The sequence below is a fragment of the Passer domesticus genome, chromosome 29 (genome assembly GCF_036417665.1).
Source record: "Passer domesticus isolate bPasDom1 chromosome 29, bPasDom1.hap1, whole genome shotgun sequence".
In the NCBI taxonomy this organism is placed as follows: domain Eukaryota; kingdom Metazoa; phylum Chordata; class Aves; order Passeriformes; family Passeridae; genus Passer; species Passer domesticus.
Genome location: NC_087502.1, coordinates 1,012,422 through 1,082,346, shown reverse-complemented (window position 1 = coordinate 1,082,346; position 69,925 = coordinate 1,012,422). Strand labels below are relative to the sequence as shown.

Genomic DNA, 69,925 nt, shown 5'->3' with positions numbered 1-69,925 from the left:
TCAAGGTGTGGTTTCTGTAATGGACAAGGGAGGTGGACAGGGTTTCCTGAGTGGCAGGGAAGGGTCTGGAATAAGGGGTAGGTCTTGAGGTAGATGGACCAGGGGATGGGAAGGTACATCTCCGGTGCAAACCAGTATGCATGGGGAACAACCAGAACAAACTACTTTCACTTATAACACAACAGTTTCATAACAAAGGAACTTACTACTACACCCCGGGATTCTGTGGGGCCTCCTGGAACCAAGGAGACTCAGAGACACCGCAGGGCCTCCTGGTTCTCAGTCTCTTCTGACACTTGAGTCCATCTACAGAGACACAAAACTGGGCAGCCTGAGCCTGTTGATCCAGAATATTCCCTTCTCCATGGGAGGACGTTCCTGCCATCTGTGCTGCTGTGTGTTCCCTCCGCTCCCCGGGGGGAATTGAATCCTACAAGAGACACCGACCACTCCTGTAGCTGACACCACAGGGCCTCCTGGGGGGTGGGAGCAGAGACATCTTTTCCTCCATCATGTTGCTCAGAGCTCATCCAACCAGGAATATTTCCAAGGATGGGGCATGCACCAGGTGTCTGGGAAACCTGTGCCAGTGTTTCACCAACCACAGCATCAAAGATTTCTTCCTTATCGCTAGTCTGAATTTATCCTCTTCTGCTTTAAAACCATTTCCTCTTCTCCAGCTGAGACAGACCCTACTAAAACATTTCTCCCCACGTTTCCTGTGAGGTTCCTTCAAGTCCTGCAAGGTCACTGTGGGGTCTTCCCATGGCCTTTTCTGATCTAGGCTGAACTGCCCCAACTCCCACAGCCTGCCTCTGTCACAGAGGTGCTCCAAGCATTTGGAGCATCTCAGCCTCCTCTGGAACTGCTCCACGAAGTCTGAGCCTTTCCTGTGCTGAGGACCCCACTGTAAAAGGTTGATGCAAAAGCAGCAGACATGTCTCTTCACAGAGAAAAGCAAGGCACAACTTCCCAAGAATATTTCTGAGATCCACATTCTTTGAACCTCAGAAAAAGGAAAAACAATTCTTATCTCATTTGCTGTGCCTGTGTTTGTGCAGAAGTTGAATGCAATATGCAGACTGTCTACCCAAAGTGATGGTGTTTTGTTTCCCTGGCCTATCAGGGCCAAGCGTGTGTGTGTGTCGGGATTGTCGGCAGTTGAGAGCAGAGTTGAGTGCTTGGCAGATTCAGTTTAGATGTAGTGTAATATAGTGTAATATAGTATGTAATATCGTAGTATAATATAGTAATTAATTACCCTTCTGATAGCCAAGGAGTCCTCTTCATCATTTCTCCTGCCATGGGGATCACAGTGGATACAATGGAGGGGAAATAACCTCATTGCTGAAATGCTGCTGAGAGCTGGAGGGACAGTTTCTGCACAGCTCATCCACAGCCCCGAGGGGGGCAGGGACATTCCCATGGGGTTCCTGAAGCTGCAGGGCCAATCTGCCCACACTGGGAGCCTCTGGCCATGTCCACTTCCTTCTGCCCGGGCTGTTAGCACGTGGTCAGTGGCTGTCCACTGCCACCCCCGTGACTGGCGCTGATCTCCAAGGAGGTCTGCATCTCTCCTTGGCCATTATTCTGCAATTGGAACCCTGTGGACACTTCATCAATTCCATCCCAAGAGCATGTCAGCACAGCAGTGATGTCACAGCACTTGTGCCTCTGGTCAAGGATCCCCCATGGGGACACTCTGGTCTCTGAGTCCTGGGGCACTCCACAGGAAAATCTTCCTGGACCCTGCAGCTCCTTGGGCAAGTTCCAGAGCAAACAGTTAAGGCAGTGGCCTGAAATGTTTTCAAAGCTGGGCTACAACACGTCTGGGATGGATCCACATTGTCCCTGGGGAAAGAGAGGTGCACAACCCTTCACTAATGTCCTGGAATGTCAAACAGGAGTCACTGCCAAGGACAGCTCTCGGGAATCACTTCACCATGGCTTTTCTTTCCTGGAAGCCCAAGATATCTGAATGTCTTCCTGGTGCCTCAGGGCCTGGGTAAACAGGGCTTGTCAGAGATGCTGATAAGGGACCAACACCCCTGCTCCTCACAGGGCACCTCTGTTACCCCAATTAGCTGCGAGTGGCTGCCTGGGGACAGGTGCCCCCTTCCCCATGTCCCCTGGGATGGGCACATCCTGCTCAGGGCCAGCACTGGCCTCAGTTCAGGGCCAGGGCATTGCAGAGACCCTGTGTGGGGCCAAGGGCCCTGGGGAGCTGCAGCCCATGGCAGCCAGGGCCAGGGCTGGAGTTTGAGCCTCGCTGGGGATGGGGTCCCTGGCACCCTGCATGTGGCAGCTGTGCAGAGCGGGACACGGGTGCTCTGGGTGGGCACGGTGGCCGTGGGTGGGACAGGCTGAGGGGCAGGGCAGGGGACATTGGCCTCTGCACTCTGCTCTGGGGCTGGAGATGGGACTGGTTTGGGGCCAGCAGGGAAAGGGAAATGGAGTGGTCTGGCTGAGAGAACAAGCACACCTGAAGCATTGCCCAAGGCTCAGCCTTGTCTGCAAGGTGATCAACAGGTGATCAACACTGCCCAGTGCTCCCATTGTCTCCAGGGGCTGCAGATCCCAATCACCTGCCTGCCCTTGACTCAAAGTCCTGCCACATTCCTGCTTTCCCTGAGTCTGGGGTCCTGATGCCCCTGGAAGAACGGTCAGTGCTCACCACTGTTTCCTCCAAGTGCCAGAGCAGGAAGAGGGACAATTCTGCTGGGGCCCAACAGATTTTGGGATGGGCTCAGCGCTGGGGTGTCCCACAGGGAAAGCTCTGGTAGTGAGGGGGCAGCAGGAGATGGGGGTATGTGGCTCTGGGGGCTGTTGGAGGATGGATTGTGTTGGAGTGGGGGTTGTCCCCACCAGGGATCCATCTGGTCTCAGCTCCCCCATGCACAGACCACCATGCACCAGGCAGTCCCAGAAAGTCCAAGATATCTGAATGACTTCCTGCTGCCTCAGGGCCTGGGTAAACAGGGCTTGTCCGAGATGCTGATAAGGGACCAACACCCCTGCTCCTCACAGGGCACCTCTGTTACCCCAATGAGGTCCGAGTGGCTGCCTGGGGACAGGTGCCCCCTTCCCCATGTCCCTGGGATGGGCACATCCTGCTCAGGGCCAGTGCTGGCCTGAGCCCAGAGCCAGGGCCATGCCGCCGGTGCTCTGGGAGGGCTCAGTGGCTGCAGGTGTGACAGGATGAGGGTCAGGGCAGGGCATATTCCCCTCTGGACAGTGCTCTGGGCATGGAGACTGAATGGGATTGGCATCTGCAGGGAATGGGATATCAGGTTGTGTGCATGTGGGAATTGCCACGCCTGAGCCGTTCCCCAACCCTCAGCCTTGTCTGCAGGTGATCAGCATTGCCCAGTGCTCCCAGTGTCTGCAGTGACTGGAGATGCCAATCACCCACCTGATCACACGTCCCTTGTTCCCCTTGTTCTCCCACATGTTGGGTTTGGGGCCAGGCTCAGCTCTGGGCTGTCCCACAGGGAAAGCTCTGGGAGGAGATGGGCAGCAGGAGATGGGGGATCTGGCACTGGGGGTGTTGGAGGATGGATTGTGTTGGACTGGGGGTTGTCCCCACAGGGTCCCCAGATGCCTTTGGCTCCCTGCCTGCCCCCCTTGGCCCCCCAGGTGCCTGGACCCTTCCAGGGGCAGCTGCCCCATGCAGGAAGCTGGAGGGATGCCGGGCAAGGGGGCTGGATCCGTGCCACAGGTGGGGTGGACTCTGTGCCAGGGCTGGGCTTGTGGCCAGGGCTGGGGGCTGTGCCAAGCCGGGCTTTGGCCTGGGGGCTAGCAGGGAGGGTGCAGGGAGGAGTCCCAGCAGGGATAAAGGTGCTCCTCACCTGCTGCAGCCTCAGGCATTGCTGCCCAGAGCCAGAGGAAGATGAAGGTGGCTGTGCTCAGCGTGGCCCTGCTCTTCTGCATCCTGCTGTGCCCCCCGGCACAGGCCAAGGTGAGGCACCAGCCAAACGCTGTCCCCACATCCTGCCCTTTCTACCCTCCCAACCCACCCTTTTGGTCCCTCCTCTGTATCCCATTCAGGGTCCCCAAACTCCCTCCCACTGACCATTCCCAAGGCCTTTCCTTCCACGTCTCCCCTCCATTCTTTGCCTTTCTTCCTGGCCATGGCAGAAGGGTCTCCCTGTACAATTCCCTGACTCACTCCCCACTCCCACACCATCTCTCATTCCTGTTGGTTTTGTCCCCAACCATCCTCATTATTCTGTCCCCACTTAGCCCGTCCCTTGCACTCCCATGTCCCTACACCTCAATCCCTTTCTCCTCCCCTGTACCTCACACCCTGCTCCTTCCATGCCCCCAGCCCTGTCTCATGGGCCCTCAGTTGACCCCAGATCAGTATCTTTGGGTCTCCCCCACCTCCAGCAGATCTCCTTGGCGGCCCTGAATTCTCATCCCTCTGCCTGGGCCCTGCTCCCTGCACCTGTGTCCCCCCACAGCCCCACAAGGGCCAGTCCAGACCAAGCCTTTGTTCTCCTTTCCAGGCACTCCTGGAAGGAACCCAAGATGATCTCCGGGAGGTGAGTGGGCTGCTGGCATTGGAGGGCATCCCCTCAGGGAACTGGGTGGCAGTTCAGTCCCCCCATCCCTCGCTGGCACTGGGGACATCCCAGTGACCAGCCAGGTCTCCTGCTTTCTCTGCAGTTGGATTTAGACAACGTCGTGGTCCTGGAGACGCCTCTGGTGGGTACCACGAGTTCTGCCGGTGTCAGACCCTCCCCTTGCATGGCCACTACAGCCCAGCCCATCCCAGTCTGTCCCAGCACAGCCCAGTGCACCCCTACTGACAGCCCAGACAACGCCCTGCCCCACGGCTCCTCGCCAGGGAAGCCTTTGCCCCTGGCCCCTGCTGCATTCCCGTCCCTGTCACCCCAGGACCCCCTGGATCAGCCAGGACGCAGCCCCTGCCCCAGCTGTGCCTCTTGGCCAGGAGCCCAGTGCTTCTGGGCAGGAGCACAGCAGCTCCTGCACGCCATTGCTCCTGCAGCCCCTTCCCCAAGGGCCCCCTGCTCTCCCCTGCCTCCCAGTCCAGCCCAGTGCCCCCAGTGTGTCTCTAACGCTGCCTTTGTCCCCAGCCCCCTCTGTATGAAAATGTGCGGGATCTTCTGCGTTTGAAGCGCCTGGCTGCCTCTCTGGATGCCTAGGTGAGCCGTGCCTGCAGGGACAGGGGTGGAGACAAAGCCCATCCATGGCCCAGTGTGCTCCAGAGTCACGTTCTGGCGTTTGTCTTTTAGGATTGGAAGCTGTGGGGACACCGGTGTCCGGATCCCCTCTGGTGGCATGAGGAGATGATCATCCCTGGAGGAACCCTCTGATCCCCTGGGAGCCCTGGGCCATTTCCCTTCAATAATCAATAATCAATAAACCCTTTCAGCAAAGTCACACTGTGTGTGTGTGTATCCATATCTATAGGTATTTTACCAACAAAAATGCCCCAGATTTTGAAGAGGTTTTCTCCAGAGATGTTCTCTTGTCTCTGTGTCCATGTGCTCATCCCATCATAGTGTCACTGTCACCTCCACACATCTCTGACCCCGCTGGCACCTCCCAGGTTGGCGCTGAGCTCCTCCCTCCTGCTCCCCAGCCCCAGCAATGACCATGGCAGGGAGCACAGAGCAGGAGCAGTCAGGCCAGGGATGGAGAAGGAGCATCTGGCTGAGGCAGGAAGAATCCCCCATTCCAGGGGCTGTGTGGGGTGCACAGGGGGCAGCTGTGTCCCCTGCCAGCCCCAGGGCTGCAAAGCAGGGAGGAGTTGTCTCCGCTGCCTCAGCTGAATCGCTTCCCACAGCCCTTGGCCTGGGAAGTCTCTGGCTGCAGCACAACCTGCACAGGAGACTTTGCACCTGGAAGAGAAAAGAAAGGAATTGTTTCTGCCCTCTCCCTCATCCCTCCCCTTGTGCTGATTTTCTCGTGATCTGTTAGCAAAACCAACCAAAAAGCATCTGCACTGAGGTGTTTCTGAGGGTCAGATCCTAAATAGGGCCAAAGGAAGGTTTTCTGCCAGGGCAAAAGGGAGAAATGTGGAAGTTGATCTGAGAGTTGAACACATGACAGTTTCTAAACACTGGAAATGCAGAGGCTACAACAACAGAGTTTGCAGTTTGAATGGTCCATTTTCCTTCCTCTTCCCACTGCTCATTTGTCCCATCCCAACTCCAGAGAAGCAGATTCTGGAAAGCAGACCTGCAGGGAGTCTTGGAGTCCTCATCCCAGAGAGAGAGAGAGAGGAAGGAAGAGTGAAATCGGGAAAAAATTCCAGTTGTTTTCTCAGTCATAACAACTACAAATAGCTCTGTACTCCTTGTGCAGTATCCAGGTGATGAGGCCCAGTGCTCCTTTTTAACGCCAAATCGCAGCACTTTGGGAATAGTTCCAGGACTAGAACAAACCACAGGCCAATAATTGACCCACTTTGGTTCCTAAATCAGAATCATGAAACTTCTCCCAAGCTGTGTTTCCCTGCAGTAAAGAAGGCAGTGTGATTGCCTTTGTCCTGAGTATCTCCTGAGTTCATGACTTCAGATCGACTGGAACGGTCCTGGCACCCCAAAAGCGGCCACAATGAGCAGGATCAAACCTCCAGGTCACCATTCAATGCTCTCCATCCCTGCCTTCCAGAGTCCAGCAGCAATTCCTGCTGCTTCCCCCGCTCTGGGTCAGCCTGCTGGGATCGCTCTGGTATGCAGAGCCAGTCCCTGCAGGACAAAGCGCTCAGAGCCGCTCTGTGTCCCGCAGCGTCGGCATCTCCTGTGCCGCTCCACGGCCGTGGGGCCTGTGCCACCAATGTGCCACCAATGTGACACCAATGAGCATGCAATGTGCCACCAATGTTCCACCATTGTGCCACCAGTGTGCCACCTATCTGCCACCACTGTCCATGGCTGAGCTACCAATGTTCATTACTGTAAATCAAAGGTGTCTCTGATGTTGCTGAGGGAATGAAGAGGTGGACTCCATTAATATCAGAAAGCTAATTTATTACTTTATTATACTATACTGTATGCATTACATCTAAACTGAATCTGCCAAGCACTCATCTCTTCACACAACTGCACAGAACTGCACTCATCTCGTGACTCTCCCCTGACTGGCAGCCGACAGTCCGACACACACACTCTCTTGGCCCTAATAGGCCCAGGAAACAAAACATCCTCACTTTGCGTAAACAATCTCCATATTGCATTCTACTTTGGCACAACACACACACAGCAAATGAGATAAGAATTGTGTCTTCCCTTTCTCTGAGCTTCAGAGAATGTTAATCTCAGAAATCCTTGGAAAGAATTGTGCCTTGCTTTTCTCTATGAAAGGAAACGTAGCAACAGTTCATGGCTATGGTTCCTGTTCCACCACTGTTCCACCTTTTCCATGGTTACTCCACTGCTGCTCAGAAGCTGCTCCAGTGCTGCTCTGGGGATCTTCCTCTGAACTCTGAGCACAGTTCCTCTGCTTGTCCACCACAGTTCCACCACAGTTCCACCACTGCTCCAGCACTGCTCATCTCCTGCTCTTCCAGAGCTCTGTCTCTGCTCCTCCCCTGCTCCCCTGTTGTTCCACGGCTGCTGCTTCTGTTCCAGTGCTGCTGTCACAGCTGCAGTGTCACGGAGAGGGGAACGTTCAGGCATCACCCACTGTGGTGTCACAGAGACCAGGACAAGGGAACTGCCACAGCTGTGGTGTCACAGAGAGAGGAAGGTTGGGGCAGCTGCTGTGGTGTCATAGAAGGGAACGCTGGGGCTGCCACTGCTGTGCTGTCACAAACAGGGGAACATTTGGGGCTGCCTCCCTTGCGGTGTCATAGAGAGGGGAGTGTTGGGGCTGCCACTGCAATGCTGTCATAGAGAGGAGAATGCTGGGAGTGCCACCTCTGTGGTGTCTCAGAGAGGGGAACGCTGGGGGTGCAACTGCTTTGGTGTCATAGACAGGGTATTGCTACTGCTATCATGTCACTGACAGGGGAACACTGGGGCTGCAGATGTTGAGGTGTCACAGAGAGGGGAATGTTGGAACTGCCACTGTGGTGCTGTCATAGGGAGTAGAACTTTGGATGGCCACCCCTGCAGTGTCACAGAGAGGGGAACTTTGGGGCTGCCACCACTGGGGTTTCACAGAGAAGGGAACACTGGGCTTACAACTGCTTCAGTGTCACAGACAAGGTGACACTGGTATTGCCACTGCTGTCGTGTCACAAAGGGGGAACACCGAGCTTGACAACACTATAGTGTCACTGACAGGGGAACACTGGGACTGCCAGTGCTGTGGTGTCACAGAGAGGTGATCGCTGGAGCTGCTACATCTGTGTTTTCATAGACTAGGGAACGTTGGGTCTGCCACCCATGTGGTGTCAGAGAAATTGGAACCTTGGGTCTGTCACCACTGATTTCTCATAGAGAGGGGAATCTTTGGTTTGCCACTGTGCTGGTGTCAGACAGAGGGGAACGCTGGGGGTGCCACCTATGGTGTCAGAGAGAGGGGGACTAGGGGGAGGGCCACAGCTGTGTTGTCACAGAGAGGGGAACGTGGGGGCTGTAACTGCTGTGGTGTCATAGAGAGAGGAATGTTGGGATTGCCACCACTGTGGCGTCACAGAGAGGGGAATGCTGGTGCTGCTACTGCTCTGGTGTAACAGAGAAGGAAATGTTGGGGCAGCCGTTGATGTGGGGTCATAAAGAGTGGAATTTTGGAACTGCCACCCTTGTGGTCTCACAGAGAGGGAAATGTTGGAATTGCCACTGCTGTGGTCTCACAGAGCAGAGAACACTGCCAAACCTCCCCTGGTGCTGTGCCCACTCCAGTGCTGCTCCTCTGTGACACTGCAGGGCCTCCTGGGGACATTGTGACACTGCAGGGCCTCCTGGGGACACTGTGAAACTGCAGAGATTCATGGAGACATGGTGACACCACAGGGCCTCCTGGGGACATGGTGACACTGCTGAGACTGATGAGATCACAGGGGCCCTGTGACACTCCAGGCCCTATTAGAATCCAGAGGCCACTTTAAGGCCATGGGCCCTCATGGAGTCAAGAGGAGTCTGCCAACCTGTGGGGCTTCATGAAACCATCCACTGTGATCACTCAGGGCCTCATGGTTCCCAGGAACCATTGTGACTCTGTAGGACTGAATGGAACCAAGGGGACATTGTGACACTGTGGAGTTCATGGAACTGAGGGGATGCTGTGACACTCTGGTGCCTAAAGATGCCCAGGCGCTGTTGTGACCCTGTGGCTTGTGGAAACAAGGGGACACTGCGACACTATGGCGTCTCAGGGAATCCAGGGGCCCTCATGACACAGCCAGGCCAGTTGGAAGCAGTGATCCATTGGGATACCTCAGGGCCTTGTGGAGTCCAGGGGTCCTTGCGACACTGTGGGACGTCATGAGAACAAAGGGGTCTTGGGATTCTGTGGGGCCTCATAGAGCCAAAGGGGCCCTGGGATTCTGTGGGGCCTCATGGAACCAAAGGGGCCCTGGTGACACGGTGGCTGCTCGGAGATGTCTGTGGCTAGCCCTGTCTCCTGGCCCGTGCCAAGAGTGGCCACTCCCTATCTGCCCTTTGGGCCCGTTTGGCTGCTGGTACAAGCAGGGCTGCTTGTCTCCCAGAAGCAGCAGGCTGCTCTGTGCAGCTACTGATGTCCCGAGCCGAGAAATCCAGAGCGAAGGAAAGAGAGGGGTCGCTTGTGTAGGTTCCCAAGAGGCTTTAATATCTGACAGGGTCCAGGGACAACTGACAGCAAATCCAGGGTTACAACAGCTGCAGTACGGGGGAGTGAACATGGGGAGGATACAAACCAGGACCAATGGCAGGAAACCTGGGCAGGAGCACAGGGCAGCGTCCACATTATGACAACCAATGGGGAACAACAGGGCAGGAGAGCAGACTGAGCATACCAATAGGTATTCGAGGGATACAAGATGGACACAGAAGATTCTAGAGCTCAAGGTGTGGTTTCTGTAATGGACAAGGGAGGTGGACAGGGTTTCCTGAGTGGCAGGGAAGGGTCTGGAATAAGGGGTAGGTCTTGAGGTAGATGGACCAGGGGATGGGAAGGTACATCTCCGGTGCAAACCAGTATGCATGGGGAACAACCAGAACAAACTACTTTCACTTATAACACAACAGTTTCATAACAAAGGAACTTACTACTACACCCCGGGATTCTGTGGGGCCTCCTGGAACCAAGGAGACTCAGAGACACCGCAGGGCCTCCTGGTTCTCAGTCTCTTCTGACACTTGAGTCCATCTACAGAGACACAAAACTGGGCAGCCTGAGCCTGTTGATCCAGAATATTCCCTTCTCCATGGGAGGACGTTCCTGCCATCTGTGCTGCTGTGTGTTCCCTCCGCTCCCCGGGGGGAATTGAATCCTACAAGAGACACCGACCACTCCTGTAGCTGACACCACAGGGCCTCCTGGGGGGTGGGAGCAGAGACATCTTTTCCTCCATCATGTTGCTCAGAGCTCATCCAACCAGGAATATTTCCAAGGATGGGGCATGCACCAGGTGTCTGGGAAACCTGTGCCAGTGTTTCACCAACCACAGCATCAAAGATTTCTTCCTTATCGCTAGTCTGAATTTATCCTCTTCTGCTTTAAAACCATTTCCTCTTCTCCAGCTGAGACAGACCCTACTAAAACATTTCTCCCCACGTTTCCTGTGAGGTTCCTTCAAGTCCTGCAAGGTCACTGTGGGGTCTTCCCATGGCCTTTTCTGATCTAGGCTGAACTGCCCCAACTCCCACAGCCTGCCTCTGTCACAGAGGTGCTGCAAGCATTTGGAGCATCTCAGCCTCCTCTGGAACTGCTCCACGAAGTCTGAGCCTTTCCTGTGCTGAGGACCCCACTGTAAAAGGTTGATGCAAAAGCAGCAGACATGTCTCTTCACAGAGAAAAGCAAGGCACAACTTCCCAAGAATATTTCTGAGATCCACATTCTTTGAACCTCAGAAAAAGGAAAAACAATTCTTATCTCATTTGCTGTGCCTGTGTTTGTGCAGAAGTTGAATGCAATATGCAGACTGTCTACCCAAAGTGATGGTGTTTTGTTTCCCTGGCCTATCAGGGCCAAGCGTGTCGGGATTGTCGGCAGTTGAGAGCAGAGTTGAGTGCTTGGCAGATTCAGTTTAGATGTAGTGTAATATAGTGTAATATAGTATGTAATATCGTAGTATAATATAGTAATTAATTACCCTTCTGATAGCCAAGGAGTCCTCTTCATCATTTCTCCTGCCATGGGGATCACAGTGAATACAATGGAGGGGAAATAACCTCATTGCTGAAATGCTGCTGAGAGCTGGAGGGACAGTTTCTGCACAGCTCATCCACAGCCCCGAGGGGGGCAGGGACATTCCCATGGGGTTCCTGAAGCTGCAGGGCCAATCTGCCCACACTGGGAGCCTCTGGCCATGTCCACTTCCTTCTGCCCGGGCTGTTAGCACGTGGTCAGTGGCTGTCCACTGCCACCCCCGTGACTGGCGCTGATCTCCAAGGAGGTCTGCATCTCTCCTTGGCCATTATTCTGCAATTGGAACCCTGTGGACACTTCATCAATTCCATCCCAAGAGCATGTCAGCACAGCAGTGATGTCACAGCACTTGTGCCTCTGGTCAAGGATCCCCCATGGGGACACTCTGGTCTCTGAGTCCTGGGGCACTCCACAGGAAAATCTTCCTGGACCCTGCAGCTCCTTGGGCAAGTTCCAGAGCAAACAGTTAAGGCAGTGGCCTGAAATGTTTTCAAAGCTGGGCTACAACACGTCTGGGATGGATCCACATTGTCCCTGGGGAAAGAGAGGTGCACAACCCTTCACTAATGGCCTGGAATGTCAAACAGGAGTCACTGCCAAGGACAGCTCTTGGGAATCACTTCACCATGGATTTTCCTTCCTGGAAACCCAAGATATATGAATGTCTTCCTGAAGCTTAAGGGCCTGGGTAAACAGTGCTTGTCAGAGATGCTGAAAAGGGACCAACACCCCTGCTCCTCACAGGGCACCTCTGTTACCCCAATTAGCTGCGAGTGGCTGCCTGGGGACAGGTGCCCCCTTCCCCATGTCCCCTGGGATGGGCACATCCTGCTCAGGGCCAGCACTGGCCTCAGTTCAGGGCCAGGGCATTGCAGAGACCCTGTGTGGGGCCAAGGGCCCTGGGGAGCTGCAGCCCATGGCAGCCAGGGCCAGGGCTGGAGTTTGAGCCTCGCTGGGGATGGGGTCCCTGGCACCCTGCATGTGGCAGCTGTGCAGAGCGGGACACGGGTGCTCTGGGTGGGCACGGTGGCCGTGGGTGGGACAGGCTGAGGGGCAGGGCAGGGGACATTGGCCTCTGCACTCTGCTCTGGGGCTGGAGATGGGACTGCTTTGGGGCCAGCAGGGAAAGGGAAATGGAGTGGTCTGGCTGAGAGAACAAGCACACCTGAGGCATTGCCCAAGGCTCAGCCTTGTCTGCAAGGTGATCAACAGGTGATCAACACTGCCCAGTGCTCCCAGTGTCTCCAGGGGCTGCAGATCCCAATCACCTGCCTGCCCTTGACTCAAAGTCCTGCCACATTCCTGCTTTCCCTGAGTCTGGGGTCCTGATGCCCCTGGAAGAACGGTCAGTGCTCACCACTGTTTCCTCCAAGTGCCAGAGCAGGAAGAGGGACAATTCTGCTGGGGCCCAACAGATTTTGGGATGGGCTCAGCTCTGGGGTGTCCCACAGGGAAAGCTCTGGTAGTGAAGGGGCAGCAGGAGATGGGGGTATGTGGCTCTGGGGGCTGTTGGAGGATGGATTGTGTTGGAGTGGGGGTTGTCCCCACCAGGGATCCATCTGCTCTCAGCTCCCCCATGCACAGACCACCGTGCACCAGGCAGTCCCAGAAAGCCCAATATACCTGAATGTCCTCCTGTTGCCTCAGGGCCTGGGTAAACAGGGCTTGTCAGAGATGCGGATAAGGGACCAACACCCCTGCTCCTCACAGGGCACCTCTGTTACCCGAATTAGCTGCAAGTGGCTGCCTGGGGACAGGTGCCCCCTTCCCCATGTCCCTGGGATGGGCACATCCTGCTCAGGGCCAGTGCTGGCCTGGGCCCAGAGCCAGGGCCATGCCCCCGGTGCTCTGGGAGGGCTCAGTGGCTGCAGGTGTGACAGGATGAGGGGCAGGGCAGGGCATATTCCCCTCTGGGCATGGAGACTGGATGGGATTGGCATCTGCAGGGAATGGGATATCAGGTTGTGTGCATGTGGGAATTGCCACGCCTGAGCCATTCCCCAACCCTCAGCCTTGTCTGCAGGTGTTCCGCATTGCCCAGTGCCCCCAGTATCTGCAGTGACTGGAGATGCCAATCACCCACCTGATCACACGTCCCTTGTTCCCCTTGTTCTCCCACATGTTGGGTTTGGGGCCAGGCTCAGCTCTGGGCTGTCCCACAGGGAAAGCTCTGGGAGGAGATGGGCAGCAGGAGATGGGGGATCTGGCAGTGGGGGTGTTGGAGGATGGATTGTGTTGGACTGGGGGTTGTCCCCACAGGGTCCCCAGATGCCTTTGGCTCCCTGCCTGCCCCCCTTGGCCCCCCAGGTGCCTGGACCCTTCCAGGGGCAGCTGCCCCATGCAGGAAGCTGGAGGGATGCCGGGCAAGGGGGCTGGATCCGTGCCACAGGTGGGGTGGACTCTGTGCCAGGGCTGGGCTTGTGGCCAGGGCTGGGGGCTGTGCCAAGCCGGGCTTTGGCCTGGGGGCTAGCAGGGAGGGTGCAGGGAGGAGTCCCAGCAGGGATAAAGGTGCTCCTCACCTGCTGCAGCCTCAGGCATTGCTGCCCAGAGCCAGAGGAAGATGAAGGTGGCTGTGCTCAGTGTGGCCCTGCTCTTCTGCATCCTGCTGTGCCCCCGGCACAGGCCAAGGTGAGGCACCAGCCAAACGCTGTCCCCACATCCTGCCCTTTCTACCCTCCCAACCCACCCTTTTGGTCCCTCCTCTGTATCCCATTCAGGGTCCCCAAACTCCCTCCCACTGACCATTCCCAAGGCCTTTCCTTCCACGTCTCCCCTCCATTCTTTGCCTTTCTTCCTGGCCATGGCAGAAGGGTCTCCCTGTACAATTCCCTGACTCAACCCCCACTCCCACACCATCTCTCATTCCTGTTGGTTTTGTCCCCAACCATCTTCATTATTCTGTCCCCACTTAGCCCGTCCCTTGCACTCCCATGTCCCTACACTGCAATTCCTTTCTCCTCCCCTGTACCTCACACTCTGCTCCTTCCACGCCCCCAGCCCTGTCTCATGGGCCCTCAGCTGACCCCACATCACAGTCTTTGGGTCTCCCCCACCTCCAGCAGATCTCCTTGGAGGCCCTGAATTCTCATCCCTCTGCCTGGGCCCTGCTCCCTGCACCCGTGTCCCCCCACAGCCCCACAAGGGCCAGTCCAGACCAAGCCTTTGTTCTCCTTTCCAGGCACTCCTGGAAGGAACCCAAGATGATCTCCGGGAGGTGAGTGGGCTGCTGGCATTGGAGGGCATCCCCTCAGGGAATTGGGTGGCAGTTCATTCCCCCCATCTCTCGCTGGCACTGGGGACATCCCAGTGACCAGCCAGGTCTCCTGCTCTCTCTGCAGTTGGATTTAGACAACGTTGTGAACCTGGAAACGCCTCTGGTGGGTACCACGAGTTCTGCCGGTGTCAGACCCTCCCCTTGCATGGCCACTACAGCCCAGCCCATCCCAGTCTGTCCCAGCACAGCCCAGTGCACCCCTACTGACAGCACAGACAATGCCCTGCCCCACGGCTCCTCGCCAGGGAAGCCTTTGCCCCTGGCCCCTGCTGCATTCCCGTCCCTGTCACCCCAGGACCTCCTGCATGAGCCAGGACGCAGCCCCTGCCCCAGCTGTGCCTCTTGGCCAGGAGCCCAGTGCTTCTGGGCAGGAGCACAGCAGCTCCTGCAGCCCATTGCTCCTGCAGCCCCTTCCCCAAGGCCCCCCCTGCTCTCCCCTGCCTCCCAGTCCAGCCCAGTGCCCCCAGTGTGTCTCTAACGCTGCCTTTGTCCCCAGCCCCCTCTGTATGAAAACGTGCGGGATCTTCTGCGTTTGAAGCGCCTGGCTGCCTCTCTGGATGCCTAGGTGAGCCGTGCCTGCAGGGACAGGGGTGGAGACAAAGCCCATCCATGGCCCAGTGTGCTCCAGAGTCACGTTCTGGCGTTTGTCTTTTAGGATTGGAAGCTGTGGGGACACCGGTGTCCCGATCCCCTCTGGTGGCATGAGGAGATGATCATCCCTGGAGGAACCCTCTGATCCCCTGGGAGCCCTGGGCCATTTCCCTTCCATAATCAATAATCAATAAACCCTTTCAGCAAAGTCACACTGTGTGTGTGTGTATCCATATCTATAGGTATTTTACAAACAAAAATGCCCCAGATTTTGAAGAGGTTTTCTCCAGAGATGTTCTCTTGTCTCTGTGTCCATGTGCACATCCCATCATAGTGTCACTGTCACCTCCACACATCTCTGACCCCGCTGGCACCTCCCAGGTTGGCGCTGAGCTCCTCCCTCCTGCTCCCCAGCCCCAGCAATGACCATGGCAGGGAGCTCAGAGCAGGAGCAGTCAGGCCAGGGATGGAGAAGGAGCATCTGGCAGAGGCAGGAAGAATCCCCCATTCCAGGGGCTGTGTGGGGTGCACAGGGGGCAGCTGTGTCCCCTGCCAGCCCCAGGGCTGCAAAGCAGGGAGGAGTTGTCTCAGCTGCCTCAGCTGAAGCGCTTCCCTCAGCCCTTGGCCTGGGAAGTCTCTGGCTGCAGCACAACCTGCACAGGAGACTTTGCACCTGGAAGAGAAAAGAAAGGAATGGCTTCTGCCCTCTCCCTCATCTCTCCCCTTCCACTGATTTTCTTGTCATCTGTTAGCAAAACCAACCAAAAAGCATCTGCACTGAGGTGTTTCCGAGGGTCAGTTCCTAAATAGGTCCAAAGGAACGTTTTCTGCCAGGGCAAAAGTGAGAAATGTGGTTGGTCAGAGAGTTGAAACCATGACAGTTTCTAAAGACTGGAAATGCAGAGGCTACAACAACAGAGTTTGCAGTTTGAATGGTCCATTTTCCTCCCTCTTCCCACTGCTCATTTCTCCCATCCCAACTCCAGAGGAGCAGCTTCAGGAAAGCAGACCTGCAGGGAGTCTTGGAGGCCTCATCCCAGAGAGAGAGGAAGGAAGAGTGAAATCGGGAAAAAATTCCAGTTGTTTTCTCAGTCATAACAACCACAAATAGCTCTGTACTCCAAGTGCAATATCCAGGTGATGAGGCACAGTGCTCCTTTTTAACGCCAAATCCCAGCACTTTGGGAATAGTTCCAGGACTAGAACAAACCACAGGCCAATAATTGACCCAGTTGGGTTCCTAAATCAGAAATCATGAAACTTCTCCCAAGCTGTGTTTCGCTGCAGTAAAGAAGGCAGTTTAATTGCTTTTGTCCTGAGTGTCTCCTGAGTTTATGACTTCAGATGGACTGGAACGGTCCTGGCACCCCAAAAGCAGCCACAATGAGCAGGATCAAACCCCCAGCTCACCATTCAATGTTCTCCATCCCTGCCTTCCAGAGCCCAGCAGCAAATCCTGCTGCTTCCCCCGCTCTGGGTCAGCCTGCTGGGATCGCTCTGGTGTGCAGAGCCAGTCCCTGCAGGACAAAGCGCTCGGAGCCGCTCTGTGTCCCGCAGCGTCGGCATCTCCTGTGCCGCTCCACGGCCGTGGGGCCTGTGCCACCAATGTGCCACCAATGTGCCAGCAATGTGCCACCAATGTGCCTGCAATGTGACACCTATGTGCCACCACTGTCCATGGCTGAGCTACCAATGTTCATTACTGTAAATCAAAGGTGTCTTCGATGTTGGTGAGGGAATGAAGAGGTGGACTCCATTAATATCAGAAAGCTAATTAATTACTTTATTATACTATACTGTATGCATTACATCTAAACTGAATCTGCCAAGCACTCATCTCTGCACACAACTGCACAGAACTGCACTCATCTCGTGACTCTCCCCTGACTGGCAGCCGACAGTCCGACACACACACTCTCTTGGTCCTAATAGGCCCAGGAAACAAAACATCCTCACTTTGCGTAAACAATCTCCATATTGCATTCTACTTTAGCACAACACACGCACAGCAAATGAGATAAGAATTGTGTCTTCCCTTTCTCTGAGCTTCAGAGAATATTAATCTCAGAAATCCTTGGGAAGAATTGTGCCTTGCTTTTCTCTATGAAGGGAAATGTGGCAACAGTTCATGGCTGTGGCTCCTGTTCCACCACTGTTCCACCTTTTCCATGGTTACTCCACTGCTGCTCCAAAGCTGCTCCAGTGCTGCTCTGGGGATCTTCCTCTGAACTCTGAGCACAGTTCCTCTGCTTGTCCACCACAGTTCCACCACTGCTCCAGCACAGCTCCAGCACTGCTCATCTCCCGCTGTTCCAGAGCTCTGTCTCTGCTCCTCCCCTGCTCCCCTGTTGTTCCACGGCTGCTGCTTCTGTTCCAGTGCTGCTGCCACAGCTTCAGTGTCACAGAGAGGGGAACGTTCAGGCATCACCCACTGTGGTGTCACAGAGACCAGGACAAGGGAACTGCCACAGCTGTGGTGTCACAGGGAGGGGAAGGTTCGGGCAGCTGCTGCTGTGGTGTCATAGAAGGGAACACTGGGGCTGCCACTGCTGTGCTGTCACAAACAGGGGAACATTTGGGGCTGCCTCCCTTGCGGTGTCATAGAGAGGGGAGTGTTGGGGCTGCCACTGCAATGATGTCATAGAGACGAGAATGTTGGGTTGCGACCTCTGTGGTGTCTCAGAGAGGGGAACTTTGGGGCTGCCACCACTGTGGTGTCAGAGAGGGAGAGACACTGGGGCTGCCACTGCTGCAGTTCCACAGAGAGGGGGACTTGGGGCTTCCACAGCTGCAGTGTCACAAGGAGGGGAAAGTTGAGGTTGTGACCGCTGTGGTGTCACAGAGTGGAACACTGGGTCTGCCAAGGATGTGGTGTCAGAGGGAGGGGAACGTTGAGGCTGCTACATCTGTGTTTTCATAGACCAGGGGAACGTTGGGTCTGCCACTGATGTGGTGTCAGAGAGATTGGAACCTTGGGGCTGCCACCACTGTTTTCTCATAGAGAGGGGAATCTTTGGTTTGCCACTGTGTTGGTGTCAGACAGAGGGGAGCACTGGGGGTGCCACCTCTGGTGTCAGAGAGACGGGGACTAGGGGTGCCACAGCTGTGTTGTCACAGAGAGGGGAATGCTGGGGCTGTAACTGCTGTGGTGTCACAGAGAGGGGAAGGTCAGGATTGCCACCACTGTGGTGTCACAGAGAGGGGAATGCTGGCGCTGCTACTGCTCTGGTGTGACAGAGAAGGGAACATTGGGGCAGCCGTTGCTGTGGTGTCATAAAGAGTGGAATTTTGGGGTTGCCACCCTTGTGCTGTCAAAGAAGGGAATGTTGGAATTGCCACTGCTGTGGTCTCACAAAGAGGGGGAGATGGTACTGCCACACCTGTAGTGTCAGAGAGAGGGGAACATTGTGGCTTCCACTGCTGTGGTGTCACAGAGAGTGGAACACTGCCAAACCTCCCCTGGTGCTGTGCCCACTCCAGTGCTGCTCCTCTGTGACACTGCAGGGCCTCCTGGGAACATTGTGACACTGCAGGGATTCATGAGGACTTTTTGACACTGCAGTGTTTCCTGGGAACATGGTGACACTGCAGGGACTGATGGCATCACAGGGGCCCTGTGACATTCTGGGGTCTTGGAGAATGCAGAGGCCCCTTTGGGGCCGTGGGCCCTTGTAAGAGATGGTCTGAACTTTCCCTCACTTTCCTCACGACTGTTGCAAGGACAGAGACTGGGACCCCGAGGACCCTGACTGGAGTTCTGGCCTGGCTGAGGTGGATGCTGGCCAAGTGATTGTGCACAGCTGTGTTTACAGTGACTGCTTCTAGCAGGGGGCTGGCAAAGGAGCGACTCGTCCCATATGCTTGCACCTGCTTCTTGGCAATAGCCCATGAATTTCCCCACCTCTTGGCCAAATGAACTTTCAGGGGTAACGTTGGTGGTCCCCCACGGAAAACCCTTCATCTGCTTCTCTACCACCATGACAGAAAGAGATTGAAGCCCCCCATCCCATGGACTGAGACTGAGACCCCTGTGATTCTAACACGGGGAGCTGACCAAACTGAAGGGAGATGTGCCAGGTGTGGTCGTTGGGTCAAGAAAACAATGACTCTCACTCACTGCTGAGAACATGACCCGTTCCCCCTTGACGGTTTCAACAGACTTACTCTTCATTGTACCTGTTCCCCCTCAGCGATTTCAAGAGAATTACCTGTTCCCCCCCTGGCAAAGGACTATAATAGACCCCTGAGTGTCACATTCACATTTTCTGAAAAAACTCTTTGCCCGGGATTTTTCTCCAGGGAAGCTGAGAAACCTCAGAGAAAAATGAAAGCAATGATTATCTGATTTGCTTCTCCTCTGTTTTGCTCATGTGGAATGTGGTTGAAGATTGTTTACCAACAGGTGATTGTTTCATGGGTTTTTGCTCTGATTGTGTTGACTTATTGGCAAATCAGGGCCAAGCTCTGTCAGACTCTGGAGAGAGTCATGAGTTCCATTATTGTCTTTTTAGACGTCTGTAATTATCCTTTCTGTATTCTTTAGTATAGTTTAGTATAGCATTCTTTTAACATAATATAGTATAATAAAATAATCAATTGCCTTCTGAGAACATGGAGTCAGATTCATCATTCCTTCCCTGTCTGGGGGAAACACAAATACAATACCTGAGTTAACCAGGACTTTGAGATTCTCCCCGATGTTACAAGGTGAATTTCCATCGACCTGGACCACGAGGATTTCATCTCTAAGTTTGGTAGCTATACCCTCTCTTTGTCTCTCTCTCTGTGTGTCTTTGTCTTTATCTTTTATCTCTTTTCTAACCCTTCTATGGCATTTGCTGTGGGCAGTCAATAAAAGGTTCATTTCTTTTGATCAATACTGAAGTCCCCTCTGTGTTGCTTTTGCACTCTGAGATCAGTTAATGAACCACCACGACCTCCACTTGTATTAGATGATTGTGCCAGAGGTGCCCACCAAACCAAGGAGAAAAGACAAAACCAGAGGTCAAAGTGCCGTGGGGTGCTGTGCGGTGTCATGGGGTGTCCCTCTCTATGCTGGCACAGGCGCAGAAGCTCAGTGCAAGGAACAGCCACGGGAACATCCTATGGGACACGGGGACATGCTGTGGGACACGTGAATATCTCACAGGACACGGCCCCGGGACCACGGGGACTTTGGTCCCACCAGGGGCAAGGGGCAAGGGACATACAGAGAGGGACAGGGACACATGGAAGGGAGTAGGATCACACGCGGGAGATGGGGACAGGGACACTTGGAGGGGACAGGGACATGTGCAGAGGGATAGGGTCACACGGGTGGGGAACAGTGATTCACAGAGGGGGGCATGGAAGGGGGGACAGGGACACATGGAGGGGACAGGGACACACAGAGGGAGATGGGGACACACCAAGGCAGGGGGAACACGATGCCACCAGGATACACATGTGGGGACGCAGGACCAGGACATGTCAGCACAAGAAGCCATCAGGACGTGTCAGAGGACGCTGCCACCAGAGCGCGCGTTACGACAAAAGGCGGATCCGGTGACACCCAGCGCGGCGCCACGTGACCCCGCGGTGACACCGCCCATGCCCGCCCCTTGCCCTGTCCCCAGCCTGTCCCCAGGAGCGGTTCCATGGTGGTGGCCATGGCACTAGGTTCCCTGGGCATGGTGGCCCTGGGCACCTTTTTGGTGGACCTGCTGCTGCGGTGGCTCTGGGATGCGCTGGTGGCTGTCACCCAATTCCGGGCCACTTGTCGCCAGCTGAACAAGTTCCCCATCCTGCCCTGGCACAATTGGTTGCTGGGACACACCGGCATGGTGAGAGGACAGTGGGTGGCACCTGCAGGGACAGCGGGGACAGGAGTGGAGGCACCAGCAAAGGAACAATTGGGTGGTGGCACCTGTGAGGGGACTGAAGGAATGGGGTGGTGGCACCTGCAAGGGGACAGTGGGGACAGACACACATGTCCCCAAGGCTGGCAGTATCCTGAGGACACACATGTCCCCAAGCCTATCTGTATCCCCAGTGACACACATGTCCTGTTGTCCCCAGGGCCAGAGCACGGAGGAAGCCCTACAGCAGGTGGACACCTTGGTGGCCCAGTACCGTCATGGCTGCCTCTGGTGGGGATTTCCCTGGCTGCCTGTCCTGTGCCTCTTCCACCCCAGCACCCTCCGGCCACTCCTCAGTGCCTCAGGTAGGACATGGGACATCAGATGGGTCTCCAGGGCCACCCATGGCTGTCACCGCACCTGGCACAGAGACCTGGCAGTGCCCAGGCAGTGGCCACCAACCCAAGTCCACAGGTCCCCAGAGGTGTCACCACTGCCAGACCAAATGCCACCCCACAGTGGCCACCAACCTGTCCTTGAGGTTCCCCAAGGCCACCCAAAGGTGTCACCATGTCCAGCCTCTGGTTGTCCCACAACCCTCGTCCTTTGGTGGCCATGAGGGGATGGGGGATGATGGTGGCCATGGAGAAATGGAAGTGCTCAAGAGGGTGGCTGTGGCCATGGGGAGATGATGGTGACCATAGGGTGGTGGCCATGGGGGGATGGTGGTCTAGGGGATGGTGGTGCCATGGAAGGGTTGGCCATAGAGGCAAGGAGGATGCTGGTGGCCATGGGGAGCTGGGACATAGACTGGTGGCCACAGGGGAACAGTGGTGGCCATGGGCAGCATTGACCATAGAGCTGATGGCCAGTGGGATGGTGGCACCCATAGGGTGCTGGCCATTGGGGAAGAGTGGTGCCCATGGATGAGATTTGGCTGTAGACCGGTGGCCCCAGGTGGCCCATGGCTCATCTCACCCCCGCAGGACGAGAACGGCCACACTCTGTCGGACGAGGACATCGCGGCTGAGGCTGACACCTTCATGTTTGAGGGTGAGCACGAGCTCCCAGGCGCCACTGGGGAGGAGCCACTCCAGTGTCCCCTCACTCACCCAATGTCCCCACAGGTCATGACACCACGGCCAGTGGCCTGGCATGGCTCTTCTACAACCTGGCTGGCCACCCTGAGCACCAGGAGCGATGCCGCCAGGAGGTCCAGGAGCTCCTGGCTGGCCGGGACACTGCGGACATTGAATGGTGAGATGTCCCCAGGGTCAGCCCTGGTCACGTGGCTTGGGGACACGATGCCACCCCTGTTTTGTCCCCAGGGAGGACCTGTCCCAGCTGCCCTTCACCACCATGTGCATCAAGGAGAGCTTGCAGCTGCACCCTCCTGTCACTGCTGTGTCCCGGCGCTGCACTGAGGACATTCCCCTGCGTGATGGCCATGTCATCCCCAAGGGTATAGCATGGCCAGGGTATCCCCAGTGTCACCAGGCACCCTCATCTGCTGTCCCTAAAGTGGCCATTCCCATCCCACCAGGGGTCATCTGCCTGATGAGCATCTACGGGACCCACCACAACCCAGACCTCTGGCCTGAGCCTGAGGTAGGACCACCCTATGAGGTGTCCTTGTCACCATGATGGTAACAGCTGTGTCCCCTCAGTGTGACTGTGCCGGTGTCACCCCAGGTGTTCAACCCTCTGAGGTTCAGCCCTGAGAACAGCAAGGGACGGTCCCTGTTGTCCTTCATCCCCTTCTCTGCTGGCCCCAGGTATGTGGCGGAGTGGGGACAGGAGTGTCCCCAGGTGCCACCACCGTCTCTGGCTGGGTTCACAGTGGGGTGACACTGACAGTGGGGATGTGGTGGCAGGAACTGCATTGGGCAGAGCTTTGCCATGGCTGAGATGAAGGTGGCAGTGGCACTGACACTGTCCCGGTTTGTGCTGCGAAGGGACACGGCGAGGCCACCCCCGCGCCGCAAGCCCGAGCTGATCCTGTGTGCTGAGGATGGGCTCTGGCTGCTGCTGGAGCCACTGGGAGTAGCTGATGGACACGGGTCACCAGGACATGGGGACATCCTGCAAGGGAGGTGTCACAGCCAGGGAAAGAGCAGGGAATAAACAGGAGCATGAAGGGGACAGTATCGTGGTGGTGGTGGGGATGTGCTGTCCTTGGTCATGGGATACCTCATGGTATGGACACATCAACCCAGGGACTTGTCCCCTAAGGCACTTGTCACCACCCATGGCCATGTCCCCCATGTCCTCATCCATGGCCATATAGCCCCATGTCACCATCTATACCTGTGACACCCCCTCCATGCCCAACATTGCCATCCACAGCCATGTCCGCACCCATGTCCTTGTCCATGTCCCCAGCCCCACCATGATCCCCACCATGTTCCACAATGTCACCATCCGTGTCTTAGTTAAATGTCTTTATTTTTACCCCAATGTTGGGTGAAGGGATGAACAGAAATGATAGAAAATCAAGGCCAAAATAACAGGATTTACGTGTCCATGCTGGCTGAGTATTCATGTGCCTGGTGGGTAGAAAGGACCTTTTCTAGAGGAATTTCCACTCCACTGCCTCCAAAATCCTGGCTTTGTGCCCCAGTCCATCACCATTTGGCTATGAAAGATGTCTCTGGTCCAGGGAGAATTAGAATCGTGGAATGATTTAGGTTGGAAAAAACCTCCAACACCATCCTTTATGCCACCCGAAGAAATGACTGGATGTAAAAGGTGAGATATTTTTGGGGTCGAAAGTAAAAAACTGTGCGGTCCCCTATGAAATTCTGATGTCGGTTTGCATCCCAGTGGATTTTTCTCTGGCTGTGTCCAAGTGTCCAAGGGAAGCCAGGAAGACGTGCAGACCACCAGCCAGGTGTCTTTCTAACAGGAATCACCAGGACCATGGATCACCAAGTCTCACTGTGGACCATCCAACGGGGGACCTCCAGTGGGGGATGGAGTTGGAGCAGCGCTCAAAGCTCTTCCCACACACGGAGCACTTGTAGGGCTTCCCTTACTGCTGCCTCCCTTGGTGCTGGGTCATAGTAGAGTTCTGGGAGAAGCGCTTCCCACACTTGGGACACTCTTAGGGCCTCTCCCCAGCGTGGATCAGATGGTGGGTGATGAGAGTGGAGTTTCTCTTAAAGCCCCTCCCGCACTCATGGCAGCGGAAGGGCCTCTATTCTGTGTGAATCTGCTGATGCTTGAGGAGACGGTATCTGCTCTGAAACCTCTCCCCACACTCAGGACACTCACAGTGCCTCTCCTCAGTGTGAATTCTCTGGTGGGCAATCAGGCTGGAGCTCTGGCTGAAGCTTTTCCCACATTCCCCACATTTGTAGGGCCTCTCCCTTGTGTGAATTCTCTGGTGGGCATTTAGGGCGGAGCTCTGCCTGAAGCTTTTCGCACATTCCCCGCACTTGTAGGGCCTCTCTCCAGTGTGGATCCTCTGGTGGGCAATCAGGGTGGAGGGCGCACGGAAGCTTTTCCCACATTCCCTGCACTTACAGGGCCTCTCCCCAGTGTGGATCTGCTGGTGGCAAATCAGATACCATCTCTGGCTGAAGCTTTTCCCACATTCCCCGCACTCGTAGGGCCTCTCCCCAGTGTGGATCCTCTGGTGCATGATCAGGCTGGCGTTCTCCATGTAGCTCTTCCCACATTCAGAGCAGGTGTAGGGGCATTCCCCAGTGTGCATTGTCTGGTGGATGATCAGGCGAGAGCTGTCACGGAAGCGCTTCCCACACTCCCCACACACATAGGGGCGTATCCCAGTATGGATCATCTGGTGGAGTTTCAGGCTGGAGCTCCTCCTGAAGCTTTTCCCACATTCTCCACATTTATAGGGTCGTTCATTGGTGTGGGTCGTCCGGTGGATGATCAGGTGGGAGCTGACCCTGAAGCTCTTCCCACATTCCTCACACTTGTGGGGCCGTTCCCCAATGTGGATCCTCTGGTGGACGATCAGGTGGGAGCTGATCCTGAACCTCTGTCCACATTCCCCACACTCGTTGGGCCATTCCCCAGTGTGGATCCTTCGGTGGACGATCAGGTGGGATCTGTTCCGGAACCTCTTCCCACATTCCCCACACTTGTAGGGCCGTTCCCCGGTGTGGATCCTCTGGTGGATGATCAGATGGGAGCTCGCGGGAAAACTCTTCCCACATTCCAAGCACTGGTGGGGCTTCTTGCCATCATCAAGCTGCTCATTGACCACCACCTCAGAGCTCTGGCCAGATCTCTGGCTGCCTTCCTGGCACAGGCTGGGTCTTTACCCCTCGGAGCATCCTGGGCTGGGTTTGGAGCCCCTCCTCCTGAGGGATCTCTGCGGCTTTTCCTCCCCATTAGATTCCTGTGCTGTGGAGCCGCTCAAAACGGCCTCATCCATGAGGTTTCTCCTTTGGGGATGTGTCCTCCCTGCTCTCCATCCTCAGCTCCTTGTCTGCAGGAGAAGGAAAAGGAGAGGATGGGATTTGCCTCCGTGCCAGAGGGAAGGAGAAGGAGATCCTCCCAGTCCATCCCCAGCAGGACAGCGTTGGCAGCAGGGTTGTCCTGCAGCCAGGGGCAGTGCTGGGCTGGGAGATGGAGCAGGAGAGAGGGGGAAAGGGGCAGTGATTTCTTCCTCACCTGCCTCAGTGTCCTGGGGCATCTTCTGCTTCCTCGCAGCCTTCTCCTCCATCCAGAGAAGGTTTGGGAATGGACAATCCTGATTCGGGGAAAAACAAGATGTGAGTGCATTGCCTTTGATGGTCCACTGGCCAAGTCCATCTCTAGAAGTCACTGGGTGGCTGGTGGCCAGAAATACCTCCAAAATTGACTAAGTCCAAAACCACTACCTAGGAATTCCCTGCTTCCAGTGTCCTTATTTGACGTTATGGGGGTCCCTCTTCTCAGAGCTGCTGGGGCCCCATGGGTCCTGGGCATCCCCCCTCTCCCGGGTTCTGCTCAGCCATGCTGAGGAGCTTTTGGGGGTCCCAGGGCTCATACTCCCCTGATTCTGTGACAAATGTTTTTGTGATTCGTGTCAATTGGCAATGGAATCAGCAAATGCTTCTATCTGCTGTGTCCAAAATAGACACAAAAAAAGGTTTTAGATCTTTCTGACCAAATATCCAAATAAAGCATTGAAATAAAAGAAGTATAGTAGAGTAAAAGAAATGAGGTACCAAGATGACTGATGCTTGGAATAAAATATAGTAAATAGTAAGGAACCCTTTGATCAGGAGGAAAGTGATTATGTGGCACTTTGGAGGGAGGGGGGGTCTTTGCAGTGATAACATTATACCCCCTGAAAACTAAAAAAAAGAGAAAGGCAAAGGAAAAACAAAAACCTTGGGAACTATTAGACAATTTGCCCCCTCCCTATCAAGGGCAGGAAACTCTCTCCTCCCCTGAGAGGCCCCAGAGCTCGAAGACTCCACCACCATCATCACCATCTAGTAGGACTCGGAGCAAGAGGAGAGAACAACGCCAGGAAAATAATTCTAGTGGGGAGGAGAAAGATCAAAAGAAGAGACTATTCCCCTTGAGAGAAGTACTTATTGGAAGAAATTACAGGGGAATAGCATCAGTAGCAGTCCCACTTCATACTGGCAATGTAAGAGAATTTAAAAAGGAAATGGGGCGGCTGCTTGAAAAACCTTTAGGGGTTTCCGAGAGGTTAGACCAATTTTTAGGGCCAAATACCTACACCTGGGATGAGCTTCAAGCTATATTAGGAATACTATTTACTACTGAGGAAAGGGAAATGATTAGGCAAGCAGGAATGAGAGAATGGGAAAGGAGACACCAGCAGGGTCCACGTGGGGATCAAAAATGGCCTAATCAGAACGAGCGGGACAGACAAAATGTGAGGGACCTTAGAGATAGCATTATACAAGGGATACGGAATGCCACACCTCGAGGGCAAAATATTAACAAGGCCTTCAGCGTGCGCCAAGAAAAAGATGAAACACCTACAGATTGGCTTGAGAGGCTCAGAAAGAGCCTGCAAATATATTCAGGAGTGGACCCAGATTCACCAGTAGGAACAGCATTGCTTCAAACTCCATTTGTGGCAAAATTATGGGGAGACATTAAAAAAAAAAAAAAAGAAAAGGTTAGAGAATGAGAGGATTGGCAGGACTGGGGTCTCCAAGAGCTATTGTGGGAAGACCAAAAGGTGTATGTGAGGAGAGGTGAAGAAACACAAAAGGCAAAAGCCAAGATATTTGTAGCAGCTGTGAGGGAAACTCAGAAGGGGGAAAAGAAAGCGTTTAGAACAGAAGGACAAAGACCTAGGGGAGATTATAAGAAACTTCCCCAAATTAGAAACCCCAGAGATGGTCCTGCAGATTATCATTGCTATTAGTGAGGAGGGAGAAGACAAAGCAAAGCTGTAAGCAACAACAAAAAGATGGGGAAAAAAAGAAACAAAAATGTCTGAAGAGGACAAATAGGGGTGTCAGGGGCTGCACATCTTGAGGACCAGATCATCAAAAGAGCCCTTGATAGAACTAAAAATAGGTCCCCTAGGGGAAGAAGTTTACTTTTTAGTGGACACTGCAGCAGAAAGATCAACTATACAGCACCTCCTCAAAGGGGGTAAAATTACTTAAGAAATTGCTCTAGTTGTGGGAGCAAAAGGGGAACCATTTAAAGCACCCATACTTGAAAATGTTGAAATTGAATCAGAAAATAGGATTTGTTTGAATGATTTGTTATTGGTACCAGAAGCAGATAATAATTTGCTAGGAAGAAATTTAGTTAGAGCTTTAGGAGTAAATTTAGAAGTGAAACAAGGAGAACTACAGGTACAGTTTTATACCTTAATGTCAGAAGATAAAGACAAAATTAATCCAAAAGTGTGGCACCATAAAGAGGAAATAGGAAAGCTGAAGACTGGACCCATTAAGATTGAAATAAGTAATCCGGTTGTTCCCATAGAAGTATCAGAAGCTTTGAGGGATCCATCAGTGATAGCTGCTGTCCAGGTCAGAGGACACCAGAGGGGAACGGATTATGGGACTCATGGCAATAATTTGGCTGATGCAGAAGCACAAAGGGCAGCAGTATGCTTACCTGTGTTTTTAAATAATTGGAATAAAAGTGAGGATGATACAAAATATCAAAAATGCTATATATCTCAAAGGAAATACAAGAGATGCAGAAACTAGGGGCTAAGCTAGAAGGGCATAAGTGGCTTTTACCAGATGGTAGAGAAATGGTATCTAAAAGTAATGTTAAAAGAATAATTCCCCAGTTACATTAATGAGCTCATTGGGGAACACAAGCACTAAGCAACCACTTTTTAAAGATTTTTGCATGTATAAGAATATTTGATATAGCAAAACAGAAGACACAAGGATGCATTATTTGCCAGAAAATTAACAAGAAGACATCTAGACAGACCTCGCAGGGAGAGAGAAAAACTGCCTATAGGCCTTTTGAAAAGATACAAGTGGATTTTACCAAACTACAGAAAATGGGAAGATACAAGTATTTGTTAGTATATAGCAGACCAATTAACTCATTGTGTAGAGACCTACTCTGTGGCACAAACAACAGCACATTTTGTTACAAAGATTATTTCCTAAGAAATAATTCCATGATTTGGGATGATTAGAGTGATTGATTCAGTTCAGGGTTCCCACTTTACCTCAAAAGTGTTAAAAGTAATGAAAGCTCTAGGGATCTCTTGGGACTATTTTACCCCTTGGCACCCTCAGAGTTTGGGGAGTTGAAAGAATGAACCAGACCCTAAAGCATCAGCCAGCAAAACTAATGATTGAAAAAAAACTATCTTGGATTAAGCATTAATCCAATATTTATTGAGTATTTACCATTGCTGTGGTTAAATATGCGAACAATGCCAAACTCAGAGCATGGGATCTCCCCATGCAAGATGTTATATGGGATGCCATATTCTCAAGAGATGTCGGGAGATAAAATAACCTGTATTGAAAAGGACTGTAATTGCTATCCCTTTGTAAGCACTGAATGCAACTATTGGAAGGAGAGGTGGTGTTATCATTGTCACAGGGGTGATCCTACAAGTGGGTTGTGTCCAGAGTGTAAACATATTGAAGAGATTTTATCTGAATATATTTTTTATAAAAGAAACTAGAGGAAGGAACATTAAAACTAGATTCTTATGAGTGGTGGATGTTGTGGAAATACGGATTAAGAAGGGGACTATCAAGTGAGTCAAACATTAAAAAGATTGAGCGTTGCAAACGTAATTGAGTCCCTTGCGGATCCGAGCCAGCCAAAGCAAAGAACTGGGAAGTATTTAAGAAACGGCACGGAATGCAGGAAAGCTCACACGGAACCCCTGAAGAATATCCTTGCTGCTGAGAAGATGGCACCCCTCGCTGCTGGGAGCACCCCGGGAGGCCAAGGAGGAAGAGGGACAATAAAACTGTGGGGCCTTCTGGTACTATTGGGTTTTCCAGGGAATGGGAAACCAATCCCTGCTTGAAGTGCTACCAAAATGTAAAGTATGGCTGGACCATGGCCCGAGCACACACTCATATTAATGCAGGATGTTATGGGCCAGGACAACCTGAAACCTGTACAATAGGAGAGAAGAGTTACTGGGCAGCAACAGATTCAGGAATGGGAGGATGGGCACCTGGAAACAATCAATTTTGTCACCAGGGAGAACCATTCCTCTGTTTTCCCAAAGGTGATTTGTGTGGATACTCAGATAAAGGGGGAGTACAAGATAAATTCAATGCAAAGTTAGTGAAAAATGTCACAAAGCGTTTAGGGGAAATTCAAACCCAAAAAGAACAAGAGCAGGAAGTGACCTGTATGAAATATTAAGAAAATACTCAGTGATTGGGACCTCCCCATGTTAGGGAAAAAATTTGTTTATTGATCTAATGTAAAAAGTAGTTAAGGAATTAAATGTGACTAACTGTTGGGTTGGTGGGGATCCCAAATAACCGAGCAATGGCCGTGGAGGGGAGAAGGGGTTGGACCGGATCAGTTGATATTATGGAACACGACACAAAGATTTAATAAAATTCAACCTCAGGGGTAAATATTGACTCATGAAGCAGTAGGCCAAATTTGTATTTCTAGGAAAGGAAACAATTATACTACGTATGTAGGACATACCTCCTGCAAGTTGATATATACCACCAACTCCACTTTTACAACCTGGTGGCCAAAACCACCAACAGGTTATTGCTCCATCAATTGTACCAATGGAACTGTTTGCTGGGAAAGTGCAACACCTGCTAATCCTTTAGAGGAGGTAAAAGATCTTAAGGGATATTGGGAAAATCAGGGGCAGAAGGCTGAAAATAGGAAAGCTTCAAATGGATTATTTTGGATATGTGGTAAAAGGGCATATGATGAATTATCAAAGAGGTGGAGAGGTACCTGTACAATTGCAATTATACAACCTGCATTCTTTTTGCACCAAAGAGCAAAGGTGAATATTTGGGACAATCTCTTTAGGAAACTCTGCGCAGAAGAAAACAAACTGAAATAGGAGGAAAACAGACCTGGAAAAATGAAGAATGGACTTCCCAATGGATCACAGATTACTGTGATCCTGCCTCCTGGGCTCAGCACGGCAGCTGGGGTTATAGAACCCCTATTTATAGGCTTAACCAAATTATTAGATTACAGGCCAGTGTAGAAATTACTTTTAATCAAACATCAGAGGCATTGAAGCTTGTAGCTAGACAACTAAGCCAGACCAGAGCAGCAGTATATCAGAATAGGCTAGCCCCAGATTACTTATGAGCTGAAGAAAGGGAGTTTTGTGGAAAATTTAGTACATCTGAGTTCTGTTTAGAGACTGATGATAATGGAGAGGCTGTTACACATTTGGTAGACAAAATTAAACAAGTTGCACATGTTCCAGTGCAATAATGGAATTCCACATTAACTGACAATTCACGGAATAATTTGTTTGAAGGTGCCTGGTGGAAAACATTGGGGTTTATGTTGCTTTCTTCTGCATTAGGCCTATTGTTTATACCATGTTTGATTCCATGCTTTATTAGGTTAATGCATTCAGTGATCCAGGGAATGCAGATTTCAGCAATGCCCATAAACCCTAAAATAACAACCACAGGAGAAAAAACTCACTCCCTTATGACAGTCAAGGGCAAAGCAGAACCAAATAAAACTGAAACTCAAACAGTATTAGCTCAATTTGAAGCAAAGACATGAATCAATAAGATAAAGGGGAGGATTATGAAAAATGTTTTTGTGATTTGTGTCAATTGGCAATGGAATCAGCAAATGTTTCTATCTGCTGTGCCCAAAATAGACACAAAGAAAGGTTCTGAAACTTTCTGACCAAATAGCCAAATAAAGCATCAAAATAAAAGAAGTATAGTAGAGTAAAAGACAGGAAGTAGCAAGAGGACTGATGCTTAGAATAAAATAGAGGAACTTGTGCTAAAGCTAAGAGATATTACAACAAAGCAACTAAATGCTTATGTATAATAAAAAGCCTGATGCATTTTGTTACGTATATTTTGGTAACTTGTGCTGATTGAGACTATATGTGTATGTGTATATTGATAATTCGTACATTTTGAGTATTCTGTCAGATGTGGTATGAGTGTTATATAGGATATAGTATGATTTCTAGTCAAACAAGTCATGAAGTCATGAGACGTGGCACTGTCACGAAGCGAGTGTGGACCCCAGGATCACAGTTCCACTCTTCCGAGAGGAAAGTGGTCGGTCGAGGGGGAAGCAGACAAAAAAATCATTTTCAGACAAAAAAACCTGAAAGTCGGGGAGCTAGGGGGATCGATTACGGGCAGGATCAGAAAGGGGAAGGTAAGTTCTCCAGCATGGGGGAAAAAGAAATCCAGGTAAAAGAAAAGAACAAGAGCTCATTACCAGCCAAAAATCCACAGACCGGTTCGCTGTGTGTCTAGTAGACTGGTAATATTTTTTCAAAAGGGGATCAGAACTTAGACACAGTACCAGTAAAAAAAGTTTTTCTAGGAATTCCTTTCAGCTCAGAAAAAGGTACGTACGTTAAGGGAACTTTAGGAAGAGCTTGTGAAATGGAGCAAAAAAAGAGCAAGATTCAGGGAAATACTCAGAGCAAACCTGAAAAAGAACAGGAGAACAGTCTACCTGAAATTCCGAGAAATAGTGCGTTGAGGTGGATGCTAGAACACTAAGAGAACTGCCCCAAGAGACAAATAAGATCCAAAGAACTAATGATACATTATTGCGTAGAAATAGGGGGAGATGAGGAAATTAGAAAACATCTAATCTAGCCTGTGTTTAGCACCTTCAAAAAGATGGACTTGCCAAGCTTTACATCATCAAGTGGATGGTAAGAATTTGCAAAATAAAGAGGAAGGGGACTCTGCCAGATTATGGGACTATGCTAGTACAAGATTATTCCCAATCAAAATTTACAGAAATGCTGCGACCCAAAGACAAATAAAAAGCAGCAATTCAAGTAGGCATCTTTGCCTCAAGAGTTTGTAGATTCACCAAATCTGTTTGGTCAGGCTCTTGAACAATTATTAAACCAATTTGTGCAAATAGAAGGGACAAAATTATTACAATATGTAGATAACCTCTTAGTGGCTAATCCTAAAGAGAAAGATGTAAAAGCAAGTACCATAACATCATTAAACTTCTTAAAAGGGCCTAAAAATTTCAAAATCTAAGTTACAGTTTACTGAACCTGAAGTTAAATATCTGGGACATTGGTTAATAAAAAGGAAAAATAAATTAGACCCTGAAAGAGTAGCAAGAATTGTTGCTTTACCCTCCCACAGACAAAAAGAGAGATCAGACAGCTGCTGAAACTTCTAAGGTATTGCAGGCACTGGATTGAAGGGTATAGTGAGAAGGTAAAATTCCTTTATGAGAAACTTACTACTAATAGGTTAAAATGGACAAGATGAGTCAGAATCAAGGGTTAAAGCTGAAAATCAAAAATAACACTTGGGAGTCCTGTGACAATTTACCTCCCTTGCCCAGCCTGTGGAGGAGGCTGTAAGACCATCTGCTCCTCCTAATTATTTGAATTCAAGAAAAAGAGAGAAGGAAGAAGTGCCAGTAGATACAGCTCACATTATCTCAAGAGGCTCACATTAGCAAAGTTTTTGATCTTAGTGCAAAGAAAACATGTATTATAGAAATACCAGGAAGATGTGAAACATGAAAAGTCCCTACAGAAATAGAAAAAGGAAAAGAATTTGAAGTTCCTATTATTAAAAGTGTTGCAATTAAGAGAGACACCAAAATATAAAAGAATAAATACCTTATCAATTTCTAAACTAAGTTTCAGTGTGTTAAGAAAAGATCTAGAGGTGTTATTAGAGAAAAATAGCAAAATTTCTTTCCTAGAAAAAAGTAGTATTGAAGTGTATCTCCTTAACTATGTGCATACCTTTAGAGATGGTGTATGAAATAAATGGGCAGGAGATCTTTCTCCTTTTTAATGCCTTTATTAAGAAGAATCAGCTCAGGTGGGGAGAAATCGACGGGTTGCGCCCTCGCCGCCGTTGCTCCCAGGCGTGGCACGAAGGAGGAGGACGATGCAGTTTTGTCCGCTGGTCTGCAGACAGAACTGGGGACTCTGTCCTCACGGGAGAGTAGTTGAGTCCTTAGTTTGTTTTGTTTAAAAACCCGGGGGGGTCTCTTTAATCAGTTTCTTTTCAGGTTAGGGTGAGAAAATAAAAAGGTCTAAGCAGGTACTGGACTAAGCTCCCATTCTTAGACGTCACTTAAGTCACTTGTTGGCTCATGATTTTAGGGGTTTTTTTCTTGTAAAAACTGTAAAACTGTAAAAACCCAGGGTGCACTGCATTTGTTATTTGCATGTTGTCTCTGGTGTCACTGCCCATCTCTTTACCCTGGAGGGTTTCCCTTGGTATCTTCTTGGCATGAGGCCAGCATCAGGGAAACAATCAGTTAATCACCTGCCATTAACAGGTATTTGAAAAGCTTTCCTTCGGCAGCGAAACCAAAGGAGGCTGACTCGGTCTGGCTTGGTTTTTTTAACTCTGAAACTTAAAGAAAATTACAATTTTCTATTCATAACAGTTCCCCCCTATTTTTCTTTGATCAAGCTTAAGCTTGCATCAACTTATAATTTTTGGCTCATTAACATAGAATTTCCTATATTTTTTGTATTGATAATACATTTCTTCAGCACTCGGGTGATCATATTTACTAAACTTCATTACCTTTTTTGGTTTTTTCAGGTTAATTCCTTTAGAGATCCTTAGGTTATTCTGTACAGCAGATGTCACTATTTTTGTTAAACATGGAAATAAGAACAGACTAACAAGTGTACCCACAGTGAAGGTTATAGTTTTCCAACTTTTTTTGAAAATCCATAGATTATCCCACCAACTGGAATCAAGTGTAAGAGTCTTTTGATTTCTTAAATATGTTAGGTTTTTTATTTCGTTTAAAGTGTTTCTAATGACTGCTACAATTAATTTCATTTGATAAACTACTGTTTTGGTTTGGTTGAGTTGGTCATTAATATGATTAAGAGCCAATGTGGTCTGATTAGATATTACTTCTAATTCTGATTGTAGTTTCAAGATTTTGTTTAACATATATTGTTTCTTCAGTTTTGTTTTTCTCAAATCCTCATATATAGGAACTCTTAAACTTGATCCAGATTCTTTGTGTATTATAAAGACAGTTTGTTTTATAATTCTAATGATGCCACCACTAGACCAGCCTCTTGGCAATTCAGTGGATGTTGTGGTACCATTGACCCAAAACAGGTGTTTAGGGGTTTCCTGAAAGATATTAATTTTTGTTGTGCCCTCCCAATATTTAGAAATACTTTTTCCTTTTATCAGATTTACCAGGTTTGCTTCAGTAGCATCACGTTCAAAGCACCACCAGGTTTCTCCTACAGGGTGCTCTCCTAGGAGTGGCTGCCTAAAGGTGGCGGTGTTCCGGGCCATCCAATATATTTTCTTATTCTCTTGATAAAAGATCAATTGGGAGAGGTTAACACAATTGTTGTGGACTCTCAGCAAGGAGCTTACTTCTTTCTCATAGAAAGATTGGTAGTACTCATTGCACAGCTCTCCTGGGCTCTCCAGAGCACCACCAGCAATCAGAGCCAGCACTACTACCCTTCCCAAGAGTCCGGTATGGGTCATCTTGCACAGCCTGCCCACCCGGCCTTGCCTCTTGAGGATTTTACTGAGAAGAAGTCTCCAAGTTCTTTAGAGTCTCTTGCTCCTCTGGTTAAACCTCTCTTGATCTGTCCCTGCTAATTTGGTCCCTCCTAGGGGAGCACTCTGGAGAAGATTAACCTGGGGTCTTTGGTACCAAGTTGGGACGACTTAACCAGAATTACTTAAACAGTTTTTAACTTTTACAAATTTCTTAAAACACTTCAAGACATGTTATGATTCTAAACTTTTTTCTTACGCAGTTCATCAGTCTTTTTGAATGTCAATTTTAAGTCATTTTGTCCTTTTATAATAGTATACTCAGCTGAATTAACTTCCGATGCAGTTGAATCCTGTCCTGAGTTAGGGTGTGAGGGTGGTGTAGAATCTAGTCCAATACCAGAGAGGGACACTGAAGAATCTTGTCCAATACTCGGGGGTGAGACTGGTCCTTTTAATTCTCATGATGTGAGTCCAACCTTTTTCTCTGGTTCGCACAGCCGAATTAGTGATGAGGAGTACCTGAAGGGGGCCTTCAAATTTAGGCATTAATGGTCTATAATTCCAAGGTTTTATTAAAACCCAATCTCCTGGGTTGATGTCATGTGCTTTTGTATCAAGAGGGGAGGTTTGGGGGAAGTATCTTCTTTTTCTAAGTCCTTCTAGAGTTCTTCCAATTACTTCTAAATATTTCCTTGTAGCTTCTTCTCCTTCCAGGTAGTCTCCTGTGCTATAGGGTGTTAACAAGAATGGCAATCCGAACATCATTTCATAGGGTGAAATCCCTATATCAGACCGGGGTCTTGTCCTGATGCGCAAGAGCGCTAGGGGCAAACACTTTAGCCAATTCATTTTTGTTTCTCCGATCAATTTAGTCAATAAATTTTTGAGAGTTTTGTTCATTCGTTCCACCCTCCCAGAACTCTGGGGGTGCCACGGAGTATGCAATCTCCATTTTATTCCTAAAACTTCAATTATATTGTGCAATGTTTGGGCCACAAAATGTGGACCTCGGTCTGAGTCTATGGTATTCACCATTTCATTCTGGTTCACTTTTTGGCAAGTTAAACACTCTTTTATAATTGTTTTTGCTAGGTCGTATACGCTTATGCACAGGTTATTTCTTAGGAAATAATCACATAGTCTTTGGACTCCCCAGTGGGTTAATTTCTGTAGTTCTGTTAGCACCATCCCAGCAAGTGCTTTGTTTAGAAACACCCGTCCGTCAGATATTAACCACTCCCCCATATCCCTTGATGTAACTTTAAATTTCACAAAATATGAGTTCTTTTTTCTTTTTCCCTACTCAGGTGTGGTTTCTGCTTAAAAAAAACTTTTACCAGATCCTCTGGTCTTAAAGCTGCTTCCTTTGCTATCTTGATCAGCTAGCAAAGGTTTCACAACTTTAGGCTAAACAGTCTGGGGGGGGTCCAGTTGCTCCACAGTAATAGCAGCAGCTTTCACTCAAAGGGACTTGAGGCCTCTCCATGCCTCTTGCCCCTGATGGTAGACTCTCCCACTCTTTTGTGGCCTTGTACTGCAGGAAAGAGTTGTTTGCTCCCACACTTTCTCTGGCTATAGCAAGCATGATCTTAGCTTTGGCCTTCGCTTTTTCTTCTTCCCTCCTTAAATACACTTTCAATGCTTCCCTCAATAACTCATTAATATCTTTTTCTTGCCAATCCTCTATCTTTTCCAGTTTTCTTCGTATATCAGGCCAAGATTTAGTAACAAATTGGACTTTTAGTAGCATTTCACCTTCGCTGGTGTCCAGGTCTGTTTTGGAGCACAACTGAAAGTTCCGCCTCAGGCGATTAAGCCAAGTGGCAGGAGTTTCATCTTTCTCCTGTATACCCTCAAATGCCAGTTTTGTATTGGTTCCTTTGGGAATTGATTCTCTTATCCCTCGAATTATCAAGGACCTGTACTCCATCATGGCCTTCCTACCTTCCTCCTGGTTAGGATTCCAATTGGGATCCACTAGTGGCAATTTTTCTTCTCCTGATGGCACTTGGGGCCCTGGACGGTTATCTTTTTCCCAAACTCTTATGCTTGCAGCCCTAATCATTCGGGACTCTTCTGGGGAAAATAATATGTTTAGAATGGAATTCATCTCCCCCCAAGTGTAGAAATTTGGACCTAAAAACTGATCCACTTGGTTAGCAATGCCCACGGGGTCTTCAACTAGATTCCCTAACTCCTTCTTGAATCCTCTTACCTCAGAAGCAGTTAGAGGAGCATTTACAAAACCAACACCTCCTGCTACTCCTCCCATAGGAACTTCTCTAAGGGGAAAAAGTCTCTCTGCCTTGGAGGTCTTGGATCGGGTACTACAGTATGGCCCATCTTCAGACACAAGATTGTTCATTTGAGGGGTATTAGCACTAGCTTGGACCTGCTGTAGGCTAATGGCTGTACCTGGTGATAAGGGGTTATTAGATAAGGAGGAATTTGTGTCCCAGTTAGGAGGAGGTGGAGGGACAGCAGCAGGAGGGGGAGAAGAGCTTGGGTGCATGTTAGGTGGAGCTGGAGAAGGGGTGGAGCACGCAGCAGGTGTAGTAGGTATTAGTGGTGGTGCAGAAGCAGCTGAAGGAGTCGAAGGGGGTGGTGAGGGAATGGCTCCCATGGCCGCCGGGAGAAGAACTGGATCTGCTATTTGAGGTGCTCGAAGGAGAGGGTTATAAGGTGGAGGGGCATCAGGAGGCAAGTAGTCTAGGGGGTCCCACCTTTTACCAATTTCTTTAATTCTAGCATCTCCTCTTTCATTCCCTTCTTTCTTGCTCTGCACTTTACAAATTTGCACTCCTTCTTTCTTTATAGCATTCAACCAACAAGCTATATACAATAATTCCTCAGCATCAGTATTTTCTCTAGCCGTCAGATAGTTACTCAGCTGTTGACACATCCACTTGTCTTTCGTCCCACACCATGGCCATCCTCCTTGCACTTCTAATTCTGGCCACACTTCTGAACAGTAATGAATCATCTTAACTTTATCTAATCCTTCTGTGCCTTCTATAAAGTCCCATTTCTCTAATAGTTCACCTAGGGGACTGTGGGGAGGTATATTCTTCAATCTTTGGCCACTTTTCTTACTACCGCACCCTCCCATTATTTTCTGCCTCTAAACAAATCACAAAGATGTCTTTTTCTCTAAAGGAAATATATCTTATTTAAGAAGTCTCAACCTCCTGCCAAAACTCCAATTTCACTGACCCTTTTCGTCAGGACTTTGTTAAGACCTTGGCCTTCTTGCCAAGACTCAACAAACAACCAAAATACAAAAAAACATCCTCGAGGTCTTGACCTCTGAGGTTCGCCTGACCTCCTTCGTCAGGACTTAGAGAGACCTTGGCCTTCCCTTGCCAAGGCTCAAACAGTCAAACCTCGAAACCCTGGCTTTTGAGGTGCCCTTTGTCTGGGCCAAACTGCCTGATATCCTAAATCCTAACTTCCTTCGTTAGGACCTGTATCAGAGCCTTTGGGGTGCGTGCCGCTCACACAGCTATTTCCTCCGCACGCCCGGAGGGGGGTCCTCTTTACCCCTCTGGAGGCGCCTCAATCACCAGTTCCACTCGCTTCCCCCTGTTCCCGGCCGGCCCCCTCGTGGGGGTGCGGAACCGCGGTACTGAGGGGTCCCCACTTGCTTCGAGGAGCCGAGCTGCCGGCCCTCGTCTCACTCACACACACTCGCTCGCCTCCCTCTCCCGCCGCCGGATATTCTCACCTATCCGACGCTGCTCCGTGTCACTGTCCCAAGCCGATCTTCTCTGGTCCCGATAGCCAGCTGTCCTGCAGGTCCAGGGTGGGCGGCCGTCCCAGTCCTGGTGTCCTCTTCAGGCGTGGCTATCCCGGACGAATCCCCAAGATGAAATAAATGGGCAGGAGATCTTTCTCCTTTTTAATGACTTTATTAAGAAGAATCAGCTCAGGTGGGGAGAAATCGACGGGTTGCGCCCTCGCCACCGTTGCTCCCAGGCGTGGCACGAAGGAGGAGGATGATGCAGTTTTGTCCGCTGGTCTGCAGACAGAGCTGGGGACTCTGTCCTCACGGGAGAGTCGTTGAGTCCTTGGTTTGTTTTGTTTAAAAACCCAGGGGGTCTCTTTAATCAGTTCCTTTTTAGGTTAGGGTGAGAAAATAAAAAGGTCCAAGCAGGTTCAGGACTATGCTCTTATCCTTAGAGGTCACTTACGTCACTTGTTGGCTCATGATTTTAGGGGTTTTTTCTTGTAAAAACCGTAAAACTGTAAAAACCCAGGGTGCACTGCATTTCTTATTTGCATGTTGTCTCTGGTGTCACTGCCCATTCTCTTTACCCTGGAGGGTTTCCCTTGGTATCTTCTTGGCATACGGCCAGCATCAGGGAAACAATCAGTTAATCACCCGCCATTAACGAGTGATTAAGGGCTTTTCTTCGGCAGCGAAACCAAAGGAGTCTGACCCAGTCTGACTTGGTTTTTTTAACTCTGAAACTTAAAAAAAATACAACTTTCTATTCATAACACTTGGCATCTTGGGGGCCACCTCTTACCTGCCTTCAAAACACTGGAGAGATGTGCTTTTCTTTCCATTGAAAAAAGCATCTTTGAAGTCCGGGCGTCTGTGGCCACAATTGGGAATCTGCCTCCAAAACTCCCTATATCCAAGGACAGCTCCCAGACAAAAGCTGCCAGGACTGTCTAGGTTCCTTTGGCTCCCAGAGGGCCAGCTCTCATCTGCCTGTGAAACACTGGGGCTCTGTACTTTCCTTCCTACGGAAAAGAACTGTCCTTCTTGTCCAGGTGCCCGTGGACAAAAGTGGGGTTAGGCTTCCCAAATTCCCTCTATCCAAGGATTGCTCCCAGACAAAAGCTGCCAAGACAAACAGGTCTGGCTGGCCTTGGCCTCCTTGGGACTGCTTTTAACCAGCCTTTGAAATGCTGGGGCACTGCCCTTTCCTTCCTGTGGAGAAGAACTGTCATTCTGGTCCAGGAACCCACGGCTGCAATGGAATTCCACCTCCAAAACTCCCCACATATCCAAGGGTTGCAAGGACAGATAGGTCTGGCTTGCCTTGGCCTCTGCTGACTGCTTCTGCATTGGGACAAAGGAGCTCTGTGCTCAGTGGGGTGGAGACTGAGGACAGCAGATGAGAGCCCTGGGCAGGATTGAAGGGCAGTTTCAGAGATGGTGGATCCTTTTGACACAATAGAAAACAGGGAGAAAAAAGAAAAAAATAATGTAAATTGCAGCTGGGGAGGTCCAGACTGGACACAAGGAGAAAGGAATTTCCCTCCCAGGGCAGGGCTGTGGTGCAACACATCCCCCAGAAGGAGTCTGGGCTAGCCCAAGGCGTTGTGTGGGCAGGCAGAGGCAGGCAGGAGGCAGAGCTGTCAGCAAAGGAAGGGGCCAGCCAGGTGGGACAGCTGGGGGATGAGGACAGCCTGCAGGGACAGAGGCCAGGGCAGGGACACCGTAGGACAGCCTGAGTTGCACAGGGCACAGGGATGTGCAGCTGCTGCAAGGCCCTGACAGAGCCAACTTGGGCAGCACTTTGGCCATGGCTGCTGGCCTGAGCCTGAGCCAGGAGGAGGGGACGAGTGGCCCTTGCAGGCCTGGGGCCTCATTGCCTCCTTGTCCCTGCTCAGCAGCCTGGCAGGGGCTGCCCCACGGTCCTGCCCCTGGCATTGCACATCCCCACATGCCAGTGCTGATCCCATCCCGGGAAGAGCCCTGAGCAAGGAGGGAGGGACAGGATCTGCCTGGCCAGGGGCTGGGGCTCAGGCCTTGGCCCTTTGCATTCCTGATACACATCCAGGTTTGCTCAGCATCAGAGACACCTTTCCCTTGTTTGTCCCCACCTGTCATCACTGCCTCCAGTGTTCTGCTCTAACTGGAACCTGGGGACACTTTCTCAGTTGTGTCCCTCAGTGGGACCTATTAAAACTTGAAGAAACTTTGGAGTTGGATTGTGACTTTCAGCTCTTGAGAGGTTTTTTCAGCTCCCTCTCAGGGACTGATGTTCAGGGATTTAGCACCCAACCCACAAGAGAAGTCCTTGTGCTGTGTCTGTGCTGCTGAGCTGGGCCGGGCTCCTGGCACAGAGGCAGCTCGTGGCAAGGGCAGCGCTGCAGAGAGACAGCTCTGGCCAGGAGCAGCTGCTGTGCACAGCCCAGCAGGGCTGGGGCACTGCCTGCAGCCGCGCCAGGCACGGCACAGAGGCACAGAGAGAGGAGAGGCTCTGTGCAGGCTGAGGATGCTGCGAGGTCACTGCTGGAGTCACCTGCACAGTCCTTAGCATGGTGAGTCTCTGCTCCAGGGCCATCCCTCAGGGTGCTGGAGGCTCTCCCAGAGCTTCCCTCTCTTGCTGCAGCTCGGATCTGGCTGGGTGGCTCTCAGGGTCCCTTTTCTGTGCAGAATGACAAGCGGCAGAGCAGGGACTCCCTGCAGCCCCATCAGAGGGACAGAGCCCAAAATGTCCCTTCAGGGGAGGCTGCAGGGGTGGGAAGCCGGGTGTTCAGCCAGGGCTGCCCAGGGCTTTTCCAGGAATTCAGAGACCTGCCCTTGAAACTGGATTCACCAGCTCTGCACAGTGTCCAGTTTCTCCTCAGGGAGCCCCTGGGTGCCCTCCAGCCTCAAGGGGGGACAGCCCTGGGCAGCTGAGGGCAGGGCTGATGGACAGACTGTCTGCCCCACCCTGCAACAAGGGATGGTCTCTGTGCCTCACAGCAGCCACGAAGTGTCTCTCAGACAGAAGTGGAAATGCCAAGGATTTCTGCCTTAAAAATTCCACTCCCTCTTCTGGGGGCAAGTGTGGTGTCGTGTGTTTTTAAAGGTAAAAAGTTATTGTTATTAGTTCTGTTATGAGAATTAGTTATATTCTGTTAGCTTGAAAAATGGTATGGTCCTTGGTTCCCCCTATGTAACTCCCTCATGATGGTACCTTCCAAGTTGTTTACCCCCTGCTTTTCCCGCCACTGGCTTGCCCTTCAAAGTGAGTGATGCCTTGCTCCGCCCCTTATTTCCTTGTATGGTTATGTCGAGCCCCAAAGTGCTGCTGTCCATCATTGTAACCACCCCTCCCCATTTTTGGGGAAACTTCTATGTCAATCATCCCCTACACCCACTGTGATTTGTGCCAGAGGCTTCCTCCCTCCCCTGTGTAATCTTTATTGGTTCTATTGTTTCTTACAGTTCTCCCCTTGCTTTTACCTATTTACCTATTCTCCTCCCTCCTACACCCACTCCCTTTATAAGAGCTAGCCAGATCCCTTTTTTCTGAAACCTGTCGCTGCTCCTGCTGAGGTACTTGATCCCAGTCCTGTTGGGGAATAAAGCTTCCTTGGCTCGCATACAAGTGTTCGCTCTCTCACTCCTTTGTTTTGGATCCTCGTGGCTCACACCCGCCTGTGTCACCCACGCCGCAGACAACACCACTGCCCAGGTGTTCTCGGAAAGGGAGCCTGGAGTGGCGTGTCTTGTGACCCCCTCCGGTCACAGCAGGAGCAACTAGCCGGCGCATCCCAGCCCCAGTGACCGCAGTGTGGAGTCGCAGGCAAGTAGAAGCAAATAACCAAAACAACATCCCCAGAGCTCTGCTCTGCAGTGGGGTGAATTGGGAGTGACAGTGCTGAAAAGCTGTTTAATACTCTGGGTGGATTTAATCAAACATCACTCCCAGTTTCTGTTTATCTGTTTCTATAGAACAGACATGAGTCCTCCAGAGCATCAGCAGAGCCCCTTGTTCCTTGGAGCTTTCTGAGCCAGCCCTCACCAGATTTCCTAAAATGGGTGGTCAAAGGTTTGTGTAAGAGAGGAGAAATTATTTCAGGGGGATTTTACATGAGGTCTGGAATAGATTTTATTCTGTGAAATCTAAAGTAATGTGGCACAGCCATTTCCTTCCCAGACAGGTGTTAATCCTCTATAAGCATACCCCAAGGCTGCAAATGTCCAATAGCAGCTCCATCAGCCACTTTCTCCTGCTGGCACTGGCAGACACGCGGCAGCTGCAGCTCCTGCACTTCTGCCTCTTGCTGGGCATCTCCTGCCTGCCCTCCTGGGCAACGGCCTCATCATCAGCGCCGTAGCCTGCGGCCACCACCTGCACACGCCCATGTTCTTCTTCCTGCTCAACCTGGCCCTCAGCGACCTGGGCTCCATCTGCACCACTGTCCCCAAAGCCATGCACAATTCCCTCTGGGACACCAGGAACATCTGCTACACAGGATGTGCTGCACAGGTTTTTTTTTTTGTGTTCTTCATCTCAGCAGAGTATTTCCTCCTGACCATCATGTGCTACGACCACTACGTGTCCATCTGCAAACCCCTGCACTACGGGACCCTCCTGGGCAGCAGAGCTTGTGCCCACATGGCAGCAGCTGCCTGGGCCAGTGTCTTTCTCAATGCTCTTCTGCTCAAAGCCAATACATTTTCCCTGCCCCTGTGCCAGGGCAATGCCTTGGGCCAGCTCTTCTGGGAAATCCCACACATCCTCAAGGTCTCCTGTTCCAAATCCTACCTCGGGGAACTTGGGCTTATCATGATTAGTGTCTTTTTAGCCTCTGCATGCTTTGTGTTCATTGTTTTCTCCTACATGCAGATCTTCAGGGCTGTGCTGAGGATCCCCTCTGAGCAGGGTCGGCACAAAGCCTTTTCCACCTTCCTCCCTCACCTGGCCGTGCTCTCCCTATTCCTCAGCACTGCAGCCTTTGCCTACCTGAATCCTCCTCCATGTCCTCCCCATCCCTGGATCTGGTGGTGTCAGTTCTGTACTCAGTGGTGCCTCCAGCCCTGAACCCCCTCATCTACAGCCTGAGGAACCAGGAGCTCAAGGCTGCAGTGTTGAGAGTGATGAGCGGAGGTTTCAGAAACACTGAACTGCTGGCCACTTTCTGCAAATCCCTTGTAATAGAAGTAATTTTTGATACTGCTTGTTGGTTTCATTTTGGAGGCCCTATTTCATTGTTTTCTTTCTCAATATTGTCCACAAAGAAATGCCGTTGTTTATGCCACTGCTCATTTTGTTGCTCTCCACCTTCCCTGTGGCCACAGACTGTGTCAATGAGGGGTTACACTCTCAATAGTTTTAAATGAAAGAAAATATTTCCCACCAGAGATCCTCCTTTTGTTGCCTTCTCTGGAGCTGCAGCAGCAATGTCTGTGTGCAGAGCTGGGGCAGATCAGTGCTGGCACAGCAGCTGTGCCCAGCAGCAGCAGCACTTGGTGTTGCCAGTGCTGCTCTCGTGCGCCTGCCCTCTTGGGATCTCCTCTGGTCAAGGTGAGCCCGAGGTGTGTTAAAAGTCTCTTTTTCCAACCCAGCTGTCAAAGAAGGAGTCAGAAGTCTTCAGCTTGCATTCTCAAGGTTGTTTATTATTTCCTATCTAAAACATTTTCTGTCTGGCCTGCCGAGGTCTGTTCAGCAGGTCAGTCCGAGGAACGCTACTCTGCCCTGAGGCGGTGCAATCTCTTTATACTAAAAACTACATATACTTTATTTGCAGTTATTTTCCATTACCTATCCATCTATGTTAGACAGTGACATTCTACTTTACACTAAACCTAGGATGCTACCATCACCAAGAAGATGGAGGCTAGGAAGAAGAAGGAAGAAGAACAGGACAACGCTCAAATCCCTCCATCTTGTCCCCTAGACCCCCATAGTAAAATTCTTCCAAATTCCACCTTTCACCCTGTGACAACTGCTGTTATGCTGCTTAAAGTTTTATGGCTCGTAATTCTTCATATAAAGTTGGTAATTTGCTCCATGGGTGGAACTCAAAGCCGCAGGGGTCTTTGGCTGCATGCCAGGATTCCTGAGCATTGTACATCCTGATGTCCAGTGTGCCCCCAAATTTTGGGGAGGGCGAGCTCCCTGCTCACGGGGTGTCCCCCCCAGGAGCTGCAGGCGGCGGCGGTGCAGGTCAAGGCTGCACACCCCGGGGTGATGGTGGAGGCCAGTGGGGGCATCGTTTTGGAGACCCTCCCCCAGTTCTTGGGACCCCACATTGACGTGGTGTCCATGGGGTGTCTGACCCACAGTGCCCCCGCCCTGGACTTAGCACTGCAGGGGCTGGAACCCTAAAATCCATCCCAGGACCCTGAAAACCCACCCTAGAACCCCCAAAATCCAAGGTGGGACCTACAAAAACCTACTCCAGAACCCCAAAACCCAACCTGAGATGCCCAAATCAATCCCAGGGAGAGCAAAACTCACTGTGGAACTCCAAAATCCACCCTGGGAATCCTCAAACCCCAAAGGCCCCCCGGCTGAGGGGACTGTAAAATCTGGCACTGAGTCCTCCCATCTGCCAGGACCTCCAATGCCTGAGACCTCCCCAGATTCTGGGACTCCAAAATCCATCTTGGGACCCACAAAATCTATTTTGGACCCCAAAATCTATCTTGGAACCCCTAAATCAACTCTGGGACCCCAAAAATCCACTGTGGGCCCCTCCAAAACCTACTCTGGGACCCCCAAATCTCCCCTGAGACCCCACAAGCCCACCCTGGGGATCCCAAATCTCCATTGTGGGGTCCTCCCACTCACCTTCCCCCTCTAAGGTGGACCCAAAATTCCATCCTGAGGTGTCCCCTTCCTCCTTTTCTCTTTGTACCCCCAAATAAAGCCCTACCTCACTCCCCCACGTCCCTCCAGTTTTTTCATGGTGCCACCCTCAAAACCCTCAGGTTTTGCACTCAATGCAAAACCAGCCACATTAGAACCAACAAAAGGGGGGGGTTGTGCCCACTGACCTGTTGAGCCCCTACTCCAAACCAGTGTCAGTTCTGGTGCTCCGTCTGGGATGGGCCTTTTGCAAGGAACTCCCATCTCCTCCCTGAGTAACTGAGATGAAAAATAAAAATCCTTTGCCTTGCTGTGGGAATTTGCACCTGGGGAATGAGCCCATAGTTGGGACAAGAGTTTAAAGGGCTCAGACCCAGTTGAGGGGTCCCAGATCTCAGTTTGAGGGTCCCACACCCAGCTGGAGAATCCCAAACCCCTCTTTGAGGGGCCCAAACTCCAGGTGGGTGGGGGGGTCCAGACCCATTTTGGAGAGCTGAGCCCCCAGTGTGAGTATCCCAGATCCTGCTGGAGGGCTGCAGACCCCCATTTGGGGGTACCAGTTCTCAGTTTGAGAGTCCCACACCCAGTTTAAAGAATCCAGATTAAAGCTGGAGGGTCTCTGACCCCAGTTTGGGAGGCCAGAACTTGAACCCTTAATCTGAGGGACCCAAACCCCAGTTTAGGGGTCCCAGATCCCAGTTTGAGGGTCCCAGACCCACCACCAGCACACCTGGCACCACCACAACACTGGGAATTGGGATCAGGGGAGAAATCCTGCTGTAAATCACAAAATCAGGATCTGATTCCTGGCCTGATCCCGCCCAGCTCCATCACACCTGTGTGTGCCCACCTGCCCGCAGGTACCTTTGGGATTGCTCTAGGTGCAGTTGGTGCTTTCTGAAATAATACACAATTTTACACCTAAATGGAGTCTTTCTTTTGGGTGATTTTTGGGATTAAACAGGAACATTGCAGCTCTCTAGGATGTGGGAATTCGTCAGCCTGAATTGCCAGGCCCTTTGAATGAGCAGCATGAGATACTGAAACTGGGAAAATCCCAAAAACCACCTCAAATTTTACACAGGTGAAGGGAAAGATGCATTGATCACGTTGGATTTACCTCTCTGGTCTCACTGTACTGCGCAGCAATGGGAATTATCTCTTCCAGACTGAATTTCCAGGTGCTGACTTCAAAGTCCTTCTGTTCATCTATCAGTTCTGGGATTAAAACATAACAGGGAAAAAAGAGGAAAAGGTCCCAAAGACCAAACTCTTTTCCTGTAGAGAACCTGCCTCAAGCTCTGAATAATCACTCAAACTTACACAATTACTCAAAATTTTTCAATGACTCCTAAAAATGGAGCAGCTCCAAAATTATTCCACTCCCACTCCAAATGGCTCAGTTGCTTCCAAAATGATTAAAAGGGCTGGTATTGAACCAGTATGGGACCAGTAAGAACCAGTATGGAAACAGGAAGGGATTGGTACTAGACCAGCACAGGACCAGTATGCAGCCAGTAGGGCTAGCATGGGACCAGTATGACACCAGGATGGGACCAGTACTTGACCAGTATTGGACTGATGTAGGACCAGTACAGGGCAGTGTGGGAACAGTAGAGACCAAGCCAAGCAAATGCAGGACCTTTATGGGACTGCTGCTGGAACATGATGGGCCAGTGCAGACAAACACAGGCCAGTACAAACCAGTAGGAGCCAGTAGAGAACAGCACAAACCAGTGTGGGAGCAGTGCAGGCCAGTACAGCCCAGTGTGAGGGCTAGTGTGAGCACTGTACAAACACTGTGGAGCAGTATGGCAGCAGCATGGGGCCAGCAGAGCCCTGCATGAGCCAGTGCTGGATTGTACTGGACCAGTACGGGAACCAGTAAGGAGCTGTATAGGCCACTACAGGCAAGCACTGGGCCAGTATGAGAGCACTGTGGGTGACTGCAGGAGCAGAATGTGACCAGTACAGGCCAGTGTGGGACCAGTACTGGACCAGGAGTGGGCCATTGCAGGATCAGTATGGAATCAGGATGAGAGCAGTGAGGACCCATATGGAACCAGGATGGGACCAGTACACACCGGTACGTAACAGACCGGGACCAGTAAGGGAACATTAAAGATCAGCACAGGCCAATAGGAGACCAGTACAGGAGCTGCATGGGACCAGTACAAGCCTTTCAGTCTCACTTCCTGGAAAAATCCTGGAAAAGATTTTCCTGGGAGCTGTTGCAAAGCCCTGGAGGACGAGGCCGGCCCCGGTCGGAGCCAGCGCGTCTCGGATTCCTCCTGGGACATGGTGACCCCCTGGCTGCCCACGGGGTGTAGGTGGAGAATCTGCATTCCAGCAAGGCTTTCCAGACTGTCTCTGCCAGGATCCTTCAGGACAAAGTGTTTATCCAGCCCCAGCTGGATAAACCTGCCATGTGATGGGTGACAATGGGCACAAGGCTTGGGCACAAAGGGTGACAGTGACTGGGGTGGCATCAGGCTGGCACCGGTCACTAGTGGGGTTCTGCAGGGCTCCATCCTCGGCCCTGTGCTCCCCAACATCTCCAGAAATGGCTTGGACACAGGACTGGGAGGGATCCTGAGCAGCACACAGCCAGTACAAAATGGGGGTCCAGCTGTGGGGGGCAGTGACAGAGCGGATTTGGTGGCTGCCTGGTGTCGTGTCAATGTCGCAGCAGGGCGTGCCTGAACTGGTAACAGTTAGCATTGACTCCATGAGTCACAGAAGGCTGACCAATTTCTTTATTCTATATATCATTATTAAGAGACCCATTGCTTTTATAGAAAGTTACGGTACACCTGGACCTAATTGGTCCTGCTATCCAAACACCAGAAACAGCTGAAATAATAACTTTGCTTTGTAGATGGGAATTTTTAGTGCCTGTTGAATGGGAGATACCTGAGGAATGGAGGGAAACAGTTAAGGAATGTCAAAAATTATTTGCCTGGAAATTAGGAAAAAGGAAGTGACAAGGGAAAAAGAGGGCAAGACGGGGTTGGCTGCTGTACTTGCCACCGAGAAGATCAAATACACCTGCAATGGCTTGCTGCCAGTTTTCAGCTTCCTTTTTCTACCTCTGTCGAGGTCAGAAATGAAGGCACTTGAGATGATAGTTCACGTTCAGACTCAGGTGTTTATTATTTCTTATCAATGTGACAGCCTCACAGCCGTGAGTTCTGCAGTCTTTCATTAGCAAGGCACAAAATGGCTCACTATCTCTTGTTACAAGGTCTTTTAAGGCTAAACTATCCAGTTAAGAAATGACACCTAAAATATTTTCCCTTTTAACCCAATAACTAATCCCTCAAAGCCCACAGTGTGGACTTTTTCTGTCTAATTACAAAAGACCACCCAAATGCATGGAGAAGAAGGAAAAAGAAGGTAAAGAAGAACAGCCTGTCTCTGCCCTAAAACCTCCATCTTGCTTCATATTTATTACGATATTCTAAAACCCAAACTCTACATTTTCCACCCTGTGATATTCTACACCTCTAACCAATTACACACCCATGACCCCAGTGCTATCAATCAATTTTGGAAGCCTGTTCCACGGCCTCAGGTCAAATGCAGTGCTCTCCAGGGTGTCAGAGTCTGTCTGTACAGAAAATCTAAAATTCTCAGCATCCAGGGTTCCAACAGGCTGCAACCCCATGGGCATGGGAGGTGGGGGTATAAGCCATACCAGACCTCTGTTATTCTTTTTTCTGTCACTCATCTTTTGTCTTTTCCCTTTCAGGATAATGGCAATTTGCATCACAAATGCTACTGAAAGCATTACATAGAAAGAAACCAAAGTTTATCTTTTATTGCACACCCCCATGTCAACAGGCACTGTTATAACCCATCCAAATGAAGTACCTGTAGGCAAAACAGGAAAAAATATTGGATTGCAAGAAACTTAGGAAAAAGTGCTTATAGACTGGGAATTGAATATCCAAAAGGAGAGAGATGGATTTGTTTCCCATTTGCCCTTAGGGGTGTAGTCCAAGATTCGGGAAAAAAAACAATTAGTAAAAAAAAAGGTAAAACCAGCACAGCAATCTAACTCATTATTAACCCCAATTTATGTGCTGAATTCTATGATAAGACTCCAAGCAGTTTTCAAGATATTAACAAACAGAAGTGCTCAGGCATCGGAATTAATACCAAGTCACAAATATTAAAATGGATTCTGTATGTGTGGTGTTAAAATAACATGACTATAAAGATATAGTTTTTATTTCTGTTGTTTACTAAAACTTAGAAATAGCTGATATACGTATGCTTGTGTTGAAATGCCTGCTTGAATGGGATGAAACCCAATGAACACAAGATGAGGACACCTGTACAGATATGCCAACTATCAACACTTGCCATCAGTAGAAAAGTATGCACCAAGGCCCAGAACTGAAGGTGATGATAAAAAAGCACTAAAACCACAGCCAAGGAATCCACATGCTCTAAAAAGACGGACCTGAGGAGGAGCCATTCTAAACAGTTCTTGAAATATGTAAACTAGCTTGGGAAAAGTTTACTATGTATAATTGTTTATGAATAGGCTGATGCAGTAGAAATGGTATCTAAAGGGTGTTTCCAAAATAGCAGGTGTGCTCTTGGCTAAGTGCCAAGACGCAGCCAGCTGTAAATCTTTGCTTTCTTGTCTTTGTCTCCTCTTGTCCTTTATTAAACTTTGAATGTTTTACAGGAGAGTGAACCTTGTTTTTCACACAGGGACATCCTGGGGGCATGTGGGGGTGTCTGAACACAGGGCTCTGGGGCATGCTGGAGGGCACCAGGGATGTGCGGAGGGGACAGGAGGGCAAAGGGGGCCTGGAAGTCCTTTGGGAGCACTTAGTGTGCCCAGGACTGAGCTGTGCCCATGCCCCCAGGGACAGCCAGAGCCTCCCTGCCCGGTCTCTGGCCCGTTGCTGGGGGCAGGTTCCATGTCAATGGTTACCTGGATCCATTTCTGGGGGTAGGTGCTGTGTCACAGGGGAGCCCTTTGTGACACCCCACTGCTGCCCCTGTGGTCAGTGTCCAGCTGGACAGGGAGAGAAGAGGATAGTTTGGGAATACAGAGCTGGCCAGGAGCCTCTACACACAAGCTCCAGAGTTTCCCTGCTTCTTCAGCAGCCCCGTGGTGCTGAGGTTTTTCCCAAACAATTCTTATTTCCCCTTTCTCCGCTACTTGACTTTTCTACCAAAGCATGGAGAGGAGAGCCCCGAGGCAGCCCAGGGTGGCCTGGGAGGAGGACGGGGGCCCCCAGGAAAGCAGCTCCCCAGTGGAGCCCTACGAGGTGACAATGGTGCAGCCCCTGCAGATGGGTGAGTGAGAGGCCCTGCTGGGCTGGGCAGGGCTGGGAGCCCAGCCTGTTTCCCTGGCTCACAGCAGCCCAGGGCTGGCTGTGATGCCTCAGGCTGAGGCTGCTCAGGGCTGAATGCCAGCCCCAGCACAATCTCTGCCAAGGAGGGAGTGAGCAGAGGGGCCCCAACTCCTGCTCTAGGGTGACGGCAGTGAGCCGCGGCTGGGCCGGCAGCAGGCAGGGATGCCATGAGGCCCTGCACCTTTGCTGTCCCTCTGCCAGTGCATTCCTCAGCCCAAGGCTCTGGGGCTTTCCCCTCCGTGCTGTGCTCCAGCATGGCAGCTCCTCTGCTGGGCACCCTCCAGCCAGGATCCGCCTGGGAAGGCTGTGCCAGCAGAAGAGGCACAGGCCTGGGTGGAGGGCAGATCTTCCCCTGCTCTCTGCCATTGCCAGATTCTCTGCAGCCCTTCCTTCTCTCTGTCAGGTGCTGCTGGGTTAGCTGTGTGTGAGGAGGAGCAGGAAGCCATGGCATTCATCCAGACCTTTACCAGGCTCTCTTGCCCGGTAAATGCAGTCCATGGGCTGGTGGCTGTGCCCTGTACTCCCCCGGGGCTCTGGTCCTGCTGGCCATGTGTCCCCTCTCAGACGCCCCATGGTCTCTCTGTCCTTTGCTGCCAGATGCAGGATGACAAGCTGCAGTTCCTGGAGAGCATCCGCAGCCTGTGCAGGAGCGCCACGAACCGTGGCTCGTTAGCAGGCCTGGAGTGCTTCTGCCGCAGACATGAGCTGGCAGAGAAGATCGAGGTGAGGGCACACCTGGGGAGCCCCAGCACCCTGTGAGAGCCGTGCTTGTGCAGGGTGAGGAGCTGGTGGCACTGGGTGCTGGCAGCTGCCAAGTCCCAGCCCAGCTGTGCTCCACAGGCGCTGCTGAGCGAGGAGCCCCAGAAGCAGATGCGCACAGAGCTGCAGCTGCTTGCCATGCTGGCCATCACCCAACTGAGGTACCTGCTTGTGCCTCTGTGGGACGCTCTGTGTCCACCTGCACAAGGCCCTGAGATGCTGCTGCCATCACCAGTATCCAACTGGAACCTCTCTCTCTGCAGCTCTGTGCTGCCCGAGCTGCTGGACAACACACAGCTGATCAGCTCCTGCTTTCGGAGGGTTCTTCTTCTTCCTCCAGAAGAGGAAATGACGGGCCTGGAGGCTTCTCTCTACACTCAGGTAAGTGCTGGGTGAGCTGCAGGAACCCCAGGCCCTCTGGGCTGCTCTTGGCCACCCCATGCTGCCTCATGATCAGAGATCCAAGGCACAGCAGGCTCTTGCTTTGCTTTCCCACCCTCATCCTTCCATCCCCTTCCCAGGGCTCGGCCATGTCCAGCATCACAGACTAGTGCATGCAGGACACTGCCTGTCCCTGGATCTCCCAGGCAGTGAGGGCATCCTGCCCTGGGAATTCTGATCAGTCTCCAGGGTGGGAGGGACAGCAGAATCCCTGCCATCACTCTCTGTCTTCCCTGCAGACCGTGGATGCCATGGACATCATGCTGAAGGCTGTGGTGCTCAAATCTTGCGAGGTGCCACAGGACATCTTGGAGGTCTGGCCTGTGCAGAGAGTGGGGGTCTGGGCACTGTTCCTTACCCTGGGGGGGTTGCCCACTCCTGGCTGGGTGGTCCTCAGCCCAGCTGTGAGCAGGCAGAGCACACTGCAGGGAGGGTGCTGCCCTGCCCTGGGGCTCAGCTGGAGTACAGGGGCTGCAGAGATGGCACCTGCCTGGCCACAAGGTTGGCCCGAGGCTGAGCTCGAGGTGAAAGGAAGCCTTGAAGGCTGGTAGGAGTCCAGCCCAGGAGGAGAGAGCCACGCTGCTCCCACAGGAGCTGCTGTCTGCTCCCAGGGCTCACCTAAGCCTCTCTGTGCCCAGGTGCTGCTCACCTTCACCAGCTCTGAGAGAGCCGTTGTGCAGGAGAGGGCCTTGCAGAGGATTTGCAGCCTGAGCCATTGGCTGGCCAGCTGTTCCACTCTGGAGGTGAGGAGCAGGCACCTCCAGCCATGTCCCTGTCCCCATGGCCAGTAGAGCTGCAGCTGCGAGGTGCCTTCAAGGCCAGCCTGGGCTCAGGCTCTGAGCTGAAAGGTCTTGGTCCCTCCATTTCCCCTGGGCTTCCCAGCCAGGAGCCGGCTCTGCCCCAGCCTTCTGTCGGATGGGACTGCCCAAGGAGCATGGAGGGAGCTCTCCCTGCTGGGGCTGCTGTCCAGTGATTCTCTGAGATGGGGCCTGCAGGGCCCTACCAAGCTCTGAGCCACCTCCAGCCTGGGATACACTGTGTGGGTCAGGCTTTTGGCCTCAGCTGCTCTTCTTCAGCCATTCTTCTTCTTCAGCCATTCTGCTCTTCTGCCTGCCTCCCCCAGGCTGGTCAAAATGAGGAAAGAGATGATGCCTGTGCACAGATGCAGATCCCAGTCCTTGGCAAGGTGTTTGGACATCTCATCCTCATGGCATTTGAGGAAGAAAAGACCAACCATGTGGCTCTGGATGCTCTCTACGCCCTCCTCAATTTCATCTGTCATCAGCAACGTAAGAGAAGCTGTGCTGGGCTGCATCCCCCTGCACAGTGACACCCCCTGATCTATCTGCTGGTCTTCCCTGGCATTTTGATGGACCCTTGTGCCTGGTGCAGGTGCCACCATGTCCCCAGCACGGCTATCATCTCTATTCCTTCCCCACATTCTCTGTCCCGGGCTCTTGATGGTCCTGTGCAGCTGAGCTGCTCGTCCACACAGGACTCAGCCCCATTCCGCCCATTCCCCAGGTGCCCTGGAGAGCTTGTGTCCTTCCCTGCCACACGCCAGCCCCACGGGCCCTTCCCCCTGACCAGTACTGCAGCCACAGAGCAGATGGGGGCTGCATGCAGAGCTCCAGGGGCTCGCAGCCTCCTGGGCCAGCAGCACTGGCTAGAGACACTGGAGGAAGGCTGCCCTTTACACCCGTGCACCACCTCCTGCTACAACCAACTCCTCCCCAGCAATTCCCATTCCCAAACTCTGTCAGGGTGTGCTGGTTTTCAGCTTTTTTTTCTTCTGTTGAGATCAAGACTGAAGGTACTTGAGATGATAGTTCATGTTTAGACTCATTTAAGACTTGTGTTTAACTTATCAACGTTACAGTCTCACAGGCAGTGACTTCAGTAGTCTTTCATTAACAAGGCAAAAAATGGCTCTCTCTTGTTACAAGGTCTCTTAAGGCTAAAATATCTAATTAAGAAATGACACCTAAATGATTTTCTCTTTTAAGCTAATAACTAATCACTTGAAGTCCGCAATGCGGACTTTTCTGTCCACTTACAAAATACTACTCAAACTTCTGAAGGAGAAGGAAGAAGGTCAAGAAGAACAACCAGTCTCAGCCCTAAAACTTCTGTCTTGCCCTATATATATTTCTGTATTCTAAAACCATAAACTCTTAAGTTTTCTAGCCTGTGATATTACACATTTCTAATTAACTATACACCTGTAATCCCAGTGCTATCAATTAATTTTGGAAGTCTTTTTCACGGCCTCAGGTTAGATGTAGTGCTCTCCTGGGGGTCAGAGTCTGTTAGCACAGAAAGTCTAAAATTCTTAGCATCCAGAAGTCCAGCAAGGATGTGGTTGGCTTGCTGGCACAGCAGCTGTGTCTCACTGATGTGTCCCAGTTTCCCCACTCTTCAGGTGTGACACTGCCAGAGGATAATGCACAGCTCCAAGCACACTGGGAAGATGGGATCAGCTCCTCACTTCATTCTCCCAATGCCAAGGACTTCATCGAGGTACCGAGAGCTCCCCTTGCTGGGACTCTTGTCCACAGCATTTGTGTAAGCAATGGGGCCCAGAATCAGCAGGGTTCCTTTCCCTCCTGCCACAGGCTGTTGGAAAATACCTGGGACCTTCTGAGAGGACACACATCATCCTCTCAACCATTACGATGTTCCGCTACTCATCTCCCTGCAATCACCAGGTGGCTCTCAGCATGCTGGAGGTGATTGGGAGAGAGCCTGACTGGTGGCTGACGGATGTAAGTGGCCTGTGTCTGGATTGCCCTGCCATACTGGCTTCCTGCCTCCCTCCATCCCTCCCAAATCCAGATGTTTTGGGCACCTGGAGCTGCCCTGAGGCAGCAGAGAGGGATGGGAAGGGCAGCTCGGCTCCAGCGGCAGCACCATCCTCACCTGTGTCCCTCCAGGTGCCAAAAATCGTGAGCCACATCTACCACACTGGATTGGTCACGGACATCCAAGTCCAGCACAGCCTGCACTGCCTGCTTCTCTTGGTGGCTGACAGGAGTCCTGGGCAGGTGGTCACAACACTGCTGCAGATCGCCCCACGAGGAGATAGGTACTGGTGCCAAAAGCCCCTGTGGGGAGAGGGACCCTGAGACCCTCTGGCTGGCAAACCCAAGAACACTGCAGGACCCCACCAAGGAGCCAGGCCCCCCATCCCACCACGCTTTCCAGCCCTGATGGGGGTCATTCAGTCCTGCAACAGCCAAAGCTGGCTGGGCCTGCCAGAGCTAGCCCAGAGCCAGCACGCTGCTCCTCAGGCATCTCCTGCCTGCCTGGGCAGGATCGCCAGGCAGCCCACATCCTGCAGCGCTGGCCCAGGCCCTGCTGACAGTGCTCTGCCTTGCAGGAATGCCCTCAGTTTGTGGGAGGTGATGTTCTCGGTGCCCCAGATGGTAGAGAAGGTCTTGAAGGAGCTTCGTGTCCAACTCCAGGACCTGAAGAATGGCATTTTTCGCACCTTTCCTGAAAACGACTGCCTCTCTTACTTGGCTGTGAGTGAGCAGCAAAAGCTCTGGTGCCCTTGTCCTCGGCTGTGGGGGGAAGCAGAAGCTGTGGCACAGGAGCCCTGCTGGCTTTGCCAGGGGCAAAGTTGCTCACTGCAGGGTTTCTTTCAGCTGCTGGCCTCTGAAGATGTGCAAGAGGAGGAATTCGCTCCATTGTACAAAACCTGCAGGTTTCTGCTGTATTCAGCCAACAGCACAGACAGAGAGATAACCTCCCTGCTGCTCAGGGCCCTCATCACACTGTCCAACAGAGAGGACAGGGTGAGCAGGGTGCTGTCAGGGGCACACATGGGGAAGCCAGGCTTTGAACCCTGGCCTGGGAGTCAGGACAAGGGCTCACGGCTCCAAACAGCCTCCCTGACTGGCAGGGCCTGCTCACCAAATGGAAACTGTCTTTCCTGCAGGCGAGAAAAATGAAGGTCCTGCTGCCAGACCTGATGAACCTGTTGCGGCAGAACTGCACGTCTCTGGTGATGATGGCCCTGATGGTCCTCCAGAACATGATGAAGTGCTTGAAGAGGACCGAGGCCAGTTCCATTGCTGCGGATGTGGCGAGGGTACTCTGGTACCACTTTGATGAGGTGAGGCCAATGTGAGCCCGAGCCCTGAGAGGGGCACTGGGCTGTGACAGCAGCACTCGGGGCAGGCTCCGCTCCCCTGGGCTCTCCCGGCATGGATTCTGCTTCTCCCCACTCTGCAATCTGGCCCCCGAGCATCGCCCCTCACCTCAGCTGCTGTCACACCCTGCTGGGAAGGATGAAAGTTTGACAAGAAAGTCTCACAGATATGGATGCTTGGCAGAAAGATTTCTGAATGTAGAACTTGAGAATGAAATAGGGATGGAAGCAAGTTTTGATACAGAAGAAAAGAATTGCCCAGCCACTCCTACTGGATAACTAAGAAAGCAAAGGGTTTGTTAGTTAGAAGGGGGTTTTCATCACTTAGAGCAAAGGATAAACCCACTTCAAACAAGAAGATGTTTTTACCAAGCAGAAAGATAGCACAGGCAAACAAGACTGCCAACGTCGCAAGCAGAAAAAAGGTCTCAAAATTTTCCACTGCAAGAAAACTGGAAAACAACTTCTAACTTAAACTGTAACATACTAACTTTTAGTGATTGGAGAATAGTAACACGAATATGGTAATTATAGTAGTTATGATGGGCTATAGGTAAAAGTTAAGCTATAGATTGGTTCTTCTGTATTAAGATGCTATAAGCAAAGAAAAGTATATAATGCAATGTAACCAAAATTAAAGGGTCTTCAGGCTTGCCTACAGCTGGAGCTGACAGCTGTAGGCACAGGCTCTGTCGCCCACGACCCTGCACGGCTGTAACATCTTGGGTACAATAAACTGCATTTTGAAGAGCCGCCTGAAGTCCCACATCTCTCTTTCAGGCTCTTGCTACACCCCTCATTATGGGTGGCAGCTGCTGTTTCCCAAGCTCACCTCTCCTTGTTCCTTCCAGGAGGAAAGCTGGGTGCGGGAGAGCTGCATCAGCTCCTTCCGAGACCTAGTGAGGACAGTGGTGGGGAAGGAGAAGAAGTGGATGAAGAATTTCGTGCACACTGTCCTGGCCCCGCTCATCCTTCGCATGAACGACGAGGCCCCCAAAGTGGGCCAGGTACTGATGTCAAGGCTGAGCAGTGACACAGAGAGGGGTGGCTGACACTCCCTGGGGCTCCGGGGCACTGGGCAGCACCCCCAGCACAGACCCTGGGAAGGGTCCCTGCAGAATCAGTGCAGCAGGGCTGGACAAGCTGGCACGGCCATCCCCAACCCCTGCCCTGCCTACTGCAGCAGGGCTCAGCCCCAGCCCAGCACCACCAAGGTGTGGGATGTGTGCTGTGTGGTCCCCAAAGGTGTTGGAGAGCAGGGATTTGAGCCTCTATCCCTGTACCTAGGGGCCATTCCCAGATGCTTTGGCAGGGGCGTGTCCCAGCTCCCTAAAGGCAGAGGCACCTTTCCCAGGCCCTGGAGTCATCTCCCAGCTTCTGCTGTTCCACAGGCCTCCAGGAATGCCCTCCTTGCCATCGCAGAGCTCCTCAAGTGGAAGGAGATGAAGCATGTGGTGAAGACACAGCAGACCTGGAAGATGGCTGAGTGCTTGGTGAGGATGCACCCCAGGGACTGTGCCAAGCCATGGGCTCTGCAGCTGAGCCTAGGGAAGAGACCCCACAGCCTGGAGCTGCATCCTTGTTCCTGGCTCAAGAACAGGGCTCTTCTCCAGGCTCATCTCCAGGCCCATCTCCCCTTCCTGCACCCAGTGGGAGGGAACAGGGCTCTTGGTGATGGAGGTGCTGGCAGGAGGGGCTGCTCCAGCCACCTGGAGGGTATGTGCCAATGCTCACACCTTTATGGTCTCTCCAGATGAAAAAGGACAGCAGCAGGGCTGAGCAGTACCTTCTTCAGAGCCTGAAGTACCTGAAGGACCCTCAGGAATGCGTGCGAGACTCGACTATCAGGTTCATCGGTAAGCCCCAGCCCAGGCTCCCACTTTGGGCAGCTCCTGTCTGCCCCAGCCCTTGCCCAGTGTCACATCCAGGCTACTGGTGGGCCCTGGCTGCTGGGAGCATGCTGGGGAACAGCAGGGGCTGACAGAGCTCTGTGCCCAGGGACCATCATGCGGCATGTCAAGGACCAAAGCATGGAGGTGCCTGCTCTGATTGTCAGAGGTGAGTGGGGAGCGAGGGCTGGGAGACTGGGGGGTCTCTGCAAACACAGGAACTCAGCTCGGCTCTGTTTTGGTCACAGAACTTCAGGCCTTGGAGAAAGATGGCTGTGAATTCATCTGTTGCCTGGCAGCTCAGACCAGCTTGATCCTGAGCAGGCTGAGGGAGCAGCAATCACCAGCAGGGTCCCGATGCTCTCTGTGGTGCTGGCACCGCTGAGCTGGGGGCCTCTTGTGTCCAGAGTGGCACATTCAGGCAAGACTGATCAGGAACACCCTCCCACTGATTCACAAGGTGTGCAGAAAGGACTCCTGACTTCCTGAGGTTCTTATCAGAGAAGGCTCTGGGAGTGGTTGGATCCAGGCTTGGTCAGCACTTCGTCATACATCACTGAACCTGGACATCACTTTGTTCTGAGGATTATGGTTGGCAAACCAACTATATCTGTACATAGTTTATTTGTAAATAAAGTTAGTTTTGTGTTTAAATAATAGCTTGTCAATTTCTTTTTAAGACAAGGTGACCCATCTGGTTCATCAAGGAAAGCCAGTAAAAAAATCCCAAAAGACTGGGATTCCAGCAAAGATTTGCAGACTGTCTCTGGCAGGATCCTTCAGGACAAACTGCCCAGCCCCAGCTGGATAAAGATGCCATGTGATGGGTGACAATGGGCACAAGGCTTGGGCACAAAGGGTGACAGTGACTGGGGTGGCATCAGGCTGGCACCGGTCACTAGTGGGGTTCTGCAGGGCTCCATCCTCGGCCCTGTGCTCCCCAACATCTCCATAAATGGCTTGGACACAGGACTGGCAGGGATTCTGAGCAGTGCACAGCCAGTACAAAATGGGAAGAGCTATTGGCTCCCTGGAAGGCCTGAAGGCCCTTGGAGAGACCTGGACACAGGGGACAAAAGGACAACCAGCAACCATGTGGAGACCAACAACCACAGGGGATGGATTCTGCCCCTGGGATGGGGCAATCCAGGATGTACGGTGTCATGGTTTGACCCTGGCACAATGCCAGTGCCCCCATGAAAGGTATATTTCCAAAATGGTTACTGTGAGATGTGACCAGGAAACAGAACAAACCAGGCTCCAACTTGGGAATGGAGGGAAAAGACAACACCTTATTAATCTATAACATAGAAACAAAAAGAAGAAAAAAAAACCAACCCAAAAAACACACACAACAATCCACAATGGAACAATGGAACCCCTCCAAAACACTCTTCCCCCCCCCCCCCCAACAGTCAGTCCCCTCTAACACTCAATTCTCAGTCCAATACCATCCTTCACACAACCTCCCCGCAGTTCATCAGGAGAGAGGAGTCTCCCTCTTGCACCATGGGCCTCCCCAGGAAACACAGTTGGAACCTCCTGTGCTTCCATGTCACACGTGGTAGCCGCCCGGAGAGAATCTGCCGTGGTGACCATCTTCCTTCCATGTCCAGTGCTCTCACCACTGGCCATGGATCCAAACTGCTTCTTAGGTCCTTTTAAGAATGCCTTGCCCAGTTCCAAGAAGTGGCCGCCTCTCACCATTTGGGACACCTGTCCCCCCCATATTTACTCCCCTGGGGCCAAGGGGCCTCATGAACAGAGATCCTTCTCCACTGAAGGCAGAGGGCTCCAGCACACCCTCCCCATCAGTCTCTGTTCCCTCTACTTCTTATAAAAGCTTTGTCACTCCTGGCTTCTGGCCAAGCACCTCCCCCAAGGTGCAGTCTCTACATTACAGGAAGAAATTGGTTGTGTCCTGTGGCCATGTAAGAGGGAAGTCCAGCCAAAAGACCACTGCAATCATCTCCTCCATCTAGGGCGCTTCTCAGCTGCTGGCATTTCTTCTCTCACTCAAACCTTCTTTTCACTTGCCCATCCTCCGTCCCCTCTCAATTCTCAGCTGGGGAGGATCAATGTTTTTTACAGCTTCCATTGTCACAGCACCAAAGGGGTTAAAACCTCAGCCACGGTCTGCTGGGGGCACCTTGTCCCCCCTTCTTCTCCTGGCCATGGTGCCAGGCACAAGATATCAAATTTCAAGCCAGCACAGTCTCTATCACTCTCTCCCAGAGGGGGGGCTGCCCAAACATCCCAGGTCTCCTCCACCCCTGCACCTTGCAGGGCTCCGGCCTCCCTTCCCACAGGCCACATGGCCTCCCCTGCCCCACCCAGACGCAGCTGGGCAGGGGAGAGGTCAGATCCACTCACCAACTGGACTCAAAAGAGAAAGCCCCTCTGGGAATCTTCTGCTTTTAACCCCTGTGTGTTCTCAGAGGCATATCCAGATTCCCAGTGGCCACAACAGGAGCCAGTTTCAAATCTGGCCACTGATTGGTTTGACCACAACTTTTTCAGAAACTCACTTCCTAGTCAAACTACGACAGTGCTACCTCTAACTCTTCATCTTGGTCTCGTGGAGGGAGTGACAACGGGCTTTCTACCTCTCTGTCCCTCTCTCCCGCCGCTTCTTCTTGCACCCACTCCTCCAGGAGCTCGTTCAGCAGAGTTTCCAGGGATGGTGAGTCCTCAGAGTCAGAGCCCAAGTCTGCCAGCAGCTCAGGAGACAACAGCTCTGAGTAGTTGTGTGCCTCTCCTGTGGTGTCTTTGGTCAAACTGCAACCGCTGTGTGACACCAAGGGGTCTGCAGGTGGTTCCACGGTGGCACTTGATGGATCCCTGAGGACGCAGCTGGACGTCATGGGGCTTTCTTCATTGCTTATGGAGGAGGAGATGTCTACAAAGAGCTCTGCATACATTTTCTCTTCCTCCAGCTTCTCCAGCTCCTCTCTCTTTTTATGTGTAATTTGCAGCAAATCATCAGGCCCCATGCACAGCTGCTTGTGAAGTGCAGTGTGCTTGCCTGGCTGACAAGTTGCCCTTTCCTCACAGGAGCCTCCAGAGAAAGGAGAAGCTGAGAAGCCTGAGCTTTCCCTAGGCTCTCATGTGGGGCAGAGCTTGCCAGGGCCCTCATCCCAGAGGTCTCCAGCCAGGGCAGTAGCTTCTGCCTCTACCTCATTCTCTTTCAAGAACAGGGCAAGCCACAGACTCTGCAGGTCTCGGTCCCACTCTCCTGCAGCCTGTGCTTCTGGGAGCTCTTCTTCCTCCAGCTCCTTTACAGGAATGTCCCAGAGTTGTGAGTTTCCAGAGACAGAGTTCTGCTCTGCCAACTGGGCATGGGACGGGAGCTCAGAGCACTTTGCTGCCTTTTCTGTGGAGCCCTTGGTTGAGCTGGAAGCACTGGGCAGCTCCTGGGGCTCTGCATCCATATCTTGGTGGGCACCTGACTGTTTGTGAGTGCAGGTGGACATGATGGACTTGTTTGCTGACAGGTGTGGCCTGAGGCCTCCAAAAAGCTCTTTGTAGATGTTGCTACCATGCCCCTCCTGCACCTCAAGGATCCCCTCTTTCACAGAGCGCCCCAGGTGCTTCCAAGACGGCTGGGCCCCAGTGTGGAGCAGCACACCACATGCAGGTGTCACGGGTGGCAGGCAATGGCCCTGCCTTGCTGCTGACCCCTGCCAGAGCCCTTCTGTTCTCCTCTCCAAGGAGGGTGTTCCCTGGGCTCTGCCCACAGCCAGAGTGCTCCATGGAGAAGGTGGCACACGCTCTGGCTGTCCCCTGGCCATGGGGCCCACAGCACATGCTGTGCCTCTGGGAGAGGATCCAGAGGCTGCTGCTGCAGGTACTGCTGGCAGAGGGGGCAGCTTGACCCTGTCAGTGGATACTCTGGATATTTGAACACTGGGCTGGCCTGGAGGTGCCAGTGTCACCTGAGGGCCATGGAGAGGTGGCAAGTCCAACACGGACAATCTCTGTGGCCCTGTGACACTGCTGCGGGGCACTGAGCGCCCGCCCTCCTGGCTGCCCCTGCGTGTGCAGGACCTGGTGGGGCTCCGTGACCACATGGGGAACAGAGTGGGCCTGTCCCCAGGGATGGGTGTGATGGTCGTCCAGGTGACCTGAGGTGCCACCTGTGGCTGCCTGTGGGTCACCTGTGGGAAGCAGGAGGAGGCACGGGATGGAGGCGGCTGTGTGGGCACGGTGTCCCCCATGTGCCTGCAGGCCCGGCCCTGGCCCCAAGGCAGGTTCTGGCCACAGCAGCCAGGCTGGGCCGGGTTCCCAGCTGGGCTCGCTGCCTCTGGGGCATTGCTGTGCCTGGGACATCCCAGCCCTGTCCCCTCCACAGAGCATGGCCTGGTGCCAGGCCTGGCTATCCGTGTCCCAGGGCTTCCCCCAGGTCCCACTGCAGGCTGTCCCTCCATCCCTGTCCCTCACCTGTCGCCGCTGGTACAGCAGTGGCTGCCCCTCACGGGGCTGGCCGTGGGCATTTGTCTCCTGCTTCTTCAGCATTGTGGGAGCGCTCTGGTGAACACTGGCCACAATCACCCAGGGGAGCTGCTGCCTCCAGAGAAGCTGCTGCCTCCTCAGAGAGCTGCTCTCCTGGGAGTGGCCACTGCAGGGGCTGGCAGCCCCGAGGGTCATGACATGAACCCTCACCACAACGGCCTCTGGGCACGATGTCACTGCGGGTCACAAAGGCCTGGTGGGCACAGCTGCCTTTCTCCCACAGGCCTGGAATGATTCCCTGGACACAAAGGCCTTTTTAATGCCTTTGCCCCTCACAACTTTGCCTACTCTTGTTCCTCTCCCAGTGACCTGCAGCTCTCTCTTGTCCCACCTTTGTTCCTCCCATAAACATCTCCAAGGAAGCCATGTGACAAAGTGCCAGAGGGCTTTTCCCACCCAGCCCACCATAGGTCACAGCCCTCAGCCCTGACCTCCTGTAGAAAAATCATCAGAGAGGGAAAAGTTTCATTTGAACTTAATCTGGAGGCTGCTGTGAAAGTCTATAGAAAGACTGTTTTTTAAAAAAAAATTAAGAACAAAGGAGGGCCAAGGAAAATGTCCATTCTCTAGTTCATAGGGGAGTGGGGGAGAATGGAAGTGTGCTGAGGAATATGCCAGGGGCATCCTGGAATTCTGTGTCAGCAATAGTGTGGCCAGCAGGACCAAGGCTCTGACTGTCCCTCTGTGCTGGGCGCTGGTGAGGTCACACCTCATATCCTGTGCCCAGCTTTGAGTCCCTTCACCCTGTGCCTACATTTAATAAACATTACCATCTCATTGGGTGGTAATACAGTTATCTCTTGTGTCTTTGTGATAAATATGTGCCATATTGCAGATTAGAGGTAAGGGGACAATAAATTGATATGTTTTAAGTAACTTAGGAATAAAAAAGAGAATGTATTATCTTTGGAAGGAAGGTCAGGTCTCTCAGGAGGTATTTAAGGGGAATGCTAGAGCATATAGAAAAAAAATCTGGGAGGCCAAAGATCAGTTTGAACTTAAAATGGTGACTTCAGTAAAGGATAATAAAAAATGTTTTTACAAATATATTAATGGTAAAAGGAAGGGTAAGACCAATCCTTGTTCTTTACCGGATGAGGGAGAGAACTTAGTAACTGCAGATGAGGAGAAGGCAGAAGTGCTTAATACCTTCTTTGCCTCAGTCTTTAGTGGGAAGATGACTTGCCTTTAGGAAAACTGCCCTCTTGGGTTGGTCGATGGTATCAGGGAGCAGAAGGGGTCCCCTGTGATCCAGGAGGAGGCAGTCAGAGAATTTCTGAGCCAGCTGGATATTCATAAATCCATGGGACCAGATGGGAAGAGTGATGAGGGAGCAGGCAGATGAGCTTGCCAAGCTGCTCTCCATCATTTACCAGCAGTCCTGGCTCACTCCTGAGGTTCCAGATGACTGGAAGCTGCCCAGTGTGACGCCCATTCACAGCAAGGGTGGGAAGGAGGATCCTGGTAATTATAGGCCAGTCAGTCTGACCTCAGTACCCAGGAAGAAAATGGAACAGTTTATACTGAGTGTCATCACCCAGCACTTACAGGATGGCCAGGGCATCAGACCCAGCCAGCAGGGGTTTAGGAGGGGTAGGTCGTGTTTGACCAACCTGGTCTCCTTTTATGACCAGGTGACCCTCCTGGTGGATGCAGGACAGGCTGTGGGTGTGTCTATTTGGACTCCAGCAAGGCCTTTGGCACTGTCTCCCCCAGCACACTCCTGGAAAAGCTGCAGCCCAGGGCTGGGACAGGAGCACTCTGTGCTGGGTTCAGAACTGGCTGCATGGCCGGCCCAGAGAGTGCTGGTGAGCGCTGCTGCATCCAGCTGGCAGCCAGGCACCAGTGCTGTCCCTCAGGGCTCTGTGCTGGCGCCAGCTCTGTTCAATATTTTTGTTGACCACATGGATGAGGGGATTGAGTCTTTCATTAGTAAATCTGCAGATGACACTGAGCTGGGAGTGTGTGTCCATCTGGTGGAAGGCAAGAGGGCTCTGTAGGGAGACCTGGAATGGTTGGATGGATGAGCAGAGTCCAGTCAGATGAAGTTTAATGACTCAATGTCCCAAGTCCTGCATTTTGGTCACAATAACCCCCTGCAATGCCAGAGGCTGGAGATGGTGTGGCTGCACCGTGCCCAGGCACAAAGGGACCTGGGGGTCCTGCTCGACAGCCGGCTGAACATGAGCCAGCAGTGTGCCCTGGTGGCCACGAAGGCCAATGGCTCCTGGCCTGGATCAGGAATGGTGTGGCCAGCAGCAGCAGGGAGGTCATTCTTCCCCTGCACTTGGCACTGGTGTACTTGCCATTCTTCCCCTGGACTGGCACCATGCTTTGATTGCTGTGTCCAGTTCTGGGCCCCCCAATTTAGGAAGGACATGGAGGGGCTAGAGTGTGTCCAGAGAAGGGCAACAAGGCTGGTGAGGATTTTTGAACAGAAATCCTGTGAGGAACGACTGAGGGAGCTGAGGTTGTTTATCCAGGAGAAGAGAAGACTCAGAGGCGACCTTATTGCACTCTACAACTTCCTGAAAGGTGGTTGTAAGTCCAGTGGGGTTGGTCTCTTTCTCCAGGCAACAACTGACAGAACCAGAGGACAAAGTCTTAAGCTGCACCAAGGGAAATAGAGGTTGGATGTTAGAAACATTTTCTTTACAGAAAGGGTGATAAATTATTGGATTGGATTGCCTGGGGAGGTGGTAGAGTCATCGTCCCTGGATATGTTTTAAAAAAGACTAGTTGTGGCACTCGTTGCCATGGTTTAGTTGAGGTGCTGTTAGGGCTGGGTTGGATTCAGTGTTCTTGAAGGTCTCTTCCAACCCAGTAATTCTATTATTCTGTCATTCTGTGATTCTGTAACTCCATGATTGCAATGTGTCCCTCCCATCTCAGCCCCTTATGCAATTCTCACCCTTTGGCTCAGCCTCTGTGTCCCCTCAAGATGCTGGCAGAGCTGTTTGGGGACAGGGCAGGAGCAGGGCAGCCCCAGCGTTCCCCTGTGTGTGACACCCCAGCGGTGACAGCCCCAGAGTTCCCCTGTCTGTGACACCCCAGCAGTGACAGCCCCAGCGCTCCCTTGTGTGTGACACCCCAGCAGTGAGAGCCCCAGCGTTCCCCTGTGTGTGACACCCCAGCGGTGACAGCCCCAGCGTTCCCCTGTGTGTGACACCCCAGCAGTGACAGCCCCAGCGTTCCCCTGTGTGTGACACCCCAGCAGTGACAGCCCCAGCGTTCCCTCCCTGCAGACGCTCCAAGGGAAGCGTCCAGAGCCGCGTCCAGTCCATGGAGCTGAGCGGCCACTGCCCAGCCCGGCCTGGGCTGATGTGGATTCCTCTGCACACAGCTCGGGGAAGGTCCCCCTGGCCACCTGCACAGTGCCATAGACAAGTGTCAGACACAGCTACACAGCTCTGCCCAGAGCTGACAGGGGGAGTTCATTAAAAATACCACAAAAACAAAAAACCAAACCAAACCAAACCAAAACAAAAACTAAAAAAACCCAAACAAAACCACACCAAAACTAAAAAAAAACCAAACAAACAAAACACCACCACCCCTACAAAACAGAAACCAAAAAACCTAAAAACCCAAAAAACCCCCCAAAAAAACTCAAAAAAAGAAAAAAAATATAAAAACAAAGAAACCAACCAAAACAGAACAAAAAACCAAAACAAACATAAGAAAAACCAAAAGAAGGAAAGGAAAACTCCACCCCACAAGAGCTGTTCCATCCTTCACTTTCCAGACCTACACTCACACAAGACCTGGGGCTGCAAAAAATGAGAATTCATTGGGCACATTTGCAGCAAAAGCACGTTTAGGACAGGTTTTCAGCAGAACTGCTCTCTGCTGAGCCAAAAAGGCCCCTTTGGCAGCTGCAGGGCCATTGCAAATGCAGAGCCTCAGCCCACAGGGCAGAAAAGGGCTCTGAGTTCCCCTCCCCTGGCACTAAACCCTGTTGCCAGGCTGCTTCACACACAGGATTCTTCTGGAAGACTGCGCAAAGCTGAGACTGGGCTCTGGCTTCTCCATGTTGTGTCTCCTAAAGCTGCCTGGGAGAAGAAATTTTGGGTCAGCTCTGGTGGCACAATCCCTCCTGGCACAGGCACAGCACTGGGAAGGGCTTTGCTTGCCGAGGCTTTGCTGCAGCCAAGGAAAGCTCCTGGCTCAGGGTCACCTTTGCTGCTCAGCCAGAGCCCCCAGTGCCCCAGCAGCAGCAGCAGAGAATGGCAGCATTGCCAAGGGCTGGGACAGGAGGGGGAGATTTCCCCCTGGAGAGAGGCTCCTATTCCAGTTTTTGCATTCAGGCAGCTGCAGATGCCTCAGCTTTGGCTGCACAGCAGCTGCAAATGCAAGTCCAGGAGCTCTGTGCATGGCCAGCCCCAGCAGGTGACAGCAAGGACAGGGCCCTGGCACAGTGACATTTGCAGGGAGCGCCTTCAGCAAGCGCTGGGGGCTGGGACTGTGTGCAGAAAACGCCCTGGGGGTCTCTGCAGTCAGGGCAAAGGAACAAAGTTTCAGTTGTGGCCTGGTTAGGGAGCACCAAAATGGATTGTTTTCCATTGCCGGGTGTTCCAAGAGCCCCAGAGGAGAGCCCAGGGGGACAAGGAATGGAGAGCAGGGACTGTACAGGAGCTTCATTTGTATCAGCCCAAGTGCCCTTTTTTTCCTTATATGTGCTCCCTGAGAATGTTCTCCCCTCTCCTGTCCCCCATTGGTCCCAGTTTACTGCAATGCTCCGCCCCTGTTACCTCATTGGTTCCCCAGTTGGCTGCCCCTCCTCTGCACCACCTGTGCTCACTTCCCATTGGCCCTTGACCCTGAGGTCCGCCCCTTCCCCCCTTAACAAACCCTGTGTCCTCAGCCCCATTTTGTCTGTGTCCCTGGACCCTCTACATTGCAATAAACTGTGTTTGGAGCTCTGCACAAAGAGCCGTCTCTGGCCTTGTCCATCAGCAGGTTAAGCAAGCGTGCTCCGGGCTCTGGGAGTGCAGGTTGCTCACAGGGGCTCGTTGTGGATGTGCCGCAACACTGGAGATGGACTTGGGCAGGAGGAACCCCTTAACCCAGTGTGCTCATACACTGTATTTTCCCCCAAACCAGGATTTCTGATTCCCAAACCTTGGGTGGATGGAGGCTGCCAGGAAGAGGAAGATGCCCCAGGACACCCAGGCAGGTGAGGAGGAAGTCAGTGCCTCTTTCCCCCTGTCTCTTGCTCCAGCCCAGCATGGCCCCTGGCTGAAGGACAACCCCTCTGCCAACGCCATCTTGGGATGCACTGGGGGGATCTTCTTCCATTTCCCTGTGGCATGGAGGCAAATCTCATCCTCTCCTTGTCCTGCCTTCCCCAGAGACCAGGGAGGACAAATCTCTGCGGCAGAACCTTGTGGAAGAGGCCATTTTGAGCGACGCCACGGGGCAGGAATACAACGGGGAGGAAAAGCCACTGAGATCCCCCAGGAGGAGGGGCTGCAAACCCAACCTCGGGTGCTGTGAGGAGGAAAGACCCACCCTGAGGCAGGAAGGTGGACAGAGCTTCAGCCAGGGATCAGAGCTGGTGGCCCATGGGCAGCTTCATGGTGGGGAGAAGGCCTACAAGTGCTTGGAGTGTGGGAAGAGCTTCAGGCAGAGCTCACACCTGATCAGCCACCAGATGATCCACACTGGGGAATGGGCCTACGAGTGTGGGGAGTGTGGGAAGGGCCTCAGGTGCAGCTCAGAACTCGTCAGGCATGAACGCATCCACACTGGGGAAAGGCCCTACAAGTGTCCCCATTGTCTGAAGAGGTTTCAGACCAGCTCCAGTCTCCTGCGCCACCAGCGGATTCACACAGAGGAGCGGCCCTTCTGCTGCCCTGACTGCGGCAAGGGCTTCAAGCACAACTCCAACCTCATCAGGCACCGGCGCATCCACACTGGGGAGAGGCCCAATGAGTGTCCCCAGTGTGGGAAGAGCTTCACCCAGAGCTCCAGCTTGACCAGACACCAACGGAGGCACTGGTAAGGGAAGCCGTGCAAATGTCCCAACTGCAGGAAGAGCTTTTTGCATTTCTCCAGCTTCATCCACCATTGGAGAACGCACATTGGGAAGAGCCCTGGAGATCTATGTTCACTGTGATCCATGCTCGGAAGACACCTGTCTGTATTCCTGCCAATGGCATGATGTAGGATTGAAGAACATGAAGGTCTGGCCATGGCCATGTCATTACATTCACTCCCACCTCGGGTCATTGCCAGGGGCAGGAAAAGGGATTCTCTCTCTTTGCCCGAGGACAAGGGTGACCTTTCCAGGCAGGAGGAAATACTAGGCCCGGAAGAGCCAGGGATTTGTGTTGTATTTTTCCATGTAAATAGTTTTTCTTATCCCTTCTGTTATCAACATTGTTTCTGTTCCTGTTTGTTTTTTATCTCATTGATGTTCCCAGTAACTTGTTCTTATGCCAGCCCAGGATCTTTGCCTTTTGTGATGTCCATGGGGAGGTGGGAGGGCAGCCAGCGGCAGCATGGTTTTAGTGGGAGCAGGACATTGGGGAAACCCATTCCTAAAGCCCGGCCCCTGGAATCCAAGCATCCCAGCTGGTCCCAGCCCTGGTGGCCATGGCAACAGCCTTGGGAGCGGGTCCCTGGCTGAGGCTGTGGGAACCTCTTCCCTCTGGGCCCAGGGACAGGACTGGAGGGAACAGCTGCAGCTGAGTTGGGGAAGGCTGAGGTTGGATCTCAGGAAAAGGTTTTTCCCCAGAGGCTGCTGGGGCAGTGCCCAGGCTCCCCAGGGAAGGCTCCCAGCTCCAGTGCTCTCTGAGCTCCAGCAGTGTTTGGCCAGCGCTGCCAGGCCCAGGCTGGCATTGTTGGGGTGTCCTGTGCAGGGCCAGCAGCTGGACTCCAGGATCCTGATGGGCCCCTCCCAGCTCAGCCAATTCTGTGGATCTGGGATCCCATGACCCTGGGGATGGGAGTGCCAATGGTTGCCATGGCAACGAGCTCTGGCTGCAGGCCTGAGCTGGTGTCCATGGCAACCACCCCTGTCATTGGGTCTGCATGGAGCTGTCGAGGGACTGACCATAGCAACAGGGGCTGGTGATGGTTGCCATGGAAACTGACCATTGCAACAGGGGACTGGGGATGGTTGCC

At 52.0% G+C, this 69,925-nt stretch overlaps 2 protein-coding genes and 1 pseudogene across 2 annotated transcripts; 2 read left to right on the top strand and 1 right to left on the bottom strand.

Moving 5' to 3' along the window:
- The first annotated feature begins 20,770 nt into the window (after positions 1-20,770).
- On the top strand, positions 20,771-23,107 carry LOC135287250 (cytochrome P450 4F3-like). Its single transcript, XM_064400606.1, has 8 exons — positions 20,771-20,956; positions 21,192-21,336; positions 21,929-22,024; positions 22,099-22,228; positions 22,300-22,433; positions 22,515-22,579; positions 22,664-22,746; positions 22,846-23,107. The coding sequence occupies exons 1-8, from the start codon at positions 20,771-20,773 to the stop codon at positions 23,093-23,095; spliced, it is 1,089 nt and encodes a 362-aa protein (XP_064256676.1). The 3' UTR covers positions 23,096-23,107.
- A 292-nt stretch (positions 23,108-23,399) lies between these two features.
- Positions 23,400-26,576, bottom strand: LOC135287248 (zinc finger protein 239-like; annotated as a pseudogene).
- Positions 26,577-50,664: 24,088 nt separating this feature from the next.
- Positions 50,665-57,450, top strand: LOC135287247 (uncharacterized). Its single transcript, XM_064400605.1, has 15 exons — positions 50,665-50,984; positions 51,447-51,526; positions 51,641-51,766; positions 51,884-51,963; positions 52,066-52,183; positions 52,483-52,557; positions 52,882-52,986; positions 53,367-53,532; positions 54,666-54,763; positions 54,859-55,008; positions 55,177-55,328; positions 55,623-55,767; positions 55,891-56,040; positions 56,184-56,360; positions 57,248-57,450. The coding sequence occupies exons 1-15, from the start codon at positions 50,867-50,869 to the stop codon at positions 57,446-57,448; spliced, it is 1,941 nt and encodes a 646-aa protein (XP_064256675.1). The 5' UTR covers positions 50,665-50,866; the 3' UTR covers positions 57,449-57,450.
- Positions 57,451-69,925: the final 12,475 nt, after the last annotated feature.

Bases quoted from the DNA above. Each gene is read 5' to 3' on its own strand.
- LOC135287250 (XM_064400606.1), top strand. From the start codon at position 20,771: ATGGTGGTGGCCATGGCACTAGGTTCCCTGGGCATGGTGGCCCTGGGC. The intron at 22,580-22,663 runs GTAGGACCACCC...GTGTCACCCCAG, and splicing joins ACCTCTGGCCTGAGCCTGAG to GTGTTCAACCCTCTGAGGTT. The intron at 22,747-22,845 runs GTATGTGGCGGA...ATGTGGTGGCAG, and splicing joins CCCTTCTCTGCTGGCCCCAG to GAACTGCATTGGGCAGAGCT.
- LOC135287247 (XM_064400605.1), top strand. From the start codon at position 50,867: ATGGAGAGGAGAGCCCCGAGGCAGCCCAGGGTGGCCTGGGAGGAGGAC. The intron at 52,987-53,366 runs GTGAGGAGCAGG...TGCCTCCCCCAG, and splicing joins CCAGCTGTTCCACTCTGGAG to GCTGGTCAAAATGAGGAAAG. The intron at 56,041-56,183 runs GTGAGCAGGGTG...TCTTTCCTGCAG, and splicing joins TGTCCAACAGAGAGGACAGG to GCGAGAAAAATGAAGGTCCT.